At 45.0% G+C, this 60,126-nt stretch overlaps 3 protein-coding genes across 6 annotated transcripts; 1 reads left to right on the plus strand and 2 right to left on the minus strand.

The window, feature by feature from the left end:
- Positions 1-3,350: 3,350 nt before the first annotated feature.
- MPZ (myelin protein zero) lies at positions 3,351-9,280 on the minus strand. Its single transcript, XM_027048542.2, is given in 6 exon segments — positions 3,351-4,993; positions 5,118-5,175; positions 5,653-5,788; positions 6,046-6,259; positions 6,498-6,664; positions 9,154-9,280. Coding segments are annotated over 6 exon segments (936 nt in total). The 5' UTR covers positions 9,221-9,280; the 3' UTR covers positions 3,351-4,699.
- A 4,002-nt stretch (positions 9,281-13,282) lies between these two features.
- SDHC (succinate dehydrogenase complex subunit C) lies at positions 13,283-49,068 on the plus strand. The gene is made up of 6 exons (XM_015076235.3): positions 13,283-13,362; positions 18,907-18,963; positions 20,344-20,445; positions 29,651-29,712; positions 45,011-45,174; positions 48,221-49,068. Exons 1-6 carry the CDS (start codon positions 13,343-13,345, stop codon positions 48,323-48,325), a joined length of 510 nt encoding a protein of 169 aa, XP_014931721.1. The 5' UTR covers positions 13,283-13,342; the 3' UTR covers positions 48,326-49,068.
- A 1,585-nt stretch (positions 49,069-50,653) lies between these two features.
- CFAP126 (cilia and flagella associated protein 126) lies at positions 50,654-54,077 on the minus strand. Of its 4 annotated transcripts, XM_053209846.1 has the most exons (6): positions 53,892-54,077; positions 52,524-52,628; positions 52,347-52,409; positions 52,064-52,144; positions 51,402-51,578; positions 50,654-51,067 (listed from the first exon to the last, which is right to left on the minus strand). In XM_053209846.1, the coding sequence occupies exons 2-6, from the start codon at positions 52,566-52,568 to the stop codon at positions 50,750-50,752; spliced, it is 684 nt and encodes a 227-aa protein (XP_053065821.1). In that variant the 5' UTR covers positions 52,569-52,628; positions 53,892-54,077; the 3' UTR covers positions 50,654-50,749. The 4 variants fall into 4 exon arrangements, with proteins under 4 accessions (XP_053065821.1, XP_014931718.2, XP_053065822.1 ...); XM_015076232.3 differs by lacking the exon at positions 52,524-52,628 and having other exon boundaries at positions 53,892-54,074; XM_053209847.1 differs by lacking the exon at positions 53,892-54,077 and having other exon boundaries at positions 52,524-52,675.
- Positions 54,078-60,126: the final 6,049 nt, after the last annotated feature.

A 60,126-nucleotide genomic window follows, 5' to 3' on the forward strand; every position in this document is an offset into this window, starting at 1 on the left:
TTATTTTTGATACACAGAGGGACAGAGCATGAACAGGGGAGGGGCAGAGAGAGAGGGAGACACAGAATCGGAGGCAGACTCCAGGCTCCGAGCTGTCAGCACAGAGCCCGACGCGGGGCTCGAACTCACGGACCGTGAGATCATGACCTGAGCCGAAGTCGGACGCTCAACCGACCGAGCCACCCAGGCGCCCCGAGGTTAGTGTTTCAAGGAAGCCAAGAATTAGAGTGGTACCAGAAAGAGGAAGTGGTTGATAATGTTGAATGTTGAGAGACAGGCGCATATGAGTGGGGGGGGTGGGGGCTGGGGAGTGGAGAGGTGGGACAAGGGGAGGAGGGGCAGAGGGAGAGAGAGAGAGAAAGAGAGAGAGAGAGAGAGAGCGCGCGCGCGTGAGCGCTTGTGCACTCAAGTGGGGGAGGGATAGAAGGAGACAGAGAGAATCTTAGGCAGGCTCCACGCCCATCATGAAGTCCGATGCAGGGCTCAATCCCATGACCCTGGAATTATGACCTGAGCCGAAATCAAAAGTTGGTTCCTCAACTGACTGAGTCACCCAGGCGCCCCTAGTTTCATTTCTAATATATTGTTCCGTTAAAGTGGTTGAAGATTTTATGTGCTTATTATAAGATTTCTGAACTTCCTGACTTGCTTAAAGGACTTCCTCATCTGGAGATTAAACAAATATTCTTATACATGATGTGTTATTTGTTTATCCAAACGAAAGCTACATTTGATGGTCACAGGTCAACAATCATCTTAAGTTGAATATTGCTTCCCCCCACTTTTGATATTTGTATATATATATATATATATATATATATATTTTACATTTGATTTTAATTTTGAATACAAAACAATAAAGATCTCACTTTGTTTTCTTCCAGACCCACGTGTCAATTATGCTGGTATCTTTTATTAAATAATCCATTTATTTACTACTGAACTAGAATGTTACTTTCATAATAGAATATAGCCTCACACTTATTTGCATGTTTCTGGACTCTGTAGTCTGCTCCACTGGTAAGGACTCTTCAACTCAGACTCTTAACTTCATTGAGTTGTGACTAAACTTCTTCTCCCCCGCAAAAAAGCTATATGGCCTCTATTAGCTTTGATTTTCCATTTTTTTTTGGCATTGTGATAAAATACACTTAACATAAAATCTACCATCTTGGGGCACCTGGGTGGCTCAGTCGGTAGAGCATCCGGACTCCTGATTTCGGCTCAGGTCATGATCTCATGGTTCAGTTCCTGGAACAGAGCTCTGCAATGGCCTCTGTGCTCAGAGTGTGCAGCCTGCTGGGAATTCTCTCTCTCTCCCTCTCTCTCTGCCCCTCCCCTACTCTCTCTCTCAAAATAAATATATGTTTATAATATAAAAGAAATAAAAACACTTAAAAAATTTACCACCTTAACCATTTTTTTTTGTACAGTTCAGCGGTATTACGCACATCTGTAATATTCTGCAACCATCACCATTTTTCATCACCATAACTCTTCGTCTTGCAAAACTGAAACTCTACACCAATTAAACAATAACTCCTCTGTCTCCCCTTCCCTCAGTCCCCGGAAACCACCATTCTACTCTCTGTATGGATGACTGGGACTACTCTAAGTACGTATCCTATAAGTGGAATCACACGATAGTTGTCTTTTTTGTGACTGGCTTATTTTACATAGCATAGTGTCCTCAAGTTCAATCATGTTGTAGCGTAAGTCAGAATTTTCTTCCTTTCTGAAGAATAGTCAATTGTATGCATATGCCACATTTTGCTTCTCGGATCACCCATCCACAGACATTTGGATTGCTTCCACACTTTAGCTGTTGTGAATAATACTGTTGTGAACAGGGCTGTACAAATACCTCTTTAAGGCCCTGCTTGCAATCCTTTTGGGTATATATCCAAAAGTTGAATTGCTGAATCATATGGTAATTCTATATTTCATTATTTAAAAAATCTCCATATTGTTTTCCCCAGGGGCTGTACCATTTTACATTCCCACCAACAGGGTACAGGGCTTCTAATTTTTCCACATCCTCTCCAGCACTTGTCATTGTGTTTTGTTTTGTTGGGTTTTTTTAATGTTTATTTACTTTTGACAGAGAGAGAGAGAGAGAGAGAGCGAGCATGAGTGGGGGAGGGGAAGAGAGACAGAGGGAGACACAGAATCCGAAGCAGGCTCCAGGCTCTGAGCTGTCAGTGCAGAGCCCAACGTGGGGCTCAAACTCACAGACCGTGAGATCATGACCTGAGCCGAAGTCGGATGCTCAACCGAGCCACCCAGGTGCCCCTTGTTTTGGTTTTTTGATAGGAGCCATCCTAATGGGTGTGAAGTGGTTTATCTCATTGTAGTTTTGATTTGCATTTGTCCAATGAAATCTATTAGCTTTTGTATTAAAATGAATTTGGGTTAATTTTTCTTTATAAAAAAGTAGAAGACCAGGCTGCCTGGGTGGCTCAGTTAGTTGCGCGTCCGACTCTTGATTTCAGGCTCAGGTCTTGATCCCAGAGTTATGGGATCTAGCCCTGTGTTGGGGGCTCTGGGCTGAGCATGAAGCCTGCTTAAGATTCTCTCTCTCTCTCTCTCTCTCTCTCTCTCTCTCACTCTGCTCCTCTCCACCCCCACTTGTGCACACTGTCTCTCTAAAATAAAAAAAAAATTTTTTAATAAAAAAATAAAAAAGCAGAAGACATGGCTTGAAATAAATGAAAGCACTCTGGATTTGGGCAAAGCCGGTGTTAAAAAATCTTATCTTTAACCTCTTAATAAGGTGAAGAAATAACTTGCAGGAGTCTTGGGTTTTTTTTTTGCCATCAGTGACCCTCCCCAGGAAAATTTTATATATATCTTTCCACAATCATCTTAGTATCCCAGGCCATTAATGGTGTACCTACGTTAGCATACCAACAAACTAGATAATGAGGTATTAATAGCATAGCTAAAATGGTGCACCAACTAAAGTTACACATGCCTGTGTTGGTAGGGGAAATGGGATTTATGCTAATTTGTAAAGTGTAATCCTTTAGGCAAGATGTAGAAATATCTTCAAGCAATCTTTTTAGAGAAGGAGACAGTGGGGAGGGGAGGGGGGGAGAGGGAGAGAGAGAAAGAGAGAGAAAGAGAGAATTCCAAGCAAGCTCCATGATCAGTGAGGAGCCTGCTGTGGGGCTCAATCCCATGACCTTGGGATCATGACCTGAGCGGAAATCAAGAGCCGGACACTCGACCAACTGAGTCACCCAGGCGCCCCTGTAGAAACATCTTTAAAAGACTGATCCTTAATATCTTAGTTGCATATCCATTTATGGTTTACAAAGGTTTCCATATACAGGATCTCATTTGCTTCTCAAAAAAATTAAGCAGGGCAGGTATCATCTCAATTTACAAAGGCAGAAACAGAAAAGTCAAATAACCAGCCATAGGCCACACAGATGGGCGGGCATATTTTAAAAACTCAGATCTTGGTAAAGAGGGAGTCTGTGTTCTAACCCATGTAAACACAGAGGCTGATACACAGTTCAGCACATAGGATAAACTCACTGGATATTTGCTGAAGGCGTCTTGTGAGCCTTTTTCAGAGTTCTTTCCACTGTACTATGGAAGGTCCGTAACATAAAGCCAAATTCTTAACAACCGAAACCAGGTGATGAGGAAGAGGACTGGGAGAGGGGAAGGATGGGGGAACGTAGGGGGCTGGGGATGGAATAGGGGGCAGGGATATTCCCAGGAGAATGAGGAAGTTGGAGATGGAGGCAGCACTTCTGGAAATGTCAGTGTTTATTAAACATTTAAGGACATTTGGGAGTTTGAGAAGAAATATACAGAATGTAGAAAAATCCTAAGAGTCCCCTGTGGCTGGGAGTACAGCCTTCCCCTCCCCCCCCCGTTTCCCGTTTATTTTTCCTTTCTGTTTGGTTGTTTAAAGCCCTTTCTTAAGGCTTATTTGCCCCGTCCTCAATGCCCTGACCTGTGAGGATTCTTTGCCTCTCTCTGTCTCTCCTTCCCCATGACCTAGAGTCCCAGAACAGTGCCCTAAAGTGGTCAGGGGCACCAGTCCTGTAGCTGAGGATTGAGGACCAGGGGCCCCTCTGCTTGGGCTAGCTCTCCATGAAGGATTTAATGGGGAGGGGGGATGGGGAAATGCAAAAACCACATGACGTCATTGGTACTCAGTCATGGGGGGAGGGCGCCGGTAAACAAACAAACAAGACTGGATTAAAAAATAAAAAATAACTAACAACCTAAGTAAACCCTGAAGGAGAGTCTGATCTGGATGTTCTGGGTGTTAGCCGGGAAGACAGAATATGGAGCTGGGCCACCTGATGAAGGGGAGGGAGGGTCAGAAAGAAAAGAAGGAGGGTCAGGCTGGGTGCCGCAAGGGATGGGAACGCCAGGTGGCCTGGAGCTGAGGCACGGGGTATCAAGGTCCCTTTCTTCTCGGTGCCAGAGGGACAGGCACCAAACACACAGTCCTTGGGGCCGGTGAAGGGGAGGGTGAGGCCCCTGGGTTCCCAGAAAGCCGGGGTGCAGGTGGGGGGAGATGGGAGGGGCCTGGGGCGTGAACTTTGGAATGAAACTTACATCTCAAAGGGTGCTGAGGGCGGGGCAGGGCTGGGGAGTTAAGGAGGAAAGCACCTAGACGGGGGGAAGAAGAGGAGCCTAGGTCCCCCTGCTCTGGGAGGGCCCAGGGGGGTGGTCACTTGTCGGAGTCCAGACCCATCATGTTCTTGAGGGCGTTCTTGAGGCTGGTTCTGCTGGGGGACTTGACCGCAGGCCGGAGCTCCGAGCTCTGCTCATCCTTCCGCAGTTCCATCTCTATGACCACCACCTGAGAGCCTTTGGTGGGCTCCCGCCCTGACCCCCGACCCCCCGCCCGGCCCGCTAACCGCTATTTCTTATCCTTGCGAGACTCCCCCAGCCCCTTGGCCTTCTTTTCACTGGCAGCTTTGGTGCTTCTGCTGTGGTCCAGCATGGCATACAGCGCTGGCGTCTGCAGGGAGGGGGTCACACCTCAGTCACCCTTCTGGGGGGGCCCAGCCCCACCCTGGTCCCAGCCCATCCCTTACTGCTGCCAGGTAGCTCCGCGCCTTGTCCAGGCCCCGAGTTCCACTGACCTGCCGGCCGCGCTTCGAGTCCTTCGCAGCCTTGTGCAATTTCCCCTTCTCCATGGCGCTGCAGGGAAAGGCGGCGCTGTGGGTCTGCCCCGCTCCAGGCCCGGGACCCCCTGGAGAGCAGCTATAGCTTCCTCCTCCCTTTGCCGCTCCCCCCCCCCCGCCCCCCAAGAAGTTTCTGCCCCGATGGGGAACAGTGGGGTTAAAGGGAGGGTCGCCATGGGGCGCCCGGGTGGCTCAGTCGGTTAAGCGTCCGACTTCAGCTCAGGTCACGATCTCGCGGTTCGTGAGTTCGAGCTCAGCGACGGGCTGGTCACGATCTCGCGGTTCGTGAGTTCGAGCTCAGCGACGGGCTCTGGGCTGATGGCTCAGAGCCTGGATGGAGCCTGCTTCCGATTCTGTGTCTCCCTCTCTCTCTGCCCCTCCCCCGTTCATGCTCTGTCTCTCTCTGTCCCAAACATAAATAAACGTTAAAAGAAATTTTTTTTTTAAATAAAAAAAATAAAAAATAAAGGGAGGGTCGCCAGGCTCCCCTTACCTGAGCCTCCTCTGCAGGGCCGCCTGTCTGCGTAGCCAGCAGTATCGGGTCACATAGAAAAGCAGCAGCAGCAACAGCACCACCCCCAAGACACCCCCGATCACGGCTCCCAGCACCACCCCGTATCTCGTAGGCACTAGGAGGGGAGGGAAAACAAGTAAAGGGGTGAGCGGGGCCACGCACCTTCGGTTCCTAGCCCCACACCCATTCCCTGCTGTTTCACAGGTACAGCGCTCAGCCACGGCTGTCTTCTGCCCGCCCTCCCAGAGCCTGAAGGGCATTAGCTCAGGTATTTTGCCTCTTCCCCCAGCCCTTCCCTCCCCCCCACAACCCCCCGCCCCGCCCCCAGTCCTCCCTGTACTGCCAGACCCCCTGGGCCATCTCCTCTCACACCTTTTTCAAAGACATAGAGTGTGACCTGAGAAGTCTTGCCCACTATGTCTGGTGGGTTTTTGACGTCACAGGTGAAAGTGCCGTTGTCACTGTAGTCCAGGTTGTGTATGACAATAGAGCCATCCTTCCAGTGAGGGTCCCCTACCCACTGGATGCGCTCTTTGAAGGTCCCCACCTCGTCAATGTAGGGTTGTCCCTTGGCATAGTGGAAGATCTATGAGGAATGAGGGGAAGTATGTGGGTCTAGCCTCAGGGTAAGGGCTCCTGGGCTGGAGAGGGTAGTTGGGGGTGGGGGAGACAGTGTAGAGAGGCCCTAGTCAGATGGCTACTTACCTTGCCACAGTTAGGGTTAGGGCTCAAAGGATGTCCCCTCGGTTGCCCAAGTGCTCTTTTCTGTTGTTCTTCGGAGCACCGTTTGGTTATCCAATCCCAGGACGCCCCCAGGCACTCACCGAGATAGCATCGCGGCCCCCTTCGGGCTGGTAGCGCCAGGTAAAGGAGATGTCATCTGAGATCCACTCGCTGGACCAGAACGAGCAGTGCAAGGTCACCTTGGAGCCCACAGCGCCATGGACCTCCTTGTCCGTGTAAACCACAATGGCCTGGGCCAGGGGGAGCACTGTAAGCAGAGAGGGGAGTCAGATGGGCGCCCGGGACCCACTAAGGGATCCAGAGGAAGTGAGACCAATAGGAAGCCAAGGGCTGAGTAGAGACCATAGCAAAGCTGGGGCAGAAATGATCCATTGTCAAGCCCGGATTTCTCTGGGACAGCTGAAGAGTTAGGCAGAAACGCTGCATTGGGTTCAAGTTCAGTGTGTTCATAAGAGGAAATGAAATCAGCAGTAACAGAACTCTCTTGAGGACTTCCAGAAGGTGGATTCTGTCTCCAAGTCTCCCTTTCCCTTTGGGTCAGTATTTAACTCTTAAAGTACCCCTAAGATGCAGGCTTAAAAAAATTTTAATTTATAAGTTATATGGTAATACATATTGCATTCTTTTTTAGAAACCATTCAAATAGAGATAAAGCTAAAGTCTTTCTTTAAAAAAAATTTTTTTTTAATGCTTATTTATTTCTGAGACAGAGAGAGAGCATGAGTCAGGGAGGGGCAGAGAGAGAGGGAGACACAGAATCAGAAGCAGGCTCCAGGCTCTGAGCTGTCAGCACAGAGCCCGACGCGGGGCTTGAACTCACAGACGGCGAGATCATGACCTGAGCCAAAGTCAGACGCTCAACCGACTGAGCCACCCAGGCACCCCGCTGAAGTCTTTCTTGACGCCTCCCCCAACAAATGCTTTTCCTGTAGTCCCCTCCCAAATATGACCACTGTCAATCAGTTTAGTAAGTAACCGTTTTCTATGTATCAAGTGCAGTGTAAACCCGACAAACTCAAAACATGAAATAGTTTTGTCTTATGGAGCTTTTCTTTCCTTTTTGAGATACATTGCATTATATTATACTTGGCTTTTTTCACTTAAGAGGATGTATAATATGCCTATGTGTCTGAGGGAACTTCCCATGTTGATTCATAGAGATCAATCTTATTTTTAACAGCTGCGTAGTATTTCACAGCATCACACATTCAAATTTCTCACAGAAAAAAAAATGAAGATAATTAAGACTGTTTTTTCCTGGCCCAACTGTCCTCGCTGCTGAATCCCTGGTTGCCATACAGCTTGCTGTCGACTGGGAGGTCAGGGAGGTTCTCAGGGGAAGTTGGGTACAGAGGAAGATCCCAAGCTCAGAGTTCAGATGACTTTGCATGTGAGCCCTCTGTGGCTTGACCCTTGTCACCCTCCTCTTGGCTGTGCTGGCCCAGTGCCACTCCCAAGACTCACCCACACAAGGAAGGCCATTCCAGGGAGATTATGTGTGTGGGCTGGCCCAGGGTGGGGGCAACTGTAGACCCTTTTGTTCTATGGGAGGGGGAGGAAGCAACCAAACAAACAGAGACCCATTGTCTGACCAATGTTGGGGGCTCCTGCCATCCCCAGACCCCATAACCACCCCCCACTCCTGCTCCATAGTCTCAAATCTCCCACCTCAGCATGCAAGATCAGTGACCCGCTTCTCCTTAGAGGTCTCTTGGGAATCCCAAATGCAACAACGAAGGTTATTCATTGGATCTACCTTCTATTCCTCCCGTTCTAACATCAACCACTGCCCTTCAGCCCTGCTCAATGGTACTATGAGAGGGACAGGTGCTAGAACAGAACCCTCTTCCTTATTCTCCAACACTCCTTCTCCCCATTGCCCTCACTATGGCCTTCTCCAACTCCTTGTCTTTAACATTTTCTCTGGGTGTCCCAGACTAGTCCAGCACAGCACCCAGAAGGGTCTGGATTCTGGGGTTAGGACTCAAAGAGCTGATATCCTGAGCAGCTCTCCCCAACCCCCAATTTGCCTGCTACTCATCTATTGTGTTAGGCTCTGGGGCCGTTTGGAGAAGGGAACGGTCCATTCAAATATCCCTGCTTTTGCCTTTCACTTGCCCACCCAACATCTGCCACGGGGTGAGAAAGGGTTTGGTCACCTTATAAAGGAAGACTGCTTTAGATGGACAAGATCTTCGAATCTCATAGAACCTCCCTCCTACTCCTTTTGCCTGCATAATAGACAATGGATCCACAGAGAGAAACTGAGGCACCAAGAGACAAAGGATTCGAGGAGTTGGGACCACAGACCTTGGGCTCCTTCCTTAGATCACATTCCCCGACCTTCCTATTCAGGGGAACTAAGGTTAAGTACCTCAGGCACTGCTAGGGAATGATTAGGTACCCGACCCAGGTGTCTGTCCTGTTCCTTACCACACCATAACACTGCTTCCCACCAGGTGCTCAGCATGGCTTTGGGGGCATGTTACTACCTTCCCACCTGGGTCCAGTCAGGTCCACCTCAGGGAAGCTCTCTACGCTCTTTTACCTTCTCCCTTCACAGAATACCTTTATTGTCTCCCTCTAAGCTATATATATTTTTTCTCCGACTATAATATCACCTTCCTGCTCCTGCTCACTCTTTGGTGGCGGTGGGGCATGCAGTGAAGGCAGGGAGAAGGTTGCTGAGAGGCAAGCTGAGCTCCAGGGCTCCCAGACTGGGGTGGCTCCACTTACCCAAAGAGGAGAAGAGCAGCGCAGCCAGGATAGGACTGGGGCTGGACGAGGGAGCCCCAGGAGCCATAGCTGGGGCAGGGGCAAGGGCTCGGAGCGTCTGTGGGGATGGGAGAGTGGGGGACAAGGAACTGAGCGGGGGGTTCCTGGAATCCGCTTAAAATCCCCTGGGGCCCCAGTATGAGGGGGCTGTCCTGAGCCAGTAGCCAATTGCAGCCTGGCATGTGCAGTTGAGAGGTGGTGGGGAGGGGGGAAGAGTACAGGGAGCAGAAGGGGCATTGTGTCCTCTCGGTGGAGGGGTGGGGGGGACACATACCACCCCATACACAGAGGGCTTTGTGTCTGATGGCCTCCCCCTGCCCTAGGCTGGAATGCCTGGGGGGGGGGGGAGGTGAGGGAGAGGGACAGAAAAAGGGACATAAACACACTTCTCCGAGGGATAGATGGGCAGGGGAACCTGAATCCTTAGGCCATGAGAGGGAATTTCTCTATAGCCTCCTTCCCAGAGAATGGCTCCCCCAGAGAACTCTGCAAATGGGATATCCCTTGTCTTTTTTTAATTTTAATTTTTAATTTTTTCGATGACTGTTGGTTGCATTATAGGCTTCTTGAGATGACCAGGTCATTTGGGAGTCCTTCCCCCCACCCCCTATCTCCCTGCATCCTGGGTGATTCTTCCCTGATAGAAGCTTTCTCCACTGGAAAATATCCAGGAAATAATTTCCCTGAGCTTTCCCTCTTTGTCAGGGAATCTTTCAATGCCTCATGCTGCAGTTTAAGTCCATTGCGATTTAGGACAAGGCAACAAAATTGTATTGAATGCCAGCTATACGTAAAGTATGGGTTTGTGGGTAACAGAAAGAGGAATAAAAATTAAGTTTCTCCTTGAAGGAGTTTAATATCTAGTTGGCGGGGGGCAGAGAGGGGAGGATCAAAGGACAAATCCATCAATACCCAACATGATCAACCATCATGCTTGCCATAGCAGAGTGATGAACCAAGTGCTTAGTATACCAAGGAGGGCACAACCAGATCTGCTTGAACATGCGCAGTAGTTCACAAACATCTGGGAGATTAAGTTAGTAACGGAGGGTTAAAAACAAAAATAAACCATTTAATAAATGAAGTTCAGAGGCAGGGGAGTTGTGTCTAGAAGGCAACTTTAGATATGGACCCACTTTGAAGGATGTGTGCCATTTTGAAGAAAAGGAATGGGTAGTGAAGGTATCGAAGCAGATATAGCAAAAGCAAAAACAAAGACAGAAGAAAATGTGTGTGTGTGTGTGTGTGTGTGTGTGTGTGTGTGTGTGTGTGTAGGTTTCTGAAGTATTGAGGATACTCAAGGCAGATCTTGTGGCCTCCACTTTGACTTGATTTAGGGGAACATGAGGGGCATCATAGGAAACAAGTCTGTACAGGAAAGTTGAAGCCAATTGGTGAAAGGCATTAAACAGCAAATGAAAGAGGGTGGGCTTCATTGGTTCATCATAAGAATTTCCTGATGGTTTGAGGGTGATATTTTGGGTTAGAGATGGGAGTGTCCACATGGTCAGAGCTGAGTTTTAAGACAAACCTGGCTAAAAAAAATCATTCCCACCAGAGCTCTCCTAATTGTTGTCTCCTTTGTTTCCCTTCTTGGGATTATCTGAAATGATTTTGTTTTTCACTGAACCTCTCATACTTCCATTTGAAATGTTTCCCCTTCTTTTCCCCCCTTTCTTTCTCTGATCTCAGGCCTTGGATAGACCCTGCTTTTCTCTCCTGCTTATTTTATTTTATTTTAAAAAAATTTTTTTTTCAACGTTTATTTATTTTTGGGACAGAGAGAGACAGAGCATGAACGGGGGAGGGGCAGAGAGAGAGGGAGACACAGAATAGGAAACAGGCTCCAGGCTCTGAGCCATCAGCCCAGAGCCCGATGCGGGGCTTGAACCCACGGACCGCGAGATCGTGACCTGGCTGAAGTCGGATGCTTAACCGACTGCGCCACCCAGGCGCCCCTCTCCTGCTTATTTTAAAGATAAACCCTGGTGATAAGGGGCTTGACTTAATATCTTGTTTGAATTTCAGTGTAATTAATTTCAATCAGTTGTGAGCCCTACAGGGTTAATTTGAGGGAAGAGGCCACTGTTTTCCTGTGATTGGGACCACTGCAGGTTCACCAGTAAAGCCACAGGCTCCTGGTACCCACCGGTCATCTCCTTACACAGGAGATGGAGGGTTCCATGATTAGTATTGGATTTGAACTGTGGAACTCTAAATGTGGGACTTGATCATAAACTCCACAGGCAATATTGTCAGTAAATTTTCATGGGATGTTGTAGTCAATTACACCTCCCTAACCACGTCTCCCCAGCTGCAAATGACCCACTTTCTGCTTTCATCCACTCCTTTTACCTATACCTCTTTCACGGGGTTGCTAATTTCTTTGTTGTATTTACTTACTGATCCTGCTAAGGCATAAGCTGCTTGAGGACAATTACATTTGTGTTTTTGAATCCCCTGAAGCACTTTCACATCCTCTACAAAAAGTTTATATATATATATATATATATATATATATATATATATACATATATATATATATATATATGGGCATATATGTATATGCCTCTTGTACTTAGCTCTTTAAATAAATTCATTATATATATAATTAATTATTATTTATTGTTATTATGTGTGCACACATGAGTGAGTAGAGGAGGGGTAGAGAGAGAATGCCAAACAGGTTCCTGTGCTGTCAGTGCAGAGTCCAATCCTGGGCTCAAACCCATGAACTGTGAGATCACTACCTGAGCCAAAATCAAGGGTAGGACGCTTAACTGACTGAGCTACTCGGGCACCCCCAATGACTGGAAGTTCAATAGCAGAAAACTGTATTTTATTTTTTTACAGATTTTACTTGTAAGTAATCGCTACACCCATGTGGGGCTCGAAATCACAACCCTGAGATCAAGGGTCATATGCTACACTGACTAATCCAGCCAGGCTCCCCAGAAAACTTTATTTGAATGTAACAACTTTCTAATGATTAAGCAGTTTACTAAAAAAACAAAAACTTGTGTTTTGAGGTAACCTTTACCGAATGTGTTAGTGTTGAAGATGAGTGGCCATCAATGTTGTATAGGAGATCCCTGCACTGAATAGAAACTAAAGTTAGAGAGCCGCTAAGGTCTCTTAACAGTCCAAAAGTCTATAAAAGTGCTTTCTTTGTCAAGTATTATAGAAATGCACAACAGGATTTTCATTTGATGCAGAGATAAGTGAATGTGTGCTATTTAAATCCTGAAAGTGCAGGAGTGCTAAATATAAATGAGATCTGAATAGTAACGTTAGCTGAATGTTTTATTGTAGAATAGGAGTTGCTCTAGGCTGTCTCCTTCACTTCTCTTTGCCCCGCCCTCGCCCGCAAAAAGACTCAAGAACTTTTTCAATTTTCTATTCCTGTCTCCCTTTTTCTTCCTTAAGTCACAAATGCTCTGCAATTGATTGCAGTGCTTGGGTTCCTCAAAACCATATGTGTGTATGTGTGTATAAATCAAAGCGAGTTCTCCCCCACTCCAGGTTCTTCTGGCTGTGGGCGTCACCCACACAGTCTTGAAACAAGGAACAAAGGAGTGTTGTATTTGGCTAGTGGGCGTCCAGCTCAGGCGGCAGCTCAAGCCCAGGAATTGTGGGCACAGAGCTGATCCAGGTGGTTAGACGAGGCTCCCAGGCCTTGGGATGGTGGTCTACGTAGTTCTCACGAGGCTTCCTCAACTTGGGCCTCAACTCGTGTTCTCTGTACTCTGTTGTGGAGCTTCCCGTCAGAACGGATGGAGCCCGTTTCCCTGGGAGCCTCGGCCGGCCTACCTGGGAAAGAGGGAGAGCGAAACTATTCTGGAGTCCCTGGTGAAGAATCAGGGCAAGTCAGAAGTTCAGTGGTGCGAAGCAAAATGAATATGTTCACAAGTGAAAACGCAGACCGCAGAGTCTGAGTCAGCGCCATTTCTGCCGACCCCCTGGCAAATTCTAGCAGAAGCCAGCCGAGGGAAGCCGTGCAGACACACCACACCAGAAAAAATCAAGCGTGAACAACGCTGAGGCCGACCGCCTGCGAGCCTTTTAAAGAGCCGGAGGCGTCACGTGACATAGCCCCGCCCCCCAGTGGCGGAGACGTTGTGCGTCACTTCCGTCCAGGCCGGAACTCAAGATGGCTGCGCTCCTGTTGAGGTGACTTTAGCCCGGGGCTGGGAGTCTGTGTCCGCGGCCTTGGGGAGGCCTGCGCTGCCCCTCCTGTCTTGCTGACGACTGTTTGCACCGTCCCGGGGCGGGGGAAGGGCCCGTGGGTGCGCGGGTCGCGCGCCCTGGCGTCCTAGGGCCCCTTCCCTTCCCCCCAGCCGCTCCGGTCCCTGGGGTCACGGGCCCGTTATCTCCTCCTGAACTCCCTGCCGAGGAGTCGCGCGGCTGTCGCCCCTTCTCCTTCCCCCAGCTTCAATATTTCCCCCCCCCCCCCCAGGTTGCGTTCGGGGCTGCACCCAGAGCCACGCTCCGAGAGAGTAAATAGTTAGGACTTCGAGGTCAGCGGACCGTCGGTCGTACGACTTCGAGCTCTTATTCGGGCCTCGGGAAGAGAGATCTTGGTGTACTTCGCTTTTGCTTCGAACTCCTGCAGACACTAGTTGCTGGCAACGAGTGGCCACTGAGTTCCTAACGGGCCCCTGGGGGAGGGGACAGGACTCCTGGATCCCTACCGCGCCGGCGATTAGAAATAGCGCCCATAGCGGTCGCTCTACTGTCCTAAAGCAGCCCAGGGAATTCAGTTTCAGTTTATCTTTCTCTGTGGGGTAGGGAGTGGATGTCTCAGTTTTTCTATACAAGGTCATTCGCCGCCCGGAGAAGTATCCTAGATTTTCTTCTATTCTGTCCTGTCCACTGTCTAGACCTCATTCTCCACTCAGAGCCTTTCTAGACGCGGCAACTCGAGTGACTTTAGACACTCCCGGTACAGATCCCAGCATAGTTTCGTGCCAGGCCTATTTTTGGAAACTATTTGTTATGGAAAGTTAGTTTTAATGTCGTTGAGATTTAATTCCTGATTTCCCCAAATGCCTTCTTATTTCTCTTTCCACAGCAGTACACCCAGTATAAAAATAGAGGGACTTTATTTAGTTTTGCTCTGTGACAGAAGGATTCCTTTCGGAGTTGAGATCAGGAGTGGGTTATCTTAATCCATCATTTTCCTCCTTCCCTCTCATTTCCAAATGTATCTTTTTTTCCTAAGGTGTTGCCAGCCCCAGTCTTGCCAGAACTGCACTCTTTATTCCAGGTAGTTTTACCGTAACTGAATGATTTTGAATCCTTGATGTATTTTGGTGGATGTCGGGGGCCTTTTGGTAGAATTCATGTGTAGCTTGAAATGATCATGTTGGTTCTAAACAGTTCGTTTTAGGAGTTTCAGGATTATTGTTTGGAAGGTGACAATTATCATACTCAGTAAATATGTCCAGACAGTATCATTTTGAGATGTGTACGACTGTCACCACCAGGATTCAATGCCAAGAAATAGACTTCTTTTTCATTAGTGTTAATCTGAAGCTCATGGGAAGGGCGCCTCTCTCTTCTTTTTTCACAAGGGATTTCTTAGGAGGGGGCATAGGGAATTAAAAAAACAACAACAATTTCTTTTTCTGATTGAAATTCCGAGTCTAATTCCATTTCAGTAGAGGGATTTGGAACTGTTTATAACGTGCTAACTTACCTCAAAGAAAAATACCTTCTAAGAAATCCTAGGAGCTAGATTCTAGTTCTAGTGTCACTAGTTCCATTTATTTTGGACAAGTCAAGGTCATCAATCCTCATTTGTGAATGAAAATAGTAATAACTTGGGCCCACTTAAAAGAAGTATTGGCTAAACATTTTTAATGTTGGCTAATTGGCTAACTACAAATGATTAGTTTTCAAAGTACCGTACATCATGGCTTTTAAATAGTGCTCTATATTTTGTATATTCCCTAAACAGTTCACAGACTAGCCAGGAATGAATAACCAGCTGAGTAATGCAACGCCATTGGCATTTAGTCAAGGAATGGTTTGCCAAAGCCAAGACGGAGATGGAGAACTAAGCAAAGAACAGCTAGGCTTCTGTCTAATAAAGTTCATGCCGCTTAGGCACAAAGTTGCCAAGAGTTGTTAACTATGTGCACGTTGCTCATCATATAAAATACTATGTGAAACACCTCTAAAAATAAGGCTTAACTTTAAATATATAAGACTGCTTCTTAAAATAAGCATACCTCATTTACAAACCTTTTTATTTTTTGAGCCTCTTCTATGTGTCAGACATTTTCATAGGTGTTATAGACGCAGAGCATTCCAGTCTTATCCTTGAGGAGCTCAAAGTCTAGTAGAGGCGATAAATAGATTAATTATTAAGCACCATAATATGTGTTGCTATAGAGATATGAAGAAGCGGTGTGAGGCATGGCAGGGGCAGCAAGTAAGGCGAAAGAAACTGAAGTTGCCATCCAGGAGTTGTTGGGTTTTCAAGGATGAGTTTAATCAGACTGTGAGGGAGGTTCCAATCAGAGAAGAGCATGAGCGAGGGCATATAGTCCTAAGAGGGCTTGCTCTGTCTGGGTGTAGTGCAATACTCAGTGTGGCAGACATATAAGGGGCTGACGGGAATTTGGAGGAGAATGGGTCCAGAGAGTTGGAGTGGGCCGTGTTGAGAGGGGCCTTGTTTGGCTACGGTGTGGACCTTACACTACAAGCAACGGGGAACTGTTAAAAGACTTTGGGCAGAAGACCAATGAAATCAGCTTTATTTTTCAGTAAGTTAGCTTTGATAATATTGAATGATTGGGTAGAGACTGATGGTAGGGAGATCAGTTCAGGAGCTCCTCTTATAGTTCTCTTTGTGAGAAATGGAGAGGATAAGGACTAAAACAATGGACTGAAGTCCTGGATAGCATTGATAGGACTGGGTGATGCCTCACGTATATATGGGGGTGAGAGAAAAAAAAATCAAGGATGACTTCTGTTGTCGTTTGGGAGTGGGTGGGGGCTAACAGTCATAAATCAGAATTTTTGTCTTTAAGTGATTTCTCTTCATCCTGTTCTTCGAGGTTGTACGTCTATTTTAGTGTTGCTCTTACCCAGATATTTCTGAAACTTTTTGGCATATCATCAGATCAAGTTTAGAGGTCATATAAGAGAAACTCATTATATTATAGTCGCATCTTGTTTTGGACCAAAAATGGTTTTATTTAGTTTGATCCCATAGACTTGGCTTTGAATAACTTCCCCCCCCCCCAAAAGTCAAATCCATTTTCAGCAGATGAATATTTTTATCACCACTGATGGTTTTAAAAAGAATGTGATGTGAATTCTAAAGACCTTGGGGGAAACCAGTGAAATACTGGTCGTATCTTATACATGTGGGCCGAATTGCAGTTTGGAGAATGATTTTCTGGCCATTTTCTTACGTAATCCTCCCAGCAACCTATTAGGTAGGTCTTTTCAGTCCCATTTTACAAATAAAGAAGGTGAAGCTCAGTGGTCCCCTAAAGTTACATGATTTATGCAGAATCGGAATTCCAGTTTTTACTTTAATATTCTTCCTGTGTCGCTGTTGTCACCCCAGTCCAGAGAAGAGTTTCACAAATGATTTGAACAGCGATTACATTTTTTGGGTACACATGTATAATGCATTTAGAAAGGGACAGTGCTAACTAGAATGGTAAGTTCTGGCTTGTTCATTAAAAAGAAAACAAAGTACGGTTACTTTTTGGCCATAACATAGAACACCAAGTTCCTTGGTGGAACTTACCAGAGTTCCTGGTTTCCCACTTCCTTGGTGGAACTTGCCAGAGTTCCTGGTTTCCCACAAAAGGCAAGGATCGATACCTACTTTGGTCCTGTTTCAAATAAGGCTGTGGACTTTGTGCACCTAGTTTCTGTGAGGGCCTTGTGGAAAGCTTACGTTGGTATTTGTCTGGGAAACAATAGCATTAGACAGAGTGCTGTAGATTCCAGCCCACATCTGCAAACTCTTGCTGGGCAGCCGAGTGACTGGACCTAGCCTGGTGTGCGGAATGCATGTCCTGCGAACTTCAGAACCACAATTACTTCAATTGATTAAAGAGATTTGTTCCCACTTCCTTCTGGGAGCCTGGGGTACACAATGTCTGCATTCACCTCTTGTCTCCAGGGCTGGAGAGAGAGAGGAGCTGAAGGAAGTGTTGGCTGGATTATTTTACCTTCAAATAGCATACCCTTCCACTGTCCTAGTGTAAAGCAGAGGGATTTTGAAACGTTTGTGCCTCTAATATCGATGGTGTGATGGACACTGTGAGCTTTTTTACAAGGTCATCGGACCTCAGTGCGATTTTATTTCCCCACGGTGCCTTGCACATAGGGGCTATACAGTAAACTTTTGTGGAAGCAACATATTTTTCATTTTAATCCCAGTGCTTCACTCTGATACCTTTCTTAAATACTTCTGGAAAGATTTGATATGATAATGTGAATAGAGGGGCCTAGTGGTCGTATTTTTCAGTTCGTGTGTGCTCTCTGAATCAATTAAACTCTCTTTACATAGAATGCCCAGGCACATCTTAGTTTTAGGCTTGAGGAGCAGTTCTGGTACTGTTTTGATGCATTTCAAAAATAGCAACTTTTTAGTAGAAAACTTGTGTATCCTCTTGGTGCAACTCTTCACGTGGTCCATGAAATCTTTGCGTTCCCATACTTTTTGCACTATTAGAGACTTTTTTTTTTTTTTTTTAAGTAGACTCTATGAATGCAGTGTTTGAACTCAGGACCCTGAGATCAAGACCTGAGTTGAGATGAAGAGTCAGGTGCTTAACTGAGCCACCCGGGCGCCCCTGTTACAGACTTTTTGACTTGAAATTCATCTGTGTTGTCGGGAACTTGATGGTAGTTCCTAAAATGACAGCTTAATGTTTAAGACCCTCTTTCTACAAACCCCTTATTCTTCAGTCTTCTTAGTTCCTCCCTTTGCAGCAGTTAGCTGTATTCTTGTTCTTCTTCTTTACCCCAATCTCTTTTTTTCTCTAAAAATTTTTTTTAACATTTAATTTTTATTTTTGGGAGAGAGTGTGAGTGGGAGAGGGACAGAGAACGAGGGAGACAGAGGATCCAGAGCCGACTTTGTGCGCTGACAGCAGTGAGCCTGAGGCGGGCCCAAACTCACAAACTGCGAGATCATGACCTGAGATGAAGTTGGATGCTCAACCACCTGAGCTACCCAGGCGCCCCAACCCCTATCTTTTAACCATGACCTCCTTTAAAACCTCACTTAAAAATAAATCACATTCTATATTTCTCTGTTGAACGTTACCAACGCTCATTATTCTTTTACCTTGTATTATTTGTGTTGGGCTAAAACTTTATTTTGCATTTGCAGGTTGTATTTGTGATTATTCTCAAGTTATTTAAAGTTGTAGCTTTCCAACTAAAAAATCATTTCAAGGACAGTGATACTGTCATTGTTTTCATCTTACTCTTAATTTTTCCTTTCACTCCTAAGTCTAATATGGTACAAAAATAGAGAACTTGATAAACTGAAATTGATCTCGAAATGTGTGTTGCTCTTTATCCTCTCTCTCTTTTCTTTTTAAGATTTTATTTTTAAGCAGTCTCTACACCCAACATTGGACTTGAACTTACAAACCCCAAGATCAAGGGTCACATGCTCCACTGACTGAGCCAGCCAGGTGCCCTCCATTGACTCCTTCTTCTCTTATCTTGCAGACAGGTTGGCCGTCATTGCCTCCGTGCCCACCTTAGTCCTCAGCTCTGTATCAGAAAGTAAGTTTCTAAATTTGTGGAGGCTATTATGACTTAACATTTTTTCCTTCGGGAACAGCAATGGGTTGTTGTTTAGATTTGGGGGGTATGTGTGGAAGAAAATAGTTGTAGATGGTTGGCTGAAAATTTAGTGATCGTGGTCACTATTTTTCTCATCTGGTAGTAGAAGAAGGAAGGATGAGAATATTAAATTTTAAATTTGGGAAATATTTTATACTTTCAGAAAAGTTGGAAGACATTTGCTATGTTTACTTAGAGCTCTGTGTATTTTATTTTTTTTATTTTTTATGTAAGAAAAAAATTTTTTTAAGTTTATTCATTTTTGAGAGAGAAAGAGAGAGAGAGAGTGAGAGTGTCAGCAGGGGAAGGGCAGAGAGAGAAGGGAGACACAGAATCCGAAGCAGGCTCCAGGTTCCAAGCTGTCAGCACAGAGCCCGACGCAGGGCTTGAACTCACGAACTACAATACCATGACCTAAGCCAAAGTCAGATGCTTAACCAACTGAGCCACCCAAGGCACCCCGTTACTGACGTTTTTGAAGAATACGGGCCAGTTGTTTTGTAGAATGCCTTTCAGGTTGGGCTTGTATGATTCTTTGCTATGATGAGAGTCAGGTTACCCATTTTGGGCAGGGGTAATATGTAAGTATGTTACATTCCTGGTTATATTCACATCAAGGGCATGTGATGCCATTTGTCCCATTGTCAGTGATTTTAACGTTGATCATTTGAATAATGGAATGTCTGCTAGGTATTTTTCCACTATGAAGTTATTGGGTTTTTTCTTTTTTTTTATAATTTATGGGTCATCTGTGCGTAGGTTATATTTTCTTGAGGGGGATGGAATGTATTTAATACAGGCATGTAATAAATTGTTGGACGTAGCTGTTCAACACTTAGCTTCCATCCACCCCATTGACAAGGGAAACCCAAGAAACTGTTCAGAGGTGCTGAGGTCTTGATTTTTGAGGATGTGAAAGGGAGTCTTGACAAACCAGATGAGAGCAGGTGGTGCTGCTGTATGAGACCACACCCGTGCCCTCGGGAAAGGATGATCCATTTATATAAATGATTTTGAAATATTGTACTGGCTCTGCTGCCTGGCACCAAAGAAGTAGAGCTTCTGTGGCAGGACCTGCGTGGTGGGGAATTGGAAAGAAGAGTTTTCCTCTGCTAGGACTTCCTTGGGTGATTGAGGTTGTTAATAACTGAGTCAAACTTGGCCTAAAGATAAGAGGATAGGACAGACATGTTTTCTTTATACAATGGGTTCATCCAGCCCAGCTTAGCTTTTTTTATTTTAACTTTTTGTTATGTAAAATCTTGAGACAAGTATATTTCTCATCATTTTAAAGTCTTCCATCTTCTGGTTTTATTTTAGTGCTGTTCCTTTGGGAACCACAGCCAAAGAAGAGATGGAGAGGTTCTGGAATAAGAACGCTGGTTTGAACCGTCCTCTGTCTCCTCATATCACTATCTACAGGTGAGCGCTGTGGAACCAGGGAATCTAGAGGTAATGGGTGAAGGTCCTGGAGGTTGGGCCATTGCACCCCTGATTATTTCGCTCAGGCCTTTTTTTATAAGAAGACGACTGTTTTTTGCCTTCTGGCCTTAGAGGGTAATCTATCCTGAAGAACTACCATTTGGAAAATGGCAAGTCAAAATGTAATTTCTATTAGTCGAAAACCAGTATTTTGAAATGATTTCAAATTTATATAGATGTTGCAAAAACAATACACTCAATTCCTGGATACTGTTGTGCACATTCCCAATTTGTGAACATGTCCAAGTGATTTAAGATCAAGTGCAGAGATGATCGTGTCCCATTACTCCTGTGTTAGCTCTTATGCTGCTGTAACAAGTGATCATAAACTTTGTGGCTTAAAACAGCACATTTGTTATCTTACAGCTCTGTGGGGCGGAAGTCTGACAGGTCTCACTGGGTTAGAATTAAGGTGTTGGGAGGGCTGCATTCTCTTCTGGAGGCTCAAGTGAAGAATCTGTTTCCTTGCCTTTTCTAGTTTCCAGAGGCTACTTCGAATTCCTTGGCTTGTGGCCTCCTCCCTCCATCTTTAAAACCAGCAGTGATGGGTGACATTCTTCTCCCTCCCACCACTTCCGCCCTACTTCCATTGTCACATTTCCTCTCTGATTCCCTTCTGCCAGCCTCTTCCACTTTTAAGGACCTCTGTGATTATGTTGGTACCATCCAGATAATCCGGGCTAGTCTGTTTAGCTCAAGGTGAGTTTATTAGCAAACTTAATTTCATATGCAACTGTTAATTCTCCTCTGCCATTTAAGGTAAAATACTCAGAGGTTTCAGGGATTAGAATGCGGACATCTTTAGGAGGATCATTACTCATTACTCAAGTAGGCTTAATACTTGAGTGCATGTTTCATAAATTCAAGGACACTCTGTAGTACAGCCATCACAATCAGAAAGTTAACTTTGACCCTATGTTACCATTTAATTGTCAGATCTCATTCAAGTGTTGTCAGTTGTTCTAATATTGTCCTTTATAGGTCCAAGATCCAACCCAGGATCATGTAGTGCATTTAGTTATCTCTTTAACTCTTTAATCTCCTTTGGTAAGGAAAGAGTCTTACCTTATCTTTTATGACCGTAACATTTTTAGAATGTTCCTCAGCTTGGGTTGTTTGCCTGATGTTTTTGGCAGGAATGCCTCTAACGTGATGCTGTGCTCTTCTCAGTGCGTGGGGCCAGGGATAAACATGATGATGATTTATCCCGTTACTGGTGATGTCAACTTTTTTTTTTTTAATGTTTATTTATTTTTGAGATATCGTGAGCAGGGAAAGGGCAGAGAAAGAGGGGGACGAAGGATCCAAAGCAGACTCCATGCTGACAGCAGTGAGCCCGACGCAGGGCTCGAACTCACGAGCCATGAAATCATGACTGGAGCCGAAGTCGGACGTTCAACCAACTGAACCACCCAGGTGCCCTAAGCAGACACATTTTAACTGATGATAAAAGTTATATCACCAGGGGCACCTGGGTGCTTCAGTTGGTTGAGCGTCCACCTTCAGCTCAGGTCACGATCTCACGGCTTGTGAGTTCGAGCCCCACGTTGGGCTCTGTGTGGATAACTCGGACCCTGGAGTCTGCTTCGGATTCTGTGTCTCCCTCTCTTTCTCTCTGTCCTCCTCCACTTGAGAGTGCGTGTGTGCTCGCTCTCTCACAAAAATAAGTAAACATTAATAAATAAATGTGTCTGCTTCGGTTTCTCTGTAAAGTTAATGAATAAAGATAGTGTGCTTATTAATTGATCATTATTTCGTGGGGAGACTTTTACCACCATCTGTTGATGGTACTTACCATCAACATTTATTAGTTATTACAATGAGTTATTACTGTGACGGTTGCCAGATTGTAATTTTTCTAATTCCATCATCCCTTCTAGATTTATTTGTAATAAATAAATTAATAGGATGAAGCATACTTTATTGGTGCAGACTCAAGGAATCCTAAAAGGAAAAACTCTTCTCTACAGTGATGACACCAACTAAAGGAAAAACAACCTCCTTTCCTCTCTGCCCTTGATACTTCTGACATCGAATGTGTGGAGGTTTTTCCCACACCAACCAGTTTTCCATCTCTGTGGATACCAGTTGGGTATCCAGGACTTCAGTCATGACGCCTACTGTGTGGAGTTAGTGCAGAGCCTACAGGTTAGGGGCTCAGTCCCCCAGGCTGTCCCCCGCTTCAGATGCCTGTTTGCAAGTCCTGTGCTTTTGACTGACCAGCTATAAATCAAGAGTTTTCTCTACCCCCTCCTTAGGTTCAATCATTTGCTAGAATTGCTCTCAGAACCTGGAAACATTTACTTAACATTTACTAGTTCGTCATAAAGGGTGCTACAGATGATACAGATAAACCATAAGGTACCCTTTGACGCACCTCTATGTCCAGAAAAGTTCTGAGCACAGGAGCTTCTGTCCCCATGGAGTTGAGGTACACCACCTTCGTGACATGTGGTTGTGTTTACCAACCCGGAGACACTGAACCATTTTTTTTGGGATTTTTGCGGAGGCTTCATCACGTAGGCATGATCAATTATTAACTCAATCTCTAGCCCCTCTTCCCTCCCTGGAAAAAGAGGGAGTGGACCTGAAAGTTCCAAATTTCTAACCATGGCTTGGTCTTTCTAACCAGCCCCCACCCAGAGTCACCTCATTAGAGCAAAGGACGCTCTTACCGCCCAGGAAATTCCAAGGGATTTAGGAACTGTGTGGCAGGAATCAGGGTCAAAGACCAAATATTAGAACAAAAGATGTTCCTAGCCCTCCTATCTCTAAGGAGTTGATAAGGGTTTTAGGAGCTCTGTGTCAGGAACAGGAAGAGAGACAGTGTAGATACATATTTCTTGTTATTTCCCAGTGCCTATTCTGCCTAAAGGGTTACACTGTTACTCTCCTTTATTTTGATGTTCAGATTGTCCCACACTTAGCCGGTGGGAGTGCTTCAAGAAGGCTCCTGCGAAATCAAGATCTGGGTGCTAGATGTTCTCATTGCTACCAGGATGTCATTGCTTGTAGGCCCTTTTCAGTAGACAGAGCTAGGATATGTGTGGATGCAGATGCAGGTGTCCGTGTAGGTATGTGAGTGTATACATATACACAGATGCATCTGTAGCTGTTCATCCGTTGTCCTCGGAAGTAGCATCGATAACTGGTAAGCTGGTGTCTTCAAAGAAAAACCCCTCTAGATCTGCTCCTTTCCAGTTCATGCAGCAAAGCAGCTGGAGCCCTGCTACCCTCTCTACTTGGGTTCCTGCCAGGGAGGCTGGCCGTTTCTTTACCACCTCCGCAAATACCACAACCCTTCAGATTTTTTCCAAGCCAGATTCCAGAAATAATTCTGATTGCAGAAATTGGGCATTCTCCTAAAACAGAAGACTAATAGGTGATCTTAATCCTTGCAACTTGGTGGAACTTTTTTTTTAAGAGAGAAAATATTTGGGGAAAAATGATAATGATGAAGAACTTCTCAAATTACTCTGAATCTGTATTTAAATCCCTGGCCTTTTTGCTTGGGTCACGTAACGAATGTTAGTAGGCTGGTGGCGTGAGTCTTTCACTACCTTCTAGACGTACTTGTGGGGGGAAAAAAGCATCAGAGAGCATGGGGCTGTTTCCAAGGTGATATGTCCAGGAAAGATGTCTGATTTATGTTTTATGGAATCGTATTTTCTATTACTAACTTCCTTAGAATTTTTTGGAGGAGGCATGGGAGGGAGTAAATGGTCAAGGGAGCACTTTATGAAGTATTATTTATTTCACTAAATTGCATCAATTTATCAAAGCTTAAGTTATCAGGAGAACAAGAGCCACTGAAAAGGATGTTAGAAAACTTTTTAAACTTAGGGTTGAAACTTAGAGATGAAAGGGGCCATAACATTTAATTTCCTCATCAACCTCATTGGTGTTTTTTGTTTTTGTTTTTTAAGATTTTAATTTTTAAGGAATCTATACACCCAACGTGGGGCTCGAACTCACCGCCCCAGGATCAAGGGTCTCCCACTCTACTGACTGAGCCAGCCAGGAGCTCCAACCTCACTGTTTTAAGAATGTTCCTTGGGACTTTGGATATTCCACTAAGCTTCTGTGGGTAGTTGTGTGTGGCTGGCCAACATGCAGCTATGGGCCCCGGCCCTGGGTAACCAAAGCAACTTCACTTTGATCTGTTTTACATACAGTAAAACCTTGGTTTACAAGCATACTTTGTTCCAGACACATGCTTGTAATCCAAAGTACTTGTATATCAAAGCGAATTTCTCAATAAGAAATAATGGAAGCTCAACAGATTTGTTCTACAGCCCAAAAATATTCATAAAGAAATGATTACAATACTGTAACATAGTACCAAATAATAAAGAAAATACAAAGTATAAAGAAAAATAAACTAACCTGCACTTTCCTTTCCAAACCTTCATGGCTGGTGGGAGGGAGACAAGAGAGAGGTGGGTTATTGTGTAGGACGTCTTTCACTATGACCAATGGATGTTGGCTACAGTACAGTATTTTTTTTTAATTTTTCTTTTAATGTTTTATTTATTTTTAAGACAGAGAGAGACAGAGCATGAGTGGGGATGGGGCAGAAAGAGAGGGAGACACACAATCTGAAGCAGGTTCCAGGCTCTGAGCTGTCAGCACAGACAGCTCAGATGTGGGGCTCGAACTCACGAACTGTGAGATCATGACCTGAGCCGAAGTCGGACACTCAACCGACTGAGCCACCTGGGCGCCCCTACAGTACAGTATTAATAAACTCGTGTCATGTTCTGTATTTAACGTAACTGGCAATAAGGCAGCAGAGGAAAGGGTCTGTATCTGCAGGCAGCCTGACCTAGAATGAAGCAAAGCATTGCTAAGCTTACTCTTGGATGGAAAAGCAAAGGACTGCCCATAGGTGCTTTGGAGTGACAAAAAATACAGTGGTGCCAGCGTGGGCACCTTCCAACGTTCTGAAAAAAATTACCGATTTCTGCCAAACACCGTGGCCTGAGACTGAGCATCTGAGCATGGGAGACTATCACTCACAATCCTGCAGAGAGAGAGAGAGAGAGAGAGGAACCGTTAGCTCATTTGGGATCATGTGATGTTCCGCATCACATACTACTCGTATTGCAAGACATCGCTCGTTTATGAAGTTAAAATTTACTGGAAATGTTTACTCGTCTTGCGGAACACTCGCAGAGTAAGTTACTCGCAATCCAAGGTTTCACTGTATTGGGTTTTTGCATTTTAAGAAAGGTGCTGCTCACCAAAAAAAAAAAAAAACCAGAAAAGAAGTTTAAAAGTCACGGTTGTACCTGATGAGTGAATCTCTTCTGCATTATTTTCACGTGGTTGTCTCTGCCTGGGCTTATACCCCTCTAGCATACAAGGAACTCCCTACCGCCCTTTTCCAGTTTGGGAATTTCTTTGTTTATCAGAAAGACCCTTCTTTTATTGAAGTTGCTGCAACTTATTATTATGTTTTTAAATTTTTTATGTTTATTTATTTTTGAGAGGGAGAGAGTGAGCAGTGGAGGGGCAGAGAGAGAGGGAGACAAGGCACTGACAGCAGAGAACCCGACGCAGGGCTCAAACCCACAAACCATGAGATCATGATCCCAGCCCAAGTAGGATGGCTGAGCCACCCACGCACTGCAGAAGTTGCTACAACTTATATCTTCTATCCAGTGGCTCTGGGTTTACCTTGAGAAATAAATCCAAGCACACTTTTTCTCCAACATCCGTTTATTGATTTTCATGTGCTTATTGGCCATTTGTATGTCTTCTCTGGAGAAAGGAATATTCAAATCGTACGCTCATTTGTTTAATTGGGTTGTCTTATTTTTCAACATTTTTTTTATTGCGGTAAAATATGCATAATATACAAAACTTGTCATTTTGACTATTTTTAAGTATACAGTTCAGTGGCATTAAATGTCTTCACCATTGTTGTACAAACCATCACCACTATCCATCTCCAGAATCCTTTTATATTCCTAAATTGAAACTCCATACTCATTAAGCAATAATTCCCATTCTCTGCCTCCACCCCCAACCCCTAACCACTGAGTTTCTATCTCTGTAAATTAGACTACTCTGGGTGCCTTGTGAAATGGAATCATACAATGTTTGTCCTCTCGTGCTTGGCTTCTTTCACTTGGCACAATGTCTTCTAGGTTCATCCATATTGTAGAACGTGTCCGAATTCCGTTCCTTTCTAAGGCTGAACAGATGCTTTGGTGTACGTATACATTGCATTTTGCTTATCCATTCATCTGTCCACGGACATTTGTGTGGCTTCTACCTTTTGGCTATTGGGAATAATGCTGCAATGAGCATCGGTGTACTACCTCTTTGAATCCCTGCTGTCAGTTCTTGTAGGTCTGTATCCAGAAATTGAACCGCCAGGACATATGGTAATGATTTAATTTCTTGAGGAACCCGCCATACTGTTTCCTACGGGAGGTGCGCTCGTTTATGTTCCCACCAATACTGCCCGAGGGTTCCAATTTTTCTGCATCCTCACCAACGCTCATTCTTTATTGTTTTTGTTTGTTTGTTTTTAACAATAGTCATCCTAACGGGTGTGAAGAGGTATCTCATTGTGATTTTGATTTGTGTCTCCCTAATGATTAGTGAAGTTGAGCATCTTTTCGTATACTAACTGGCCATTTGTATATCTTCCTTGGAGAAATGTTTTTTACTCTGTCGATGGTATTATTTGCAGCACGATTGTTAAGTCACATGCTGAAACTCATATATCCTAGGTGTCTAGCTTTTCCTTGATTAGCATTCTATTAGCGGTCCAAAAAGGAAATAAAATGAATACATTTCAAATCAAGTATTTGTTGACTGTTCAGTGTGCTTGATACTCTTTTAGGAGTTGGAAATACAGAAATGAATAAGGTATCATCTGTGTTCAAAGGGATCTCATGTCCTGAAAAAAAAATTTCCTAAGGGAAAATTTTAGTGGCTCTTAGTGATTATCTTTTCTGTGAATGAATTAAAACAATCTTGATTTTCTATACTAGACTCTGGCCTAATGTGTGAACAGGAAATCGTGGAAATGATTTGTCTTTGTGATATTTAGTCCTCAGCTAGAAAACACAAAGGCCGGGGCTGAATTAATCTCAAGATCCATTTACTCCTATGTCTTGGGTTGATTTTGGCTTCTAAAGGCACCATCATTTTCTCTCCACCTGAGTCTTTGTCCGTGATCTCTCTGCATAGGCTATTTGGGCTTCCTCTTGGCAGGAGAGGGTGTGTTCTGGAAGTCACGCAATGTCCATTCTGCTGCATTCTGTTTCTTGAGGCAGTCAGTCATGAAGGTTCAAAGGGCTAAACACTTGCTTGCCTGAGTTACAAGGAGTTATAAGGAGTGACAAGATTCTGGAAGGTCACGTGAAACTGGAACTAGGACTGTGGTTGTTTGGGAAATAAAATCTCCTTTACCTACTCAGCACTAAGCTAACCCAGGCTATGGTTTTAACCATTTTTGAAAATCAGGGTAACATTTGACTTCAGCAGTTTCTCCTACTACTCCCATTTTCCACTTCGTGCGTCTAAACACCAGAGCAGTGCACACGTTTTATCGGGTAGCTCCTTCAGTCACGGGATTTCATTCACTGGCCACGGGCCCTAAGTGCTTTCGGAATGCTAAGCAGTGTCTTACAGTTTCCCCACCTCTGTTTTTTTCAGTTCTCTCAAATCAATATTTGTTCTGTCTTTTTCAGTCTGATAATCATTCTCTTTGACAAATAAAATAGTTGAGCAATCTGCTTTGTACTCTGTCATCTATTAACATAAAATTGTCCATCCCGGTTAGGAGGCTTTCTTTCCCTGAATACAATTTTAAAAGCCCCTTTTTGTTGTCCTTGACATTTTTGCAAGCCTCAGCTCATTCTGGGTTTTAGTCTCCTGATTTATCTAACCAAATTATGTCATTGTTCTCCGCTTGTCCTTTGTTATGTGGCTCTTCTTCCGCCTTTTATATTTATCCTGTTAAGTCTGAGTTAAGCAGAGTGGTGTCTAGCCAGTTTTTTTGGTTTCTTTGGACATTACTCCTTTCTTACTGTGACCATTTTCATTACATAGTTAGAATTTCTTTTTGAGATTTTTTTCAACTTGCTTGGGTACCTTCCCTCTAGAGTGTTGAAAATATGGTCTGAGTAGGCTCAGCATTTCCTATCTAAGCTGACTCTCTAGGGTGAATGTTCACTTTATCCAAAGACTTCTGTTCTTTCCATTTCACTAACCAATTCTCTCGAGCATGAGAACCAGGTCCAGAATATAGCAGTGTTAGTTGTCCTTCTGTGGAAACGCTTTGGCAAATTAATGATTCAGAGCGTGATTTAGAAAGGGGTTTGATGACAAAGTATTTCAAAACTAACGTGGATTAGGAAACATACACTAAATCCAGGAAAATTGGATTTAAAAATTTGGGATAGGCAATTTATCAGGGAGTAAATGGTATGCTCAATTTGAATATTTACGGGCATATAGTAAGAGTTCAGGGGTGACTGTGTGTTCTGTGAAACTAGATAAACAAAACTCACTTGGTTTTCCTTTTCCTCCAATCTTGTGACTAGAGCAAGGGAAGACCCAGGTGGTTGTAGTCTGGTGATTATTTTCTAACTTGATGCAACTTTAATTGGCGTCTTTGACCCACCCACATTGTTCCTTCTTAGGAAAGGAGGAGTTTCCTTCTGGTGAAAGGGAGGGATGCTTCTCCTGAAATAAATCAGTTTTCATGTATTCAAACTAGAAAGTGGAAACAAGAATGCAAAAGCTGTTTTTGTTTTTATATGTAAATAGTGCCTATATCCAAGTAGTTTATCCTCTCTTCGCCAAAATGGACTCTGTATTGGGGTCCCTGGGTGGCTCAGTCGGTTGAGCGTCCGTCTTCGGCTCGGGTCATGATCTTGCAGTTCGTGAGTTCGAGCCCCGCGTGGGGCTCTGTGCTGATAGTTCAGAGCCTGGAGCCTGTTTCAGATTCTCTGTCTCCCTCTGTCTCTGGCCCTTCCCCTCTTGAGCTCTGTCTCTCTCTTTCTCTCTTTCTCTCTCTCTCTCAAAAATAAATAAACATTAAAAAAAATTTTTTTTTTAAAAATGAACTCTCTATTGTGTCATATTTTCCTTTTTTTAATTGCCTTTGTGTATTTCTTTGCAGTTGGTCGCTTCCCATGGCGATGTCCATTTGCCACCGCGGTACTGGTATGGCCTTGAGTGCAGGTATGGACACGTGTATTTACGCATACGTGCACACCGGCACACGCACTTTGAAGAACTTTGCTGTTTCTGTGTCTCTTAGCACCCCCTCCTGTGCAAATCAGCAACTTGATTTAGAGAAAATGACGAGTCCATTTAAGTTTATTGTTCATTTGTTCCTTTAACAATTCATCATGAGTTCCCAGTAAGCTTATGTTCTTTCCTTAGCCACGTGTTTTGTTTGTTTGGTTTTTTAGTAAGCTTCACACCCAGCGAGGAGCCCAATATGGGGCTTGAACTCACGACCCTGAGATCAAGACCTCAGCTGAAATCAAGAGTCGGACACTTCACCAACTGAGCCACCTAGGTGCCCCTATCCCTAGCACACTATTATATATTTATTGAAATTACAGAGAACAGAGGTAGAAATGTCATAGAGATGTGTGGGCCGACTACACATTGACCAAACACCGTCCAAGATTAGTCATCAACCTTATGCTTCCAGAAACTCAGCTTTAGCACCCATTCTGCATCACCTAGAATTGATTAGGCCCAAAAAACCAAGTCCTTCTCCAGTCTCGCAAAATCTTGGTTTACGGCCCAGAATGTCTATTTATTTACTTACATGGTATGAATTGTATGCTGGTCTTAGTGCATCCATTTCAGGTAGTCCGGTTTATTACAGGCAGGAAGGATGCAGATTTTAATCAGGTTTTGGGATCTGATGCATCTTTCTACAATAGAGAGATACTTTACAAGAGGATCAGCTGTATTTAAAATTTTTCCCTGGCTGGTACAGGAAATATGGACATATTTTTGTTTTCTGTGATGTTCTTCAGGGACCGCCCCCCTGGACTCCTGTAGACTGTGTTTTTACAGAAGTGCTCATCAGCGGGACTGCTGGCTCAAGTGTAGGGACCCTGTATTTAGGCAGCTGCTGCTAAGACATTGGCAGAAATTAGCTAATGCCATGTCTTTGCTGTTCAAAGTCAGATTTGTTTTGTTGGTAATCAAGTAGGGATAGGAACTCCTACCTAATATCGGATATTATCATCCCTACTTATCATTCCTTTGGTTGGTAAAGGGATGATGGAATCCAGGTAGAAGGATGATTGCTGTTGTCTTGGAATCTGTGTATAGTTTCTGGTTTTTGACCCACTTGGACTGAAAACAATATAACAGACTTCAAGATTAGGTTATGCTAGCTGTAAATTCAGTTACTTTCTTTCTGCCTACTTTGAATCTTATAATTGCTAGATTTATTCTTTATGCTTAGTTTGGTGGTGTTGATGAGCAAATTTAATCCTAAAAATCATTGAGAGAACAAGAGCAGTTTATCAGGCTTTAGTTTCCCTTTTCATCTCAGTGTATTTATCACCACCGAATGAGACAAAGGATGTTGACTCTTTCATAGACCATACTAATTAAAAAATATTCGTTTGCCAAACATAGCTAACGGTGATACATATTTTTTTCACAACCGTACTTAGCAGTAACTTACTTCTTTCCTATCTTTACCCCCTTGAAAGACCTTGTATTCATTCATCAGCACGTATCCAGTTTATCCCTAACGTTCTCCCCTAATTCCAGGATGGAACGTAGTGGCTGTTGTGTATATGGTAGTAGTTCTCCTGTTTCCCTCAAATGCTGAAGGTCCATTCAAAACTGGAAGGGAACCTATTTTTAATAGGTGGGTGACGTAGGCAACCCGGTCACCTCTCTGAACCTCAGTTTTATTCCTTGTTAAAATGAGCATCTTATTAATGCCTCTCCCAGAATTGATGGGATTTCAAGAAACCACACTCTGGATGTTGACTTACGAAAACAGGAATGAGAAGTGTGATAAATTTAATGGCAGCGGTCTCTTAGAAGATGAAGTGCACTGGACCAGATGGTGAATTTGGCCTGAAATGAAGTCAGTCCCAGCATCTGTGATCTTTGCATTCTTGTGGCTCTCCTCCAGTCTGTTCTTCACTTAACAGCAGGAGAAACAAAACCTTATGAAAATAAATTGAATCGTGTCACACGTAGAGTCACCCTATCACTGCATTTGCCTTTGCGCTTAGATTAAAATTCAAATCTCCACCGTGGCATAAAGTGCCCTGCCTCGTCTGGCCTTGCCTCCCCTTGCTTCCTGTGCTCTGGCCACACTGGTCTTTGAATTCCTTTGAATGAGCAAAAGCCTTTCTCACCCCAGGATCATTGCATGATTGCATTGACTAGAATCATCAGGTCATGATCCCAGGGTCATGGGATCAAGCCCCACATCGGGCTCCGTGTTGAGTGTGGAGTCTGCTTGGGATTCATTTATTTCATTTATTTTCTCTCTCTCTCCCTCTCCCTCCCTTCCACCCTCCCTCCCTCCCTCCCTCTCTCTCTCCCCCCTAAAAAAAAAAAAAAAAAAAAAAAAATTACTTTGCCTACCACCATCTCTAATTAAGGAGTTTCCAGTTCTAGTTCTTTTGTTAATTTTCTGTTTCACAGCACTGTTCCTTCATAGTTCTTATTGCACTGGTCGCCTCTTTCAGAGCTTTTATTACATATTTGTAATTCTTTTGTTTGCTTACTTTTTATAAATCTGTCTCTTTTATTAGACTGCTAACTCTACAGAGAGTGGGGACTGCATGTACCTTCTTTACCTGCCATACCCACTGGCAGACACGCAGTAGGTGCTTAGTAGATCTCCGTTTACTAAATGAATACAACCATCTAAGTCATTTTGCTCATAGTGGTCATTTCAGAAATGTTCATTTTTCCTGCCTTCTGGTTCATCTCCTGCTTGCATTAGACATTAAATAGTGATAGTAATGGCCCCTACCCTCAAGGGCAGAGAAGTCTAAGGAGTAAGATTAATAAATATATATAATGCTCTGTAATAACTTTTTAGTCGAAATATGGGGTCCTTGAGGAGAGACCATCTGTGAAGGAGTTGGAGAGCTTGAGAGAAGGATGAGGAGGAGAGTTCATTAAGAGGTGGTAGAGGAGGACATTCCAACAGAGAAACTACCTTATGGCCTAGGGGTTGGGAAGTGTCCAGAGTCACTGGATGGTGATGACTGGGTCTGGTTGTTTGAGAGTAGTGTTTACGGGAGAAGTGGCAGAAGGTAAGGCTGGAAAATGTGCTAGACAGTGAAGGACCTTGACTGCTGTGTGGGGAAGTTGGAACTTGATCCTGTAGATCTTTGGAAGTCATAAAAGTTTCCTGTTTTCGGGGTGCCTGGCTGGCTCGGTCAGTAGAGCACTTGACTCTTGATCTTGGGGTTGTGAGTTGAAGCCCCGCATTGAGCATAGAGCTTTACATTTAAAAAAAAGAAAGAAAAGTTCCTGTTCTCATTCCAGTAATAGGACAGGCTGGCTGGGACAAATCCACTGTAGAGATTTTGCAGCCAATATGTAAATTGTGAAAAGCCTGTTGAACCAAAAAGTGTGATGACACTAGTTTGACTTTAAAATAGAATTTATTGCAAAGGGACTTCGTAAACAATCCTTTAAAATATGGGAAGAGATGGCCAGTAATACTCTTCTATTGCTTAGATGCTGTAGGGAGTAAAACACTCATGGCTTTTCATAGTGACAGATGGTATAACAGTCTTGATGCGATCAGGTCAGTCCCTTGAGAGTGGCAGGTACCGGAAGCTGCAGCAAGAGTGAGGCTGGGGGAGGCAGTCAGGATGCGGCAACACCATCGGAAACCCCATGAGTTTAGAAGAAGCCCGGGGGGGTGCAAAATAGCAGGTATTCAGAGGAATTGCAACTACAAATGAAGCTTACAGTGACCTCAGAGGGGTGTGGGAATGGTCCTGAAGGTCTGGGGTTGTTAGTAAATATGGGTCAGGTCAGAGACCTTCAGTGAGAGATTGCCTGAATGCATACACAAGCCTTCTGCTCAGGCCGTCCGTTTCTTTTCTAGAAAAGCCAAAGGCCTTACAGATTTATAAAGTAACTAATGGAACTTGAAAATGACTGCTTTTTTCTTCTGGGCTTGTCATGAGATGGGACATTAGTCATTGATTCTCGAATGTGTTAGGAATCCTAGTCACTGAGGCAGTGGAGACAAAGTAACAAGAGTAAACTTTGGGAGTAGGACAGATCTGTGTTCGGTTCCCAATGTGTCACTAACCAGGTACTATATAGGCTCACTTCCTTTCCTGCTTGTATTAATGCCTAGTTAGGATTGTGGGAATTAAACACTAGATAGAAAGTTATGGCTGTAAATCAGAGTCTTCATGACCCCTCCCTTGATAATTTGCTAGAACGGCTCATCAGAACTCCTGAAAACCCTTTACTTACATTTAGTGATTTTTTTTAAATGAAGGATGCCCCTCAGAAGAGCCAAATGGAAGAGGAATGTAGGACAACATATAGGGGTGGACGGGCGGCTGTCAGTGTGCATGGAGCTCCCATGCCCTCTCTGGTGTATTCAAAATAACACCAAAGTTCAGCTGAGTAAAAATGAGGATCTGATTGGCTTTATGAATTGATTCATGAATTGGGCAGCATCCCTTTTAGCAAGGAGATGCTCTGCTGAGCTAAACAAAAGAAAGGTTTTTAAAGGTAGAGAGAAGGCATTAAAAAAAAAAAAAAAAGAGGGGCTCCTGGCTGGTTGAGTGGGTGGATCATGTGACTTTCAATCTTGGCGTTGTGAGTTTGAGCCCCACATTGGGTATAGTGGTTAGTTAAAAATAAAATCTTAACATGTTTTTAAGTTTATTTATTTATTTTGAGAGAGAGAAGAGAGAGCGAGCAGGGGAGGGACAGAGAGATAGTGCGATAGAGAATCCCAAGCAGGCTCCGCACTGTCAGCACAGAGCCGGATGCGGGGCTTGAACGCACGAACAGTGAGATCATGACCTGAGCTGAGATCAAGAGTCAGATGCTTAACCGACTGAGCCACTCAGACACCCCCAAAATAAAATCTTCAAAAAAAGAAAAAAAAAAAAAAAGGAAAGGAAGGAAAGGAATTTATTAGCAAGGAATGCATTGTTTAGGCAAGGTTGCCCTCCTGAGGGGCATGGAAGGTATCTATCAGTAAATTTCCTATCAGTAAATTTGCTCAGATTGACCAGGAAATTCCGTGTTGACTGGTTACACTGCTGGGAAGTTGAAACTGCAGTTAGCTTAGGTATCAAGTTAGGTTTGCTGCTTTGCCCTAAGCGTCACCATGGTCGGCCTGTGGGTTTTTCTAACACCACCCTTTCTGCACCTGATGTGTTCAACAGCTTGAAAGCAGCTCAAAACCTGTCATTCAGGGGGTTTTATGGAGGTTTCTCACCTAGGCAGGATTGATCACGTTATTGGCCATTGGTGATTAGCTCAAGCACCAGCTACTCCTTTGCAGAGATGTGGGGGATGGGGATGGGGAGGAGGGGGTGGGGATGGAAGTTCCAACCCTCCATCCCTGCCTTGGTCTTTCTGGCAACTAGCCCCCGTCCTGAAGCTGTCTAGGGGCCCCCAGCCACCGGTCATCCCAAGACACTCTTCCCACTCTAGAAGTTCCAAAGGTGTCAGGACTGGTGTGCCAGGAACTAGGGGGAGAGACCAAATATATATTTCTTACCATAGCACATCTTTGAACAAGGAATGTCAGTCAGTTAATTCAGTCAAAAGTGACTTTGGCCAAAGCTTTCCTCATTACAAGTGAAAAAAATACATGAGAGGAAACCAAATATGCGATTTCCCAAATTCCCCTCTGATGTCTAGTATACCAGGAAGCTGGTGATAGCCTCTCCTCCAATGACCTCAGTGCCCAAGGAGGGGGGCTCCTCTAACAGCTAAACAACGTAAATTAGGAAAACAAAGCCAGTGAAGTTGTCCCATCTAATCAGTCAGACAAATTAAGTGGTGCTTTCCCTGGGCTGTGGGGACCAGCTCTGGCCTGCTGCACTGCAGTAAAGCGCTACATACAGAGCCCCTCAGGTTGGCAGCAAGTCCTGTGGCCACTTCCAGAAGCCATCCGAAGCCCTTTCAGACCCTTCTTCCCAGCACGGCCCTGCAGATGTCCCTGCAGATGAGAATGGAAACCTGTGCAAGAGCCTTGCCGGAGCCATCCACGTGATGGTTCACCCAGCCCCGGTGACAGCACCTGATTGTTCTTGTATCCGAAGTGCTCGCACACTAATCTCATCGTGTCCCGTTGTGCCTGTCGGCCTCCCTGCAGCCTCTGGAGGGGGCGGCAGCAGGAGTGTTCCTGCACTGAGAAAAAGTAAAACCCTTCGGAGAAGCATTTGCTCTTCTGGAGACCAGCGATTTTGCCAGGCCATTTCATCCTGGTAATGCAAGGACAGAACCATAGCACTTGTGAGTAGGAAAGGCTGAGAACAAGCTCTTCAGCTACAGATGATGAGACATTTTCCGAACGGTGTGGAAGTATCCCAAGCATTCACAGAAGTAATAATCGCCACCAGGCCTGTATTAGGAAATTCACGTCTAGTATTTAATTTAATTCTCACCATCCTAACTGGCATTAATACAAGCAGAAAGGGAAGTGAGGAGTAAGTGGCTGGTTAGTGACAGTAAGAACTGGACTCCTTTGTCTTACTGCACAGGTTGTGCTGCTGCTTTCTCCACGCCGCCTCAGTGGCCAGGATTCCTGCTGTGTCCATAACATGCCACATTTGAGAATCAGTGACTGATGTCCCTTCCCTCTCATGCCAAGCCCAGAAGAGAAAAGCAGCCACTTCAGAGTTCCACTGATTACCTATAGGTCTGTACGTAAGGCCTTTGGCTTTTCCAGAAAGGAAGCTGACTGCCTGAGCAGAGCTTTGCCCGTGTATGCAAGCAGTCTCTCACTGAAAGGCTGATCCTTCAGCCTGGCCTGTGTGAGAATCTGTGGACCTGGAAATGATGATGGTGACGGCCAGTCTGATAGCCGGGGTTGGAGAAGTTGTGCAGTATCCAACAGTGTATACATCCCATTAGTAAGTCATTGTGGTTATTGACAACTGAAATTAAAAAGAAAATTCCTCTTGCCATTATGTGAATAGTTCTTTTGTTTTTTGTTTTTCCAGATGGCTGCTAAATTGTCAGGACATAAATACTTGAGTTGTTTGGATCTAATTAGTTAAGAAACAAAACTGTTAGGTATCTCTTTTGGCTTAGGGGTACCCTTAAAAAAAAAAAATTACTGAAAACACTGAGGTACCATGAACTGAGAGAGTTTGAGAAGATTTGAGAAGATCTGGCCCAAGAGGATTCAAGGATCTTTGGATAGATTTGGTCTGGATAGATAGAAAGTTAGAAGGTCACAGGACCCCTCCACTGTTCTTGGAATTTCAGTGCAAACCTTCATCCGAAACTTTGATAGGCACACATATGCCTAAGATATCCAGACAGACTCCGCTCTGATCTGTGCACCCCATGTGACAGCAGTCTAACTGCTGAGTCCCAGGAATGGCCGCTCATAGCAACACTCCCCTCCCAGAAGACCAGACTGGTCAGGCTTCCTCATCTTAGAATAATACCACCTACTCTGGGATAACCTTCCAGAGTTAAAACTAATGGAAATCCTGGGATGTGAACAGCAACGTCTTCAGCCTTTGCTTCTATGAATGTCATAGAATTTTGTCAGCTTAATCAATTCAAAAGCAAACAAATGTCTCAAAATAAATCAGTTGTTCTCAACACCATTCTCCTCCATAACCCCAAGCCAGTTTTTTCAAGATCAGTATTTTTTAAACAATGGAAACACTAGCAAGTCTAAAAAAACAATTACGAGTCAGGAGTTTATAAGTGCTTAAGAAAAAAGTGTGGTGTTAGCGGAAAGAATCTGAGTTTTGTGTTCAAATCCCAGCCCGTTCACTTAATGCTCAGTAAACTTGGATACGCTTCTTAATGTTTCTGAACCTCATTTCATTCACTGCTAAGTGAAGATGGTACTAATTTTTCAGATGGTTAGGAGGATTAAATAATTATGTAAGTTTTCGGTAAACGATGGCTGTAGCAATAATTGTATTTGCAGTAGGTGGTATTTTCTGATATGAAAATGACATGAAATGACACAGTGTCTCTGGATATACACAAAATGGTTATCTCTGAGTAGTGGGATTATGGGGAACCTTTGTAAACCATACTCTTCTATAATGTAGTTCTTTGCAATGTATTTTTGTAATCAGAAAAAAAAAATTAAGTGATGTTTCTGGGAGGTCAGGGAGATCTGGGGATCACCACACAAATTCCAGTCTGTGTATAATTAGAGGAGAGACCGTGTTGGCTGGCTGCCTTTCTGTTTTTTTAAAAAGGGCTCTTTTTGGGGCACCTGGGTGGCTCAGTTGGTTAAGCATCCGACTTCGGCTCAGGTCATGATCTCACGGTCTGTGAGTTCGAGCCCCGCGTCAGGCTCTGTGCTGACAGCTCGGAGCCTGGAGCCTGCTTCCGATTCTGTGTCTCCCTCTCTCTCTGACCCTCCCCTGTTCATGCTCTGTCTCTCTCTGTCTGAAAAATAAATAAACATTAAAAAAAAAAAAAAGGGCTCTTTTTTTCTGGGGCGCCTGGGTGGCTCAGTCAGTTAAGCGTCCGACTCCAGCTCAGGTCACGATCTTGCAGTTTGGGAGTTTGAGCCCCACATCTGGCTCTCTGCTGTCAGTACAGAACCCGCTTCGGATCCCCTGTCCCCCCATTCTCTCTGCCCCTCGCCTGTACGCACACACCCATGCACGCTTGCTCGCTCTCTCAAAAATAAATAGACATCAAAAAACAGGGGCTCTTTTCTGAACTGTTTTACACATAACGCTCTGACACCAAATTCATATTTTTCCCATTAACGACAAATTTTTCAATTGTCCACGCACCAACTGAGTGTCCTCCAATTCAGTTCAGTAGTGATACTCACCACTCAGAGTTAGTGCAGACCTCACAGGTTAAGGGTTCAGCCCTTCGGGCTGATGGTCCCCCACTTCGGGCTCCAGTCACAAGTCCCAGGTTGCCACCTGTACTCCTCGACCCAGTCGCATAGAGACCTTGGTTTGTGCCGATCACTGTGTGAAATGCTGTGGTTACAGAAATGAGTAAGTCATGGCCCTTGCTCTTGAGGACCTCATCGCCAGGTGGATTTCCCTCCCCCAGTTGCCGCATCCACACTTCAGACTTCACTTATCACTGACCTTGGGATGACGCTCAAATCTGTGTCTTCAGGTCAGAGCTTTAGACCTTGATCCAGCTGCTTACTGCATATGCAACCTTGACGTTCCTCCCGTACCTCCACCTTAGGTGTCCTCTGAATTGAACCTGTCTTTCCCTTCCCAGAGTATCAACGTCAGTCCTCTGACAAACCAAACCTGAATGTGTTTCCCTCGTTCCCTGTGTGGGTAAAGGGCATTATCAGTCGCTCATGCAAACCACCACCCTTGACTTCCCCCATTTACCCCATGTCCCCAGATCTTACCTCCTTATATCTTTTTTAGTTGTCCATTCTTTATTCTGTTACTGTCTTCAGTCAGTCAGGCTACCACCTTCATCCACCGAAGACCCGGAATTACTCACAGCCTCCTGTTCAGACTTCCTGCCTCCCCTGTGATTACTCTCCTCTGTCCCCTGTGGCTGCCAGGTTGACCTTCTCAAAGGGCATATGTGACCATATCACTGTCCAGTTTAAAACCCTTAATGATTTATCAGTCCCATTAGGAATGGCAGGATTTGGGGCACCTGGGTGGCTCAGTCGGTTAAGTGTCCAACTTCAGCTCAGATCACGATCTTGTGGTTCCTGGGTTCTAGCCCCACATTGGGCTCTGTGCTGACAGCTCAGAGCCTGGAACCTGCTTCAGATTCTGTCTCTCCCTCTCTCTCTGCTCCTACTCTGCTCATGCTCTGTCTCCCTCTCTCTCAAAAATAAATAAACATTAAAAAAAAAAAAAAGAATGGCAGGTTTTGGCTCAAGTAAACATCTCCTCCTCCTGAGCCGAGGGCAGATCAGTGTTTGTGTATGTGATACAGCCTCACGGTCCTTCTCACTACAACACCTTTTTTCTGGTTGGTTGTTTCAGGTGTACAGTATATTGATTTGACAACTCTGCATTTCTCAGTGCTCAGTATAAGTGAAGTCACCACCTGTCCCCATACAATGTCATTACAATATTACTGACTATATCCCCTGTGCTGTACTTTTCATTTCTGTGATTTGTTTATTTTATAACTGGAAATTTGTACCTCTTTTTTTCTTAAAATTTTTTTAATGTTTATTTTTGAGAGAGCATGAGCGGGGTAGGAGCAGAGAGAGAAGAAGACACAGAATCTGAAGCAGGCTCCAGACTCTGAGCTGTCAGCACAGAGTCCGACACGGGGCTCAAACTCACGAACGTGAGATCATCACCCGAGCGGAAGTCGGACGCTTAACCAAGCCACCCAGGCGCCCCAGAAGTTTGTACCTCTTAATCCCCCTTACCTATTTAACTTCTTCCCCCATCCACCTCATCTCTGGCAACCACTAATTTGTTCTGTGTATTTAAGAGTCTGTTTGGTTTTTTAGATTCCACGTATGAGTGAAATCATATGCTATTTGTCTTTTTCTAACTTATTTCACTTAGCATAATACCCTCTCACTCCAGCCATGTTGTAGCAGATAGCCAGGTCTCGTTCTTTTTTATGCCTGAGTAGTATTCCACTGGGTGCATACACCACATCTTCTTTGTCCATTCACCTACCAATGAACACTTGGGTTGCTTCCATATCTTGGCCATTGGTAAATAATGTTGCCATAAACATAGGGGTACATATATCTTTTTGAATTAGTGAATTTTTTTAATTTCATTTATTTAAAAAAAAATTTTTTTTATATTTATTTTTGAGAGAGAGAGAGAGAGAGGAAGACACAGAATCCGAAGCAGGCTCCAGGCTCTGAGCTGTCAGCACAGCGAGGCTTGAACTCATGAAACGTGAGATTGTGACCTGAGCTGAGTCGGACGCTTAACCAACTGAGCCACCCAGGGGCCCTAAGTTCATTTATTTATTTTTTTAGTAATCTCTACACCCAATGTGGGACTTGAACTCATGACCCTGATGTCAAGAGATACATGCTCCTCCAATTGAGCCAGCCGTGTGGCCCTGAATTAGATTTTTGTTTCCTTTGGGTAAATACCCAGTAGTGGAATTACTGGATCATATGTCATTTCTGTTTGTCATGTTTTGCGGAACCTCCGTACTGTTTCCCACAGTGTTTGCACCGATTTACATTCCCATCACCAGTGTGCAAGGATTCTCTTTTCTCCACATCCTTGCTGACGTTTGGTATTTCTTTTCTTTTTGATACTAGCCATTCCGACAGGTGTGAGGTGATGTGTCCTTGTGGTTTTGATTTGCGTTTCCCAGGTGACCCTTGGCGTGCATCTCTTCGTGTGCCTTTTGGCTGTCTGCATGTCTTACTGTAACACTTGAGACAGTCATTATTAATTGGTACGGATTGGCGCTGAGGTGCACTGCATTTGATTGGTACCAGGATGAAATCTCATCCTTTTTTTTTTTTTAATGTTTTTATTTATTTTTGAGAGGGGGGGGGGGGACTGAGTGCGAGCAGGGGAGGGGCAGAGAGAGAGGGAGACACAGACAAAGCAGGGTCCGGGCTCTGAGCTGTCAGCACAGAGCCTGACGCAGGGCTCGAACTCACGGACCGCGAGATCATGAGCTGAGCCGAAGTCAGACGCTCAGCCGACTGAGCCACCCAGGCGCCCCTGAAATCTGTCATCCTCGACTGGCAGGATCAAGTTTAAACTCTGTAGTTTGGCATGTAAGGCCCTCTTTGATGTATCCCGCCATTCCCCACTTTGCTGTCCCCTTATCTCTTTTCTCAAAACTCAGCTCAGGGGCGCCGGGGTGGCTCAGTCGGTTAAGCACCTGACTCAGTTTCAGCTCAGGTCATGATCTTCAGGTTTCGTGAGTTGAACCCTGTGGCAGGCTCTGTGCTGACAGTGCAGCATCTGCTTGGGATTCCGTCCCCCTCTCTCTGTCTCTCTCTGCCCCTCCCCTGCTCACACTGTCTCTGCCTCCCTCAAAAATAAATGAATGAACTTAAACAAAAGATTTTTTGAACTTAGCTTAAATGCACCTCCACGAAAAAGCTTTTCAGGGTACTCTGCTCCTCCCACCAGATGGATCTTGATTGTTGTCTTTGAGTTCCTTAGCGCCCTGTGCACACAGATACCTTGGTTGTGGGCTGGTGCCCTTTAGCACCTTACTTGGTCCTGTGGATTGATTTCCCTAAGTAAAAAAAAAAAAAAAAGCTGGACACTAAGCTTCCTAAGGGCAAAGACCAGGTCTTCATTTTTCTGTCTGCAAGCTTCATACAGATTTAGTACGAAGGATGCTTTTCGTAAGTGTCTGTGAAATGGAGGCGTGTGTGTTTGCCGCACTTGACAAGAGTGGAGTAGAATGGCCTTCTAGAAGTTACACTCCCTGCACGCTGTCTTCCAACTCCTGCCGCTGTAAATATTTCACGTTCTTTAGGATCTTCTTGGAGGGGCGCTTGGGTGGCTCAGTCGGTTAAGTGTCCACTCTTGATTTTGGCTCAGGTCACAATCCCTGGGTTGTGGGATCGTACCCCTCACTGGGCTCCATGCTGAGCGTGCAGCCTGCTTAAGATTCTCACTCTCCCTCTGCCCCCTCTCCCTTGTTTGCTCGCTCGAAGAAAAACAGATCTTCTTGGAAAGAGTTTGCATAGCCATCCCAATAGCCTGACTTGCACAAGATTCCTTCTGGTGCTCAGTTGCCACAGTTCTGGTCCCTCTTCTACCTTGAGTGGAGATGGAAAATTAGATGCCTGTTGAAATAAAGTTAATAGCCTTTCACCGTGCTGTTGAGAATCACTCTGTAATGAGCCACAGTTACCGGTGGAAATGTGTAGGGGTGGGAACTAGGTGGCAGCCATTGGAGTAGAGATTGTTTCTTATGACCGCTTTATTGAGACATAATTCATACACCATGCAATTCACTGATTTAAAGTGTAGAATTCAGTTTTTAGTATATTCCCAGAGTTGTGTAACAATCACCACGATAAGATTTAGAACATATTTTTTTTTAAATATAATTTATTGTCAAGTTGGCTAACATACAGTGTATACAGTGTGCTTTTGGTTGTGGGGGGCAGATTGCCGTGATTCATCGCTACATACAACACCCAGTGCAAGTGCCCTCCTCAATGAAGATTTAGAACGTTTTAATCATTACAAAGGGAAACCCCGTATCATTTATCACTCCCCATTTCCCTCCCAATCGTCTAGCCCAAGGCAAGCACTTACCTACTCGGTGTATGTAGACTTGTCTGTGTGGAACATTTCATATAAGCAGATTCTGCAATACGGTGTCCTCGGTGACAGGTGTCTTTCACTTAGGATAACATTTCCAAATTTCCTCCGTGTTGTAGCATGTGTCCGTATACGGCTAGACTGTGCTTAATTTACTCATTCGTCGATTGATGGGTATTTGGGTTGTTCCCAGTTTTTGGCTACCGTGAGTAATGCTGCTATTGTGTATAAGTGTTTGAGTAGACTTCTGTTTCATTTCTTTTGTGTGTATACCTGGAAGTGAAATTGTTAGGTCATGTGTTAATTCTGTTATCATTTTGAGGAACGCCAGACTGTTGTCCAAAGTGACTGTAACACCATTTCACATTCCCACCGGCAGTGTTTGAGATCCTAATTTGTCTGCATCCTTGCCAACACTTGTTATTATCTGTCTTTTTATATTTATGTTACTAAAGACAGACTGAACGCTTTTGATATTTATATAAATGTGCATATTTTATGTAAAGGTGCACGTAATTTTATATTTAGATATAGCATCCTAGTAGGTGTGAAGTAGCTTCTCACTGTGATGTTTTTTTAAGATTTAAAAAAATGTAATAGAGAGAGAGGGAGGGGCAGACAGAGACAGAGGATTTGAAGTGGGCTCTGAGCTGACAGAGACAACCCAGTGTGGGGCTTGAACTCACAAACTGTGAGATCATGACCTGAGCCAAAGTCGGACACCTAACTGACTGAGCCACCCAGGGGCTGCTCATTGTGGGTTTGGTTTGCGTTTCCCTAATGGCTAATGGTGTTGAGCATCTTTTCACGTACTTATCAGCCATTTATTTATCTTTACTATTTAGATCCTTTGCCTATTTTTTTAAGTTTATCTTTTTTAGTAATCTCTGTTAGCAGTGTGGGGCTCGAACTCCTGACCCCGAGATTAAGAGTCTTACGCTCCTCTGACTGAGCCAGCCAGGTGCCCCTCCTTTGCCTGTTTTTAAATTGGGTTGTCTTTTTTTTTTTTTTTTTTTTTAACGTTTATTTATTTTTGAGACAGAGAGAGACAGAGCATGAACGGGGGAGGTCAGAGAGAGAGGGAGACACAGAATCCGAAACAGGCTCCAGGCTCTGAGCCATCAGCCCAGAGCCTGACGCGGGGCTCAAACTCACATACCGCGAGATCGTGACCTGAAGTCGGACGCTTAACCGACTGAGCCACCCAGGCGCCCCTGAGTTGTCTTTTTATTATTGAGCTGTAAGAGTCTTTGATGTATTCTGGATACAGGTCCCTTATCAGACAGACAATTTACAAACAGCTTCTGTGTTCTCCTACTTTTTCTTTTGAGTGTAGTTGACACACAGTGTTGTGTGTTTCGGGCGTACAAACACTGGCTTAGCTTCTCTGTACATTATGCTGTGCTCGCTGCAAGTGTAGCTACCATGTCACTATATGTGGCTGCGTCGCCGTTACGGTGTCATTAACTTTATTCCCTATGCTATCCTTTTATTCGTCTTTTGACTTTGTTGGTGACATGGTTCACAGCAAAAAAAATTTTAATTTTGATAAAGCCCAATTTATTCTTTTGTCACCGATGGTTTTGCCATCATGTTAAGAAGCCAGCGCCTAATCTAGGGTCATAAAGATTTACTCCCGTGATTTCCTGAGAGTTTTACTGTTTTAGCTCTTCCATTTAGCTCTCTGATCCATTTTGAGTTACATTTTGTGTGTGTGTGTGGTAGAGATTTGAACGACTTAAAAAATGTTTCTCAGTCTTGACATAGGACTGAATATCCTGTTTTTATTTTTTCCTTCCTGAGATGATAATCTAGATGCAGTCAGAAGGTGACTTCTGGAGTGGCAGGTGTCCCTCTTGTAGAGAGAGATGTTGACAGGAGGAATAATGTGCTAACGTGTGTGGCAGATTTCAGAGATTAGGGTCAGGTGCCAGGCAGCCTCCGGCTCACCACAGACGGGAGCATTAGTTTAAATCTTGCGCATTTCAAGTGGGTGAGAATTGTACGACAGGTGCCAGGGGCTGTCGTAGAACCAGTTTTATGTGTCATGTTAGCTGGTGGGCAGCTCTAATGGGCTTATTTGGTTTTCTCCTCAGGGGTCTCTCTGTTTGGTTTGTCGGCCCTCTTGGTCCCTGGGAACTTTGAGTCTCATCTGGAACTTGTCAAGTCCCTGTGTCTGGGGCCATCGCTGATCTACACAGCCAAGTTCGCTCTTGTCTTCCCTCTCATGTATCACACCTGGAATGGGATCCGACACTTGGTAAGTTCATTGTTTACGCGCTTTCTGGGTGAAGGGAATATAGGGGAACGTAGGGTTCTCTCTTTTGTTGCCTGGGTTTGGTGCTGCCCCTGAAGTTAGTTGTGCTGACCTTTGCCCGGGGGCCTCTTGGGAAAGCTCAACGGGTCCCCGGGTCCCGTGCCCTGCTCAGCAGCCCGCCGAGCACTGGGTGTAGGCCAGCCAGACCCTTGCTTGGTCTCACTGCGAACTCGTCCGTTGTGTGAGGCGCGTCACTACAAGAGACCCCTGAAGCCAGGACGTCCCTCTGGCCTAGGAGGCGTACTTAGTACACGCGTAATTAACTGGCGCCTACTGTGTGTCAGCCTCTGTTCTAGAGCCTGGGGTTTCAGTTATGAGCTAGATGGTTGCTGATTCCTGTCAGTCCAGGTGACAAACTGCTGGAGTCAAATATATTAACTTCTGTTAACTTCTGTTATCTTAACATCGATCGCGTTGACTGTTCTTTTTTTTTTTTTAACTGGAGATAAGGGGTGGAGTGCTTGTTTTTTTTTGTTTGTTTGTTTTTGTTTTTTAGTGTTTATTTTTGAGAGAGATAGAGTGTGTGTGTGAGTGGGGGAGGGCAGAGAGAGAGGGAGACACAGAATCCGAAGCAGGCTCCAGGCTCCGAGCTGTCAGCACAGAGCCTGACGCGGGGCTCAAACCCACTAAGCACAGGATCATGACCTGAGCTGAGGTCGGCCGCCCAACCAACTGAGCCACCCAGATGCCCGAACTGTTTTTGGTCTTTTGTTAAGCTGTTAGAATGGGGCCACCTTTAACAGCAGCTGGGTAGCTAGGATCCCAGATTTTAATATTGGGGTTAAAAATTTGTTGATGGCCTAAAAGCTGTCCTGGTGTTGCCTCCTGTGTGACCTTTGGGTCAGTTCAAAACTAGTGTTTCTATCTCTATTTTATAAAGGGATTAAAGCTTAATCACGCCTGCCCCGGGCCAGAGATTAGTCTCTCCTCCAGCTTTTTAAGATTTTGTGATCTCCCTACCCCAGCCTTGCTTTCTTTCCCAGGAAGACAATTTTGATTCCATTGTTTCTCATCTTCCTTCCTTCTGAACCTGAGTCATCTGCCAGATGGATACTTTTGCCTTAATGTGACCTTTAAACCTTCCACATCAGAGTCTAGAGACAAGCACTTTCTAAATTTCAGTCTGGTCCAAAAGACACTTTAATGGAATCAAAAAAGTGAGGGACTGAATGACCTATTTAATTAAGTGTATCTATCAACTGTTCCCTGGGGTGGTGTTCAGTTTGATTCACAATGACTTCACTGCCCTCTGGGAGGGGATAGGGAAGGAGGGCATTTCCATTAATGACTTCTTATTCCGCAGAACAGATCTCTCTAATGAAAATCAGCCGATCAGCTTCCTCTGGTCACATCCTGGCTCAGGCGGGGTTTGCCATGTATCTGCTTTGGTCTCAGTAAGAGGGGGGGTTAGGGGAAGAGGTCTTGCAAAATCTCAGAATGCAGTCAAGGTTTTTCTGCCCTGGTTCCTGCCTGTAATGGTAATCTCTTTGTTGACACAGTGGGGAGCCTAAAGGCTTTTCTTAAGCCCTTAAATCTGCTTTTATTTTTTTTCTTGTGGCGAGTGCTGGCTCTGAGTGTGGGACAGGATTTGGTCTACTCTGCACGGCAGTGCCAGCTCTCGCCCTCTGAGCCTCTCTGAGCCTCTCTGAGCCTGATAGCTGCCTTCCCTGAAGACCTGATGGGGCGTGGTCAGTGGCATTGATGTAGGAGACTGAGAAGTGACAGGGTCTCTGGCGTCCTGAGAGTGTTCCTCCATCACTACCAGCCAGTAGGGCTCCTTTTTTCTGTTTTGTTTTGGGTTTTTTTTGTAAAACACCGTTCCTATGTAAGCAGAACAGCTCTATGTGGAATCTGCTTGACTCCTAATCTGATCCAGGTAGAGAGAGGCCTGACTCCTACTCCCTGACCCCGCGCTGGGCTCTCCCTGACTTTTCTCTGAAGTGCTCCTGACTTAGCTTAACCCAGAGTGTGGGCGTTGGTGCTGTGCAGGGGGCAGCCAAGTGTGGAAGTGTAGAACCTAGAAATTCTGCTTTTGCCCTAGGGGATCTTTTAGTGACTCAGAGTACAGTATGTTAGTGTCCCTGGGGTACAAGAGAGTCGAGATCAGTGTTTTTAAACACCTGGTTTTTGTTGCAATGGGTAGAAAATGAGGTTAGTGGGTTATTACCCACAAAACCAGAAATTAGGGGTGCCCGGCTGGCTCAGTCAGTGGAGAGTGCGACTCTTGGTCTTAGGGTCGTGGGTTCAAGCCCCACATTGGGCATATAGGTTCTTAAAAAAACAACAAAACAGGAATTTAGTAGGATGCGGCATACAGAATGTAGCACACACACGCTAATGGTAAATATCGCTTATTCTTTCGTGAACTTTCGCTATAAATATACTGACAAACAGAATTGAGACGTCGTGGTCTAGATCCCAGAGTATTTTCTTAGGGTACTGGTTCTCTGACAGATGTGACTTCTCAGCGGGGGTCCCGTGAGCCACTGTGTCTGAGGAATCGCGTGTAGTGCGCCCCCGTTGTGGAGCTCCGCGCTGTACGTCAATAAGTTGTTTCAGAAGTCTTGCAGCTAGACGGCCACCAAATTCACTTGGCCATAGAAGTTTTCTCGTGCAGTAACTTTCAGCATTCTGAGGGACTAGTTTGTGGAGGGACACACTTGGGGAAACACTGATTTGGTGGTGGTGTCACGAGGGAAAGTTACATCTCTTCAGTCTGGAAGCTTCTGTATGTAGGGGCCGAGGATGCCTTTCCTGTCCCCGGGAGAAGGGGGTGGTGGGTGCCATGTCGCACGGGCTTTGAGAAAGGTGGAGGTGGGTCGGGTGTGAAGGAAGCGCTTTCCCCCTTGACCCGGGCTGAGGGCGGTTGCCCTCCATGAGGTGGGGCTCCTGTGTCAGAAGGGACAGTAGCCAGGACCCTGATTGCTGAAATCCTTTCTTGCTTGCTTTCTTCTCCTTCTTTTTTTTTTTTTTCTTCTTTTTTCTGCAGATGTGGGACCTCGGGAAAGGTCTGAAGATCCCCCAGCTGTACCAGTCTGGAGTGGCTGTCTTGGTTCTTACTGTGTTGTCCTCTGTAGGGCTGGCAGCCATGTGAAGAGTGAAGTTCCCAGCATTGTCTTCCCATAAATGATTCACTGACCCGTCTTCCTGTTGGTGACTCTTCTCCAGCCGAGGCGCAGTTCTTCTGATTTCCTCAGACCCTTTGTGCTCGCACATCCCCTTGGAGCTCAGTAGCAGTAGATACCTCATAGAGCCATGGCAGTGGGGAAGGGCCCAGTTTCCCCTCGTTTCTAAAGATGGAATGACTCAAAAATTCCCTTTTCCTGCCCCCAGCCTACAGCCTACTCCGGGCCTGGGAGCCCTCATTCTCTGTCCATATTGGGCCTTGATTTGTGCTGACGGTCAGCTTTTGGCTCCTTCTTCCTGAGACAGTGGAAACAATGCCAGCTCTGTGGCCTCTGCCACGGGGACCGGGAGTGGGGCTGTGGGCGCCACCGCCTGTGGGTTGCTAGCTTAAAGGACAGTTCTGTTCACTGGTCAGAGCCCAGGGTCTTCAGCGCCCACACAGCATGACCGAAAGCAGAGGGGTGGGGGTGGGGGGGAATTAGCCTGTCCCAGCCAGAGGGAGATAAAGAGTCAGTTGACTCTTGAAGCAGGTGCTCTGGGGGGGAGATACACAGCTCTTGATGCAAAAGGAAGACCCAGAAAGTTATCGCTGAACCTGTGAAGGATTATTTTTCCCCCCCTGCATTTCTGGAAAAATGAGCCTCTTTGCTGATCCAAGTTCGTAGGGCATCTTTTTCTGAAACTGAATTAAAAAAATGGTTTTGTCTTTGACTCTCCTTGAAATCGAGAGAAACCCAGAGAACGGCGGTCGGGGAGGAGCCAGTTTCCTCCCCACTCCCTCTGCTCTCAGGCGTTCACATCCCCCCATCTGACCTTTCACAGGAGGGAAACCGCTCGTCCCTCTGCCACTGACCACTGGAACAGTCTTTAGGGAATCAAATGCAAGTAGCCAGAGATCGAATATCATACAGAAGCCTCAGAGATGGAAGGAGCAAGAGAAAGGAAGCTTAGCATGTGGAAGCTCGGCGGTACCACAGGCTCCAGAATCCCGCTGAGAACTGCTTATAAACCTCCTGGTGCAGTGCAGCACACTGTGAGCCAGGAAGGGAGCCAGAGCCCCAGAGGTGGCAGCTGAGGGATCATGAGCTGGGTACATAGACTGGGAGAGAAAGGGGGGCAGAGACGAGACAGGAGGGATGATTCAAGACCCGGCAAACATTCATAATTTAATGGGAAGACTTGCTGCTTTGAAAATCTATATGAGCCAGGCTCTTGGGTCCCTAACTCCCTTGGTGGGGGCGCTGTTTTGATATTCTTTGGAAACTCAGGGGTAACATCTGTCTTGTCTCTCTGACTTGTTGGCCAACTGGTTAATGCTGTGGGTTGGAGAGGAGGAACAGGGACTGTGTAACTGGTGGCCGTTGGGCAGGAAGACCTCGCTTAAGCCAAGACCGCGGGGACCTGCTGCCACAAGTCTTCCTCCCGGCCCCCAAGGGGTCTTTGGCTTTCCACGCGGATTGCTTCTCCCTTTTTGTGCAACTAGCCCTGAAGAGTCTTTGTAGCCTTCCTCCCGCTTAAACCGTATGTCCTTTGTCCTTGTCCTTGGAGTGAGGGACAAATGTCCATGAGGGAAGGTTTTGACATCGGAACCGGGAAAGGTTCGGCAAGGGCATTGCATTGAACAGTCAGCACCAGGACGATGCAGAACAGGAGAATGGTAGACAGGTGTTAGAAGCCGGGAAGCGGATCTTAACTTTTTTGGTGGCTTCTTAACCATTTGACTGGTTGGGGTTGGGGTCCAGTGGTCATCAAGTTTGTTATTCTGCCCTCAATTCCTACTTACCATCTCTCTTTGTTTTTTAGGGTTTTTTTTTTTTCCCCCTCTGTCTTCTAATCACTTTTGTATCTTCAGTTTTCAAACTATGGATTTACGTTTGCTTGAGTTTCACTTTTATAGCTCTCTCTAGTTTGTCTTCCTGGTGTGTTCACCATCCTCAGGTGTGAAGTCTTGTACAAGGGTAGTGTCTTCTGCCCGTGTCTGGCTTTCCTTACCTTTTCTTCCCCATCTTCTCCAGACACACGCATGCAGCCTCTACTCAACGCCTATACTTCTGACCCAGAAGTTGTAGTAGGAATGCTCGGGGTGAAAAATGAGGGGTGGCAGTGAGGGACTGGTGGTTTGAGATTTCTTTTGCTACGATTCAGACCAACTTACTCTTGGTCACTTTTGGAGTATAAGTGACTCAACCTGTGTAAAAACGTATTCCACCTCTTCCTATTCTGTTTCCTCCAACCCTCCTCCTACTAACGGGTTACCGGGGGCAACCATAACAGAAGGAAAACATCCAAGTCACTAAAAGATTCAACAAATGATGTTTATTTTCCAAATGTACCTTTATTCCCACCCTGAAATTTCCCCGTTCTATATCCCTCACCAGGGATCTTGCTTCCTTCACTCAGTCTCCAGACAGGTTTTCTCAGTGGGGTCCCTGGGTGTCTCCGGAGTTCCAGGTTTGTACGTCTGGACCTCAGCTAAATTAGGACCTGCCCAATGCTCCGGCATGCGTGGGCTCCCAGGTGGGCTCTTGGGAGAGATGGCTGGGCTTTGGGGGCCTGGAGTGTGACCTGCAGAGGGGTGTGAGCTTTGGGGTTGGTCTGGGGAACTGAGGTTTACAGGTGGGGAGTTTGGGATTATGGTGGGACTTGGTGCTTGTGGTACGGTCTTTGTGATCCACTTCCCGAGTTTCCTCTGACTGTCTGGGTCGTGAGGCTGTCAGGTAGAATGCAAGAGTTATGTTTCTGGTCAGGCCTAGATCGTTCCTGGTCCTTAGAATCCTTAGAATTCTAGCTCCCTTTCTCCCCGGACCATGGATAAAAGGTCAGATCAGGTCATTTTACACGGGGGGGGGGGTTTGGGGGGGGAGGGCATAAAATGTCATTAGCTCCTCTCCTTAGGTGTCAGAAGACGGGGACTAGACAGGCTAAGACAGAGCTGGTTAGAGGCTCCCCCTGCTGGGATAGTGATGCCATAACAAGAGGCATTTTTGAGGTTGAAAAGAAGCGGGGGATAATAGGATTTGAGGTTGGGTGGGAGGAATAGATACCTTGCCGAAGATTTCAGGACGCAGCCCGTTGGAGGCCTTGAGTAAATCCGGATTTTTCTGTATCCACTTGGTGAGGGAGGCAGCACCAGCCACTGTACGGGAGGTCAGGGTCACCCGGGCGGGGGGCACCTTCAGAGGCATTTGCCAGGTGCCCATGAAGGATCCCCAAGGACTTGCCTAAAAGGAAGATGACGCGGTCCTGCGGCAGGGTCCCCACTCCCAGTACCGCACCTGTTGGCAGGTCTGTTGTCTCCCTTCCACCCTGTACCCTCGGGAGGCGTGGCGAAGAAATTAGTCAGAGACACAGCCTCCCCACCCTCGCTTTACCCCCTTTCTCATTTAGGCCACTCTTATTTTTTTCAGCATATTAACTCTGAGGGCCTAAATTAAATCCTGTGTCCTTGGGCTAAGTCTGGCAGAGTGCCCACTGCATAAGTATCATCACGTGAAGGTGTTCATCAGTGTAAGGAATTCTGGGTGCTAACTCTGTCATGTTGGATAAACTGGCAGTTTGGGGGTGGTCGTGTTGCAGTGGTGAATTAGACGGAATTTTAATTTCCAGATAGTGGCTGTGCTAGATTGCAAACCTCCAGTCTCGGTCACCCCAGTTCTGTGCCTCAGTTCTTTACCTTTCTCAGTAGGAATGGAGATCAGTATCTCACCTTGGAACGGGGCACCGAGGGCAGCAGATGGCCACGATCATTGGCGATAAACTGAGTGTAGCCTTCGTGGGAAGAAATTCTCTAGGGTAGAAGCGAGGAGACAAGCGTTTGTGAAAATGGAGTGGAAAAGAGAGAAGGTGTCCTAGGGGCTTGAGGTAAGGGCTGAGGGAGAGGAGGGTCTTAGACTTTAGAACAGGCTAAAGGAGTTCGGTGCCAGTCAGTGACAGAGAACATGGGGTAAAGAATCAGAAACCGGCCTTGCAGGAGCCCTGCCCATGAATACCTCTTTTGTTGGCTTGGCGGGAGACCAGTTCTGCAGATACTTGGGTGAGAAAGCTTTTTCATACTGTGGAGAGAAAGACGAGAATCTCTGTGAGGCTTAAAGGCCCCATGCCCAGGAAATGATAACTAGGCGAGTCCTTGAGAGTGGAGGACCAAAGACCTGAAGGCTTTAACTCACTGTAGAAGGGATGTACTCTTGGTCTGCATGTGTGCTGTTCAACATGGGCCACTAGCCACATGTGGCTAGTGGACACTTGAAACGTGACTAGTCTGAATGGAGGTGCTTTGGAAATAGAAAATACAATGAAGACAGTACAAAAAAGAGAATGCAGACATTTAAAGTATTGATTAAACATTAAAATAATATTTTGGACTTACTAAGTGTATCATTAAAATTAATTTTATTTCGGGGGCACCTGGGTAGCTCAGGCAGTTGAGAATCCTACTCTTGATTTCAGCTCAGGTGATGATCTCCTGGTTCGTGGGATCGAGCCCTACATTGGTCTCTGTGCTGAGAGTGGGGAGCCTGCTTGGGATCCTCTCTCTGCCCCTCTCTGCCCCTCCCCTGGTCATGTGCGTGCGCGCGCGCACACACACACACATACACACACACACTCTCAAAATAAACTTAATTTGATTTCTTTTTAATTTTTTTCATGTAGCTACTAGAAAATTTTCTATTACATTGCGACTCACATTATCTTTTTACTGGGGACCCCTGGTCTAGAACAGGGGTCAGCAAACTGGCCCGTGGGCCAAACCCATCCTCCAGGCTGTCTTGGGATGACCTGAGAAAGCTAAGAATGGTTTTTATAGATGAATATTTGCGATTGATATGATAAAAGGTAACACTAGCTTTGTATCCCAATTAACTAAAATGTTTTCTCATCCCATAAGAATTCCATTTTTTTCGGGGCTCCTGGATGGCTCCGTCAGTTAGGTACCCGACTCTTGGTTTCGGCTCAGATCACGATCTTGCAAGTTCACGAGTTCCAGCCCCATATTGGGCTCTGTGCTGACAGTGCGGAGCCTGCTTGGGATTTTCTCTCTCTCTCTCTCTCTCTCCCTCCCTTCCTCCTTCCCTCCCTCTCTCCCTCTCTCCCTCTCTCCCTCCCCCACCCCGCTGGTGCTGCCTCAGTCTTTCTCGAACTTAAATAAACACGATCTATTAAAAAAATCGTTTTTTCATTAGAATTACCAAAAAAATGCAGTTACTATATTTTCAATCTTGTCAAAATATTTTGCTGATGTAAGTACCCACATAATATCTCTGATTGTGTCTCTTGGCCCTAAAAATAAAATATTTATCCCTTTGCCCTTTACAGAAAAAAAGACTTGCTGACCTCTTGTTTAGATCCTACAAACTTAACCCTGAAATACCTTTTGCTCGTCATTGGGCCCTCTACCCTGAGGAGCTAAGGAGGTGAAAAATAGTCTCACCCCACTTTCAGCTGTCCATTCAGTAATCAGAATCCCATGGGAGGGTCAGTCCAAACTTGGAGTCTGGAAGGCAAGATGAAATGTTAGAGATGGGAAAAGAGCTTACCTGGTTTGCACTGTAGTTGGTGGCCATGATCCTGCCACTTTTCGCTGTTTACCTTTGTTGCCTGGCAACTGCAGAAGGCTGACCTTCCGGGACTGGCGGTCCCTTCTACTTGTTCTTCGCTTTCTCGGATGACACTGCTCCAACCTTTCCCGTGACACTTAGGTTCATTTTCGTTTTAGGGATGTGAGAGACAGAGTAAATAAACATGAAAAAATTAGCTAAATAGCAGCCCTCTCTCTTCTTTAAAAAAACGTTTTTTTGACGTTTGTTTTGAGAGAGAGTGAGCGGGGAGCGGCAGGGAGGGGGAGGGAGGGAATCCCAATTAGGCTTTGCACTATCAGCACGGAGCCCGACATGGGGCTTGAACCCCTTGAACCATGAGATCGTGACCTGAGCCGAAACTAAGAGCTGGGTATTTAATCGACCGAGCAACCCAGGCACCACCCTCCCTTCTAAACTCGTGTAGACTCATTTGTATTGTGGAGATAATAGGGCCTCCCTTTACAGGGTAAATGAGATAAAGTGCAAAGTGTCTAAACAGTGTCCTTGCATAGGAGGTACTCAGTACTAGGGCAACTGTTTATAGGTCCCCTACTTCATTTTCTCAGACAGAGAAATAATGTTTTATAACGCGACTTAGATTTATCCCCAGAAGGAAAAAGCATCTCTTGTCCTTTGTCCTTAAATGGCTCCTGTCTCCTCCATCACTTCAGAATCTCAGGGCTTAAGAACACAGATACTTGGTGTTGGCAGGGATGGGGTAGGATCAGGAGCCGGTGGGGGGAGATCGGGCAGGGATGGTGAGAAAACCATGGTGTGGAAGGCACCAGATTTGGGGAATTAAGTGGTGGTGCCAGGGCGCAAACCTAATGTTTGTGGGACTGGGCAAGCCCTTTGAGACTCCTGTAAAATGGCATCAGCATATCCATTTACTGGGTTGTCAGAATTCATGAAAAAGTGGCACTGCCACATAAGTTGTAAAGTCTGTTTATACATGAGATGTTAAGATGAAAAAAGTCAGTTGTTCAAAGAAATGATGGAGAACCAAGAGAGCGTCATAAGGGAGAGTCCTCAGTCCCTTCTCCCTTCCTCTCCCCCCACCCCCACCCAAGTCACCACCCCAACCAACACACCGGGTATAAGAACACTCCTGTGCTTCTAGAATTGGAGGTACAAAGAGCCGTGGTTCTGTAGGCTCTGGCAGTTGACCCCAGGATAACCTGAAGTCTGGAAAGGACGTGTGTGCTCATTCCCTGTGGTCCTCAACACCCTAGGGTGATACCATTAAGAACCAAGGACTCCGTGAGTTCGAGCCCCGCGTCAGGCTCTGGGCTGATGGGTCAGAGCCTGGAGCCTGTTTCCGATTCTGTGTCTCCCTCTCTCTCTGCCCCTCCCCCGTTCATGCTCTGTCTCTCTCTGTCCCAAAAATAAAGAACCAAGGACTGTGCTCTAGGGTATCCGTGGTCCTGAAAGCACAGTGACAGTTAAGCAACTGCATTTCTCATGGAACTTCTGCCTTCAGCTGGTTCGCTCTTCTGATAGAGTTGTAATTATCTGATGACCGCATTCTTATTTTTTAGAATTAACTAGTTGTTGTTTAATGGGAGAAGTAATGTACTGGGGGGGGGGGGGGAGTTCCAGTTTTACAGAAGGATGTCAAGTCTCTACCTGACTTCAACCCCCAGTCTTGCTCCTCAGAGGCAATTACTGTTACTATTGCTGTCGTAACTACTCGACCATTTAGGTTATTTCCAGCCTTTTGCTGTTATAGACGTGCTTGCAATGCAAATCTATATATGCATATATATCTTTATGAATAGATATAGATAGACCTGTATGTATTCTTACGAACGTACGGGATTGATAGGATATGTTCCTAAACGTGAATCGGAAAGTCAAAAGGCTTGTGCATTTAGAACGTTGAGTAGACAATGTCACGTTGCCAAAGATACCATGCCAGTTTGTACATCTCCTGGAAGTGCATGACAGGGCTAGTCCTCCACTCTCTTTCTAACACTATTAACTAATGTTTTTCCTGTTTTTGTCAATCTGACAATAACGAGCATAGTTACTATATACCAGAGACGGTTTTAATTGCTTTTTATTACATTTTCTTACTTGGCTCTCGTAACCACCCCAGCCAAGGAAACCGGGGCATACCGAGGAAGGAGTAGAGCCAGGATTTCATCCCAGGTATTCTGACTCTACAGCCATCAGTTTTAACCACTTCCACCATATTATGTCTTAAAGTTGGAGGTAAACCACGGTAAATCATTGGGGGCGCCTGGGTGGCTCAGTGGGTTGAGTGTCCAGCTCTTGGTTTCAGCTCAGATCATGATCTCACAGGTCATGAGTTCAAGCCCTGCATCAGGGTCTGGGCTGAAAGAGTGGAGCCTGCTCAGGATTCTTTCTCTCTACCTCTGTCTCTGTCCCTCCCCTGCTCCTGCTTATTCTCTAATAAAAAAAAAGAACAAACCATGGCTTGTCATTGTTTTAAATTTGCATTTCTTCAATTATGATTTTTTCCCATATGTTTATTAGCCTTTTTATTTCTCATATTTTTTTTCCCTGAAAATAACCTTCTGTGTCTTTTGCCACTTGCAATTGGGCTGTTGATCATTTTTTATTAATCTTGAACTCTTTATATATTAAGGAAATTACTTCTTTTGTCAAATATGCTGCAAACATTGCAAACATTTCCTGCCAGTGTGCTTGTCATTTAATTTTTTGTGGTGGGCTTTTTTTTTTTTTTTTGGCCATGGATGTGTTTTTAATATTTACATAGTCAAATTGATTACTCTTTCTGTGCTTCTGTATCTTAAGCTTTGAATGGCTTTTTGTAAATTTGAATGTTTAAAAAAATAATTCATAGTTTCATTTTTTATATTTAATTTTTTTTAAATTTATTTTGAGGGGCGCCTGGGTGGCGCAGTCGGTTAAGCGTCCGACTTCAGCCAGGTCACGATCTCGTGGTCCGTGAGTTCGAGCCCCGCATCAGGCTCTAGGCTGATGGCTCAGAGCCTGGAGCCTGTTTCCGATTCTGTGTCTCCCTCTCTCTCTGCCCCTCCCCCGTTCATGCTCTGTCTCTCTCTGTCCCAAAAAATAAAAGTAAACGTTGAAAAAATAAATAAATAAATAAAATTTATTTTGAGAGAGAGAGAGAGAGACCAAGTAGGGGAGGGGCAGAGAGAGAGGGAGAGAATCCCAAACAGTCTCCATGCTATTAGCGCAGAGCCCAGTGAGATCGTGACCTGAGCTGATACCAAGAGTCAGACACTTAACCAACTGAGCCACCCAGGTGCCCCTAGCTTTAAATTCTTCCTGGAATTTATTCTGGTGACTAGACTGAGATCAGGCCCCAGATGCCTAACTAGCTGTCTTGGAATCATTCATTGAATATACCATGGTTTCCTTGCTGACTTGAAATGCCACCTTTATTTTACTTCCTAATTTATTTAGGTCTATTTCTGGATCCTCTAACCTATTGTTCTTGGGGGAAGGGTAACCATTTTAGGTTGTCTCTTTAAAATCCAATCCAGGCTTGGACCCGTGTCAACTCTCCAGTTAGAATTTCACAAAGACTAGGAAATTGTAAATAATAACAGGCAATTTTCAAGCTTCTCATAAAATTGTACTGAAATTTTAGTCTTTCTTCAGATGGATCGGTTGACTTCCGGAACAGGAGATGGTCTTTCATGGGACCAGATTTAACTCTTTCAAAGTTGGAAGGCCCCATAAGGGTCCCAGTCACAAAATATGCCCCAAGATATTTTCATTGTTTGCTTCAGTTCTCTGATGCCTGAAATTAGACCTCAGGAAATCTTTCATTTGGATTCAGATCACCTGCTGTGGAGTTGCAGTTTGCTTTGTATCTGTAGGTAATGTGTAAATTGTTTCTAGCTGAGGGTAACCACCAGCCTGTACCCTGGAGTCAAACTGCCTGGTTTAAATTCTGGCTTTGCCTGAACACGTGACCTTGGACAGTGACGACATCTTTCTGCGTCTCAGTTCCCTTGTGGTGTGAACTGGGGAGAGTCTTCGTTTTGAGCGGTAGACACATCTGATATGCCCAGATAGCAGATGTTTTGGGTCTTAAAGGGTTCTAGAATGCAGAAGGTAGGACGTGGTCATGAAGAGAGATTGCTTTTCCTCCATCTGTGTTTTTCCCTGGAGTGCTTTCTTCCTCTCTGAAAGCCAGCGTTCCCTCGTTGGCAGCCATCATCCCGAAATAACATAGGCTTTACCTTTCTTTTTAAAGTTTTATTTATTTAAGTCATCTCTCCACCCAATGTGGGGCTCAAACTCATGACCCTGAGATCAAGAGTCACACACTCTTCCGACTGAGCCAGCCAGGCACCCTGGGCTTGTACCTTTCTTGCAACCTAGTAAGAGTCTTAACTAATGTCATAGAATTTGCGAAGAAGAAAAAGAATACTGGTCAGTTTAAGTGGAGAGAGACCATAGAAGGTGAAAGTTTCCTGCTTTTGCTTTGAACCAGTAGATCTTAAAAAAAAAAAAAAAAGTACCTGGAATTTAAATTAAAAAAAGTAGTGATAAAAATTTTTAATTAAAAAAAAATAATAAAAACAAATAAGTGAAAATTAATTAATTAATTAATTAAAAAGTAAGGAATAGCTTTCCCAAAACCAATGATCAGTTCTTGCATAGTTTTACAAACTACACTTTGTAGTTTGTGCCTACACAAAAACTAGAAATAATAAATACAAACATGTATTTTATTCATCACTGTTATCTTTTACAATAATTATAGCATGCTATACTACTTACTTTTAAGATTAAGAAATATATTTAGGAGGCACCTGGGTGGCTCAGTTGGTTGAGCGTCTGTCTCTTGATTTAGGCTCAACTCATGATCCCAGCATTGTGGGAATGAGCCCTGAGTCAGGCCCCATGCTTGAGCACGGAGGCTGCTTAAGATTCTCTCCCTCTCTCTCTCTCTCTCTCTCTCTCTCTTTTTCTCTTTCTCCCTCTCTCTCTCGCCCCTCTCTCTCTCTCCTTCTCTCCCTCTTTCTCTCTCTCTTTTCTCTCTTTTCTCTCTTTTTCTCTCTTTTTCTCTCTCTCTCTCTTTCTCTCTCTCTCCTTTTCTCTTTCTCTCTCTCTTTCCCCTGCTTGCACTTTCAAGGAGAAAGGAAAAGAAAGAAGGAAGAAAAGAAAGAGGAAAGAAAGAAAAAATGAAAGGGAGGAACAAAGGAAGAAAGAAATACATTTTTGGGGTGCCAGGCAGGCTCAGTTGATGGAGCATGCGACTCTTGGTCTCAGGGTTGTAAGTCTGAGCCCCATGTTGTGTGTGAAGATTACTTAAAAATATATTTTTTTTAAGAAACATTTTGAAAAGAAATGTAAAGTTTATTTTTGAGAGGGAGAGAGAGACACAGCATGCGAGTGGGGGTGGGGGGGTGGCGCAGAGAGAGGGAGACACAGAATCCGAAGCAGGCTCCAGGCTCTGAGCTGTCAGCACAGAGCCCAACGTGAGGCTCAAACCCACAAACCATGAGATCATGACCTGAGCCGAAGTCGGAAGCTTAACCAACTGAGCCACTGAGGTGCCCCTAAAAGAAATGTATTTTGAATATCATTACATATTAGTGTATCAAGAGCCTCCTTGCTTTTTTTATAACTGCATAGTATTACATGGATGATATATTACACTTTAATCAGTGTCCTATTATTGAACATTTAGTTTGTTTCTTGCTATTACAACAATGCAGAGATGAATAACTTTGTACTTGTGTTGTTTTGCATCTCTGAGTATATTTGTGGGATATGTTTATAGAAGTGAAATTATAAAGTCAAAGGGTATTGCATTTTTTTTTAAGATTTTATTTTGAGGTACTCTCCCCATCAACGTGGGGCTTGAACCCACAATCCCGAGGTCAAGAGCTGGATGCTCCACTGACTGAGCCAGCCGGGTGCCCAAAGGGTGTTGCATTTTGATAGACATTGCCAAATTGTCTTCCAAAGAGGTCACACTCCCTCCAGCAAGGTGTCAGAGTTCTCAGGCAAATTTTGGAATCTTGATAGATTGATCAGATCTCCCACGTTGTTTCCTTTCACCCCATACTCCTTCCCAGAAATTAAAGGGATCTAGAGCAACTTCTCCCTCAAAAATTTGCATTGTTAGACAAACTCCCTTATTTGGTGCTTTCTAATTTATAACAGCCAAAAGTCAGCAACTTATACTTTCCATGTATCCCCCCCCCCCCACAGTAATTTT

The sequence above is a fragment of the Acinonyx jubatus genome, chromosome E4 (genome assembly GCF_027475565.1).
Source record: "Acinonyx jubatus isolate Ajub_Pintada_27869175 chromosome E4, VMU_Ajub_asm_v1.0, whole genome shotgun sequence".
Classification (NCBI taxonomy): Eukaryota; Metazoa; Chordata; class Mammalia; order Carnivora; family Felidae; genus Acinonyx; species Acinonyx jubatus.

Coding starts and splice junctions, on each gene's coding strand:
- SDHC (XM_015076235.3), top strand. CDS start 13,343: ATGGCTGCGCTCCTGTTGAG. Junction 18,964..20,343: donor CCTCAGCTCTGTATCAGAAA/GTAAGTTTCTAA, acceptor GTTTTATTTTAG/TGCTGTTCCTTTGGGAACCA. Junction 29,713..45,010: donor TGGTATGGCCTTGAGTGCAG/GTATGGACACGT, acceptor TTTTCTCCTCAG/GGGTCTCTCTGTTTGGTTTG.
- CFAP126 (XM_053209846.1), bottom strand. CDS start 52,568: ATGTTGAACAGCACACATGCAGACCAAGAGTACATCCCTTCTACA. Junction 52,410..52,523: donor AAGAGTACATCCCTTCTACA/GTGAGTTAAAGC, acceptor TTCTCTCCACAG/TATGAAAAAGCTTTCTCACC. Junction 51,579..52,063: donor CCTCGGTGCCCCGTTCCAAG/GTGAGATACTGA, acceptor TCTTCCTTTTAG/GCAAGTCCTTGGGGATCCTT.